The sequence below is a fragment of the Cucumis sativus genome, chromosome 2 (genome assembly GCF_000004075.3).
Source record: "Cucumis sativus cultivar 9930 chromosome 2, Cucumber_9930_V3, whole genome shotgun sequence".
NCBI classification, from domain to species: domain Eukaryota; kingdom Viridiplantae; phylum Streptophyta; class Magnoliopsida; order Cucurbitales; family Cucurbitaceae; genus Cucumis; species Cucumis sativus.
This window is the reverse complement of record NC_026656.2, coordinates 8,762,647-8,824,651: the sequence shown is the minus strand read 5'-3', so window position 1 is coordinate 8,824,651 and position 62,005 is coordinate 8,762,647. Positions and strand designations below refer to the sequence as shown.

The following is a 62,005-nucleotide window of genomic DNA, read 5'->3' as shown; positions in this document are numbered from 1 at the left end:
TTTAATTTAAAAAATAATTATTTAAGGGGAAAGACAGAAATGAATAAAGGTGTGTTGAAATTCCTCCATCTAATTCTCCCACCAAGAGTAAACACAAATATCTCTTCTATAATTAAAGAAATAATATATTTTCCATAAATTAAAAAAAAAAAAAAGAGAGAGAGAGAGAGAAAATATGTCTATATATATATTCATATATAGATATGAAGAGTAGGTAACCGAACTCCAGCTCTCAACTAACAAAAAGCATTTGTAAACTCAAAACGATAAATGCTAATAAAAGTACACCTCCTCAATTTCCTTTACATATATATCCATTTCTATTTTCAACTTCTTCACCTATATTTTGACAAGAGAAAAAAAAAAAAGACTTTTCTAAGAATAATAATAATAATAATAATAATAAAACTATTTACCTTTCATATATTATTTAAGGAATGAATTAATTTTGATTAAAAATGCTTTAATATATACATGTATGTATTAGATTTGATTAATCTTTTAGTAACCTTCACCTCGTTTATAGTAATGATTTTAAACTTTCTTAAATCTAAAGTAATTTTGTTTTTAAGGTTTATATATCTTTCAATTATTTTTTTCATGGATTTGGTGAGCTTTCATGTTTAAACCTTTTTTTTTAAAAGAAAGAAAATGTATGAACTCCTTTATAGCTTTGTTCATGTTGGTATACTGTATATTATAAGGTTTTCTTTTTCTGGTGTTTGCACGTAGGATTTTAATTCAATATATATATTTGAATTCAACAATTCAATTTATCCATATTTTTATAATAATAATAAGAAGAAGAAAGAAATTCAAAAGTCAAAAAGTAGTGTGGTGATCGAGAAGTATTTAAGGAAGGAATTAATTTTTGAAAAAAAAATGAATAATTTTTGCATTGATTATGATAGCATGCTTCAACTTCCACCTGCACCATTTAAATGCAGGCCTATCTCTTAAAAATGATTTAACTCAATAATACTTCGTTTAGTATCTTCAACACTTCAACACTAACTTATTTCATATTGTTCTAACTTAAGTGGGGGTAGGAATTCTTGGAACCTCTCTTTTTATAACTTCAAAATCATCCTATTTGGTTAATCAAGTTGTTAACCTTTTAATATTCTTGTTTTTTCTTCTTTTTTTTTCATCTTTTAAAAACATTGTTTTTTTAAAAAAATTATAATTGATTTACGTATTATTAACTTTAAATTAAAACGGTTTTAATATTTGTATTTATTTATATAATATATTAGTTTTGAATTTTAAATTTAGAGGACACCTAAAACAATATCAAATATTGAAAATATATAATTTATTTTTCTTTTTATATAAATAAATAAAATGTATTTATTTAAATATCTAAATAGCTTCCCTTCCTATGATAAAGTTGAATCTAAGCGAATAACTCAAGTGATCAATAACAATGTATGTCAAATTTAGACTACATTATTTAAAGGATAAAAAAAATTATATTATTGTTAGAAAATTTTGTTTCTATAATAGACCATGTATAAACGTTAGATAATATAACTAAATTATACTTGAACTATGAAAGAAGGAAAAAAATTAAGAGAAAAAATATTTTCAAAGTAAAAAAAAAAAAAGGTTATTAAAGGAATTTTTTTTACACAAAACAAAAAACAACGCTTAAAGTTTCATAATTACAACTTTTTTAATTCCTTTTTAATAATAGTGTAAGACGAAATAAGAAAGGTGTAGAAAATAAAAAATATAATTTTATGAATTTACTTTGTGTTATGCTTTATTAAAGTTAGTATAGTGTTAAACACATATTTATAAAATTAAAGTTGTGTCCACCCTTTTGAAATTTCTCCCCCAAATTATCTGAATCGAAAATGAATATTAATAAAAATAATTAAAGTCAATAAGAAAAAACAAAAACTTGCGCGTATATTTGATTTGACGTATAAATATATATTAAGATGATAATTAATTATAAGTATAATTAAATAATAATAAAGAAAAAAGCTATAGGGACTGTGACAGTTATGGGAGGTTTTGGTGACAGTCATCTCTGAGGGTAAGAATGAGATTGGAGCGTGATTGGCGCATTGGCGGATAGTACGTGACAGCCGGGTGACCTTCTGAGGGTTAGTCGTCTGTTTTGGACCGGACCCCGCCTTCCCACGTGGTCCATCCATTTGCTTCACTTTTTTTTTTTCTCCAAATTAATTAATTATTTCGTTTTTTTAAGTTTCCAAAATTAAAAAGGTTGGTTTTCTTTATTTGAATTTTTGACATCATTTCTTTAAATAAAAATATTCTTATTTGAATGGTTTCCAAAAGGAATATTTGTGAAATAATTCATTACTATTCAAGTCTTTTCCCTTTTGAATTTTCTCTATTTTGTATTTGGTGAAATTTAATAATTTATATTTTATACCTTATCCATTCACCTATTTTTTAAAATTCATAATTTCTCTTCTTTTATTCATTATATAAAATATTCATAAACTTAAACTTTAAAAGCTTGTATTTTTACAATAACCTTAAATTTTGGTTGGAAGTCCATAACTTTAAATTTGTTTTCTTAATTAAAATAATGATCAAATAGACATGAGAATTGATACATATAAATTACAGTATTGATTTTTTTTGGGTAAGTGAAATTATTAATTTGTTTAATCAACTTCAATCAACCCGACAATTCTTTACATTACTTTTTAAGATTTTTGACAAATAATGACAAACAATAGTAGAGATGTTGTTAGGAAAGTTAAAAATAGATTATGTAAGAGAATTTTTGTTTTAAAATAGAAAAAATAATGAATGAAGTTCAAATTTTTCCATGAAAGGATGAGACGTGTAATGCACATTTCTTAGCAGGAAGCTTCCATTTTATTTAAAATTAAGATATACAAATTAAAATAAGAAATTTCGTATTTTAAGGATAATAACAATGTATCAAATTCTTGACCTTCATTCTCTTCCACTCATTTCTTCCCTCTTTGAATATTATTATTATATTTTCTTTTTTAAGAATATGACACTGCTTAATTATGATTATTTTTTAAAATGAAACACATATGATACTAATATTTAAACCAACGATGGACTAGAACTTAATAACGTTTTTTCTCATTCTTAAAATGGAAAGTTCATGTATTATATATCATATTAGATATTTATTCTACTAAAAACTATACATTAATTAATATGATATAGAATACATATTATTTGAAAGAATCTATTCGTTTTTTAGTTGACCAATAAATAACACTTTATTTGAGACCAAGAAGTTTGTGATATTGTTTCCACCCCTAATTTGTTCTAAAAGAAAACATTTTAATCTCCTCCTTATAAATTTGATGGAAAGGATAATTATTTAGTAATTTTTCTTTCATTTTTACACAAAATTTGATCCATGTTGGATGATATATATATATAATTAATAGTAGAACACTCAAATCTCATTTATTTTTCTTAAAAAGAAAAAAAAAACTCAAATTCATTGTCCAACCATTCGAATAAATAATTTTTTTTAATAACTTCAAACAATCAAATTTAATTAAACACAAAATGGAACAAACACATAATAATAAAAATAATAATAACAACAATAATAATAGTAATAATAAATAATAATAGTAATAATAAAGAAAGAAAAAAAATCATGAAGCTCGGCTTCTTCTATTTTCCTAGCTTCGGCAGTGATCAAGTATTTTGGGAAGAAAAAGATAAATGTTATTTTAAATTTACAAATCTTTTAAAAAAGCAATTATGAATTATGTTGAAGTAAATAGGTAAGAATTAAATTAAAGCGAATGTAGGTGGAGATAGACAAAAATAAAAAATCGTGTGTCTCCTCTATACCTATATGTATGTATGGTATGTATTTGTTTGTTTGTTTGTTTGTGGTAAGAAAAGAAAAGAAAAGAAAAGAAAAGGTGAATATGATGATATTGAGGAAAAAGAAATAGGGTTTTTGTTCGAATAAGCACGCCACACGTGTGAACCATCCGGAATGTGTAAAGTAAAGGTTCCATAAATATGTATTTTAATTCATATATATATATATATATATATATATATATTTTGGGTAAAGAAAAAGGTAGAGAAGAATAATATTATGATAATCTTAGAGAGAGAGACAAGGGTGGGTTCTAATTTGGCTACTAGATGACATTCAATTCAACCATGCAACCTAACATCTTTTGAATTCTTTATTTATTTTCTTCTACTTCTTCCTTCAAGGCTTCAACCAAAACTAATACAAATATGCCACATTTCAAACCTTTCCCTCAAAACTCCCCTTCATGTCCACACTGCTTTCTCTTCTTCTTCCTCTAATCCAAATATGCACCTGAACCGTCTCTGTTTACTTCTACCGGCGGATTTCGATGAAGTCCAGCCACTTGATCGTGAAGATCACCTACAAAAACCTAACCAAAATACCAACAAACATCACACTCCAGATTGTTGGTCTCAAATTCATACCTTTCTCCGAGATTCCCTCTTCAAATTCCAAACCCTGAAATGGGTTCATTCTTGTTGCTACGGCCGTCGCCCCAGAAAACCTCCACCCTTTGATTTTCACGACACTGACGGGGTACAGCTTTCGGAGAAAGTCGGAGGGGACAACCCCAGAATCTTCAGTTTTGCAGAGCTCTATATAGGGACCAAAGGATTTAGTGCAGAGGAAATTCTCGGTAGCGGTGGATTTGGGAAGGTTTACAGAGCATATTTGCCTAGTGATGGAACTGTGGTGGCTGTGAAATGTTTGGCTGAAAAAGGGGAGAAGTTTGAGAAGACGTTTGTGGCGGAGCTGGTGGCGGTGGCTCATCTCCGACATCGGAATCTTGTTCGGCTTCGTGGTTGGTGTGTTCATGAAGACCAACTGCTTCTTGTTTATGATTATATGCCCAACCGAAGCTTAGACAGAGCACTTTTCCGGCGGATAGAGAACGGCGGGACGGATCTGAGTTGGAAACAGAGAATGAAGATCCTGAGTGGTTTGGCTGCTGCTCTCTTCTACCTTCATGAGCAATTAGAGACTCAAATCATTCATAGAGATGTTAAAACCAGCAACGTGATGCTTGATTCCAATTACAATGCTAGGCTTGGTGATTTTGGGTTGGCAAGGTGGTTGGAACATGAACTGGAGTACCAGAACAGGGTGCCGTCGATGGGTCACCACCAGTTCCGGCTGGTGGAAACCACCAAAATTGGCGGCACAATTGGGTACCTCCCACCGGAGAGTTTTCAGAGAAGAAGCATTGCCACTGCAAAATCTGATGTTTTCAGCTTTGGTATTGTGGTTCTCGAGGTGGTCTCTGGTCGGCGGGCGGTGGACCTTACATGTCCTGATGATCAGATTGTGTTGCTTGATTGGATTCGAAAACTCTCGGACGACGGCACGCTTCTGCTCTCCGGTGATAACCGGCTGCCAGATGGGTCTTATAACCTGATTGAAATGGAGCGTTTGATCCATTTGGGTCTCCTCTGTACACTCCAAAGCCCACAGTACAGACCAAGTATGAAATGGGTTGTGGAAGCACTTTCAGGTGGTATGATGGGGAGTTTGCCGGCTCTTCCATCGTTTCAGTCTCATCCTCAATACATTTCTCTATCTTCCCCTACCGATGGCAACACAACCAGAAGCACTAGCAGTAGCAGAACCACAACAACAAGATCAGATGCAACAACAACTTCAGTTAGTTCCTCAGATTTCGTTTCAGCCAATGGAGAAACCATATATATGACTGCTGAGAATGGTAACAATTACACCAACTCTTCTGATAGGTTTCTTGACAGATCAAAAACTATTCAAATGATTGAAACCCCAAGAGTAATATCATTCAAGGAGATCATTTCAGCCACCAATAACTTCTCTGACTCGCAACGGGTGGCGGAGCTCGACTTTGGAACTGCCTACCATGGCTTCCTTGACAGCAGCCACCATGTTCTAGTGAAGCGGCTTGGAATGAAGACTTGCCCTGCTTTGCGGGAAAGATTCTCAAATGAACTTCTTAACTTGGGCCGTCTTCGCCATAGAAATTTAATACAGCTTCGTGGGTGGTGCACAGAGCAAGGAGAGATGCTTGTGGTTTACGATTATTCAGCAGACCGTCTCTTGAGCCACCTGCTTTTCCACCAAGACAATAGAGCTTTGCAATGGTGTCATAGATACAACATTATCAAATCTCTGGCTTCTGCAGTTCTTTATCTTCATGAGGAATGGGATGAACAAGTCATCCACAGGAACATCACCTCATCGGCTGTCATTCTTGATCTTGATCTTAACCCAAGACTGAGTTCTTTTGCCCTTGCAGAGTTCCTAACAAGAAATGAGCACGGAAATCATCACGTAACCATAGATAAAAACAAATCAGTTCGTGGGATTTTCGGGTACATGTCACCAGAGTATTTAGACTCCGGGGATGCGGTAGCAACAGCTGATATATACAGCTTTGGTGTGGTGGTGCTAGAGGTGATCACTGGACAAATGGCGGTCGATTTTAGACGGCCAGAAGTATTGCTGGTGAGGAAAGTTCATGAATTCCTCGCCCGAAAAAGGCCACTGGAAGAACTTGCTGATATAAGGATGAATGGAGAATACAACCACAAAGAACTGATGAGACTGTTGAGATTAGGAATCGCATGTACTCACTCAAACCCAGATTCACGACCAAAAATGAGGCAGATAGTTAAAATATTAGATGGAAGTGACGAATGCTTCACTATGGAAGAAAAAATGGAGAGCCTAGAAGGTTGGAAACAGAGAAATGCAACTTCTTTGTCACTGGTTAAGAGGATCCAAGCTCTGGGAATTCAGTGAAAAACCAAAGTGACTCCAACAATTAAGGCACAAAAGATGAGTATTGTCATTTTGATGGTTAAGAGTCCCTCTTTTTCTCTAGGCTTCGTTCTTCTTTCTTTTTCCCTTTTGATCTCTATACATAGTTTTTGTTGATATTGTGTAATATAACAGAGAAGTATGGTTTTCGGATGTTTCATTCTGGGTAACAAGTTAGTAGTCACATGTATTCTTGCTGCATGTCAACCGCCTTAGACCAATAGCATTTTCCAATCTCTAATCTAATCATTGCAGTAAAAACGCAAAGAATTCCATAATTGATAGTAAACAATGGCAATTAATACGATGTTCTCCCCTTTTTATCAAACACGTGGAGTGCAAGATCAATAATGTCAGAATTTGTTCCCTCCTACACGTTGAAGTTCAAACCCAATTCTTTTGTTAACTTGCAGAAAGCAAACAAATTTCAATCGCTACCTTCATCAGAGCATCGAGATATTCATACATTACGCGTTCATATCAAAGCACATGCTGAGAATCAAAATACAAATGTACTGAGAGTATCCCAGATCAGTCTTCAACAACAACTGACGGCTGGAAAGAGAGAGAATTAGGAAATCGTACAAAATGGCTGACGTTTTGTAGATGACATTTCAATTTCAACGTTCAAAATCCAAAAAACCAAATCCAACTGAATTCTGCATTCTGGGTTTGAATAATTCAAAAAAGTTGCTACCCAACTTGATGAAAAAAGGTGAAATTTGATCAACTGAACCAAAATCGATTTCAGACGTTTGAGGATGAATATTCAAATTCCAAAAATGTTTAGTATGGCTTTGTCTTGAGGGAAAAACATAGAGTTAGGCCTTTGATGACATTTATCATAATCATAACCAATTCAAATATGAATAAAGGAACATATTAAAGTACAAATTCGGGAAGATATAATGTTAAATATGTTTTTGTTAATTTCTTTTATTTATTGTTCATCATTTCTAGACAGTTAATACAAAGCTCTTCATTTCCTCATAATCTTTATTTATGGTTCGATTTCCGATAAGTTTCAAATATTATAGAGCTTCATGTATAATGTTATATACATTTTTTTTTCAAATGAATTTGACAAATCAATTTATATACATTGTTGTAAATGATTTTACGTATGCACTTCAATTTTTTTTTTTAATGAATTTTAAAATTGAAAGATAAAATTGACGTTGTTCATAGAAAAGACAGACAAATAAAATTTTATTCTTTTTAGAAAAAGATAATTATTTTTTTAAATTTTTTTTGAATTCAATTAACTTGGTTAATAAAATAGCAAAATGACCATACAATTCATTCATTTTATATATAAAGTTATTTGTTGTATAAAAGTCAGAGAACTCTTTGAAGAAAAGAGATAAAAGTTTCACATCTCAAAATAAATAAATCATATAGGACACCAACTAAAAATAAGAGATGAAACAACATTTTAAATATTATGTAAAAAAGAAAAGCAGATATGCAATAAAATCTTTTTAATGAAATTGTTTATTACTCAATGTTGACAATAAATAAAAATAATTTGACTAAGAATTGATTTTGTTGCCAAAATTTTAATCTACAATGTTAGACCAAGTCTAAAAAATAATTAATATTACTTTTTTTATATATGTGGAGTTGGTTTTCTATAAGCCATTAGTTTATATTTTAATTATAATATAATATGAATACCAATTATGTATGTGTTAAAGTTTTTTATTTTATTGCATTTTTTATAAGGCAGACTAGTTTGTTAAAAGAAACAATATTTAATTTAGGATTTAAGAATCATTTCATTGATTAAAGTTAAAGTATAGAAGGGGATATATTGGTAATTGCATTAGCTAGAATACAACTTACAAAATGTGTAATTTTCACTTTTCTTTTTGGAACAATTTCATGAATTAATTAATTTTTTTTTAAAAAAATATGTTTAGAAGTAAAAGGTTGAAAACATATACCACCTCATATTTATCTTATTATAAATTTTATGTAAACTATTCAAACATTTAGTTGAATGTGATTTTATAAATAAAAAAATGTAAGAGAAAAGAATTGACTCTTCTAAATTGGATTTAAATTTTCATTATTGGTAATGATTTGTGTAAACTATTCAAACATTTAATTGAATATGATTCTATAAAAAATATATATATAAGAAAAATTGACTTCTAATTTGAAACTTAAAATTTGAGAAATTGACAAAAAAAAAAGAAAAAAGAAAAAAAAGAAAAAAACTGCTCATAATAAATCTATTTTGCATATTGTAAATTTGACAAACACAGTAGTGATCATGGTAATCTGCTTTTAAATTTGTTATTTTTACAATTTTAAAAATGTAATTTTTTTGATCAAATAAAATAATAAACTTAACAAAAATAAAATTAAAAGGTGTTGGAATGTGTTATAAAAAATTATAACCAAACCAACATGAGTTTAGTTAATACATGTATGTACTGAGAACAAGAGGTTTCGGGTTCAAATACATCACCCCTAACTGTATTACAGTACCTTTTCAAAAAAAAAAAAAAAAAAATTATAACCAAGGTTGGTCTTGGATCCAACCTTCATCGTCGATAAAATTCATACTGATTAGTTTTTTTATTTCTTTCCAACTTAGCTTCTTTTCCCATGATACACGACCTGAGATGTCAGAACCTGGTCCATAACAATCGTTTTCTACGTATGTCAAATGGTTCCTGAATTGTGAAAATGAAAATATTTAGTATAAAGTAAACAAACCTAAACTTAGATTCAACAACTTCTATTCCTTTGTTCTTAAATTTCTTTTTCTACATGTAAAATATTTATTTAGTTTTAAAAGATAGATGATACATATATTATAGGATAAGCCAAAAAATTTATTATTGCATGAGTCACCAATATAATTATATTCATTTTTATAGTTAGGATGAGCCAAAAGTTGAAAAAGGAAAAGGAAAAAAAAAACCATGATTGAAATTTGGAATCCCAACTCCAAAAAGCCAAGAAAGAAACAAAAAGACCCATTTCTTTTCATAGATAAAAGCCTAAGTGCTTACCAACTCCTAAAACCACATTTCCAACCCCAAAATCCCAATCAATCTATTCATATCCTACAATATACCCATCTTCAAATTATGAAACAATATAATAAATTAGTAAAAAGAAATTCATTAAAAAATACTATTGAAGTTGAAAACTTTATATATTGTATCTAAATTAGAATATTATTCTAACAAAATGCATTAAAAAGAACAATATTGTAAGTTTCAATAGAATGCAAATACCTTTAAAACAATGGAGAAGAGAAGAAGAAAGTTGAAAAGAGATATATAATAAAAAGAAAGGATATATATGAATCTTACTCATAACCAACAAACTGCCAAGGATCCCAACCATTAGGGTTTATGATGTTGGAGAAGTTAGAGTTGTGAAAGATAACTCTTGAATAAGCCCTCCATGGCCTTCCTAAGTATGCTGACCCACTCCCAAACACATTGCATTCTTTGAATACAAAACCATTTGCATCATTTGGATTTGTTCTTCCTTGTGCTGTTATGAAGCTTGTAGACCCGTATGGAAGAAGTGCTTCTCCAACCACTGATATTGAACATCCCTAATAGTATATATATCACCCCAACATTTTTACATTTATAATAAAACATTAGGGTGAGAATCTTACTAGCCCTTACCATAATAATATTATTGAGTATTCATTAGTCCTTTAGCTTAAATACTTTGTTTTTGTAACACTTCTCTTTCCATTTTGTTATTATATATATTGAAATACGGAGTATTTAACGACTCTATTTTTTTTGGTGCTTTAAAAGTTAAATCATTTAAGAGGTCTATTGAAAGGTGTAACTAGATTAAAGAGAGGAAGTTGTAGCAAAATGATCAACATCAAAACTATTTTTTGATAACTGAGTCCAACCTAACTTAACAATTTCAATGGTTAATTAAAATTAAAGCAAGACTTGATAACATCACAATCTTGTCTATCAAATCATTTTGACTTTGTATTTATAAATAAATAAAGAAAAAATAACATTTAAATCTTTAAGTTTCAAAAGATAACAATTTGATGTTTGGAGTATTTCATTTTAGTATTTGACAAATGTTAAAATAACTAAGAAGTAGGACTCAAATTGGTAGGGATGAAAAGAAAAAAAACCTGAAAAATGGACTGAGCAGCTCCAAAAATAAAGTCGACAGCTCCTTGAATGGTGCAACGATGATAGTAATGTCGTCCTTGATTATCCCACAATGTGTCTTGAACTCCATAGAAACCACATCTATAGAAAGACGACTTGTCGCCTGTGATCATTGCTGCCACTGCTGGGACTCTTGGATTTCCATTTTTCCATGGATAATTATAGGAATTCTAGTAACAAACAATTTGGGTTTCTATAATCAAGTTTTGTTTATCTTTTGAGTTTATATAATTTAAAAACTTTACTCACCACAAAAGAGATGGATTTGACGACAATATTATCAGCTGAAGAAGTGAAAGTAGGGCTTTGAGCAACAGTGAGATGATCGTCCCAAACAACCTTTGTTCTTCTTTTTCTATGTCCTTTCAAAATTATATATGGTTTATCATATGGAATCTTCACCTTCTCTCTGTATACAAAAACAAATTAGGGAAATATAGCAAAATCAACCTCCATCGTATATTAATTTTTAACAGAATAATTGTCATTGATTACAGTAGATTTCCTTAATTTATTTTAGGAAATAATCGAAAATAGATGCAAATATATAATCACTGTTTAATTGACTATTTTGTTTTATATATGTATCTTTAAAATTTTAGCCTATACAAAACATGTAATATTCTGTTTCTGAAATCAAAGCGAAAATTTTGAAAACTAAACAAAATTTCCAAAAACTTGGATGGAGAAAGCAAATTTTAGAAACCAAATAGTTAATTATATATATATATACACACACACACATTTGGAAATTGCACTGGGTTTCTTACTGTTTATTAAAACAGATTTGATTTTCACACATTGAATTTTAAATAAACCAAATTTCAAAAGCAAAAACACCCTCAGTTTTCAATAATTTAGCTTAGATTTTGAAAATAGTTCCAAAAAGTGAGATCATCATATAACAAAACAAAGAAAGCGTAAGAGTATTTATAATCTGTATTTTCAAAAAAATCAATAGCCTCAATCTTTTTTACTTAAGAAATGAAACCTAATTGACATTTTATAATCTAGTTATTAAAAAATAATTATAATGAAAATCAAATCACTTGCTCTACCAACTTAATTGAAGATGAACCAACCCATCAATCCAAAGTAATCATAATAACAAACCCCTCAAAATATCAAACTAGTGATGCACTAACAAAAACCTAAACCAACTAAAATCAGACCCACTTAATATATTCTTTGTTTCAAATATTTGAATAAAAAAAGCACTCTTAGTAAAAATCAAAACTATATTAAATAAGAATTCAAAATTAGAAAAAAAAAATACCTGTAAAGACCAGGTCGAATATGAATGGAGACCCAAAATCGATTATTAGAAGGAACAGAATCAATGGCAGCTTGAATAGTAGAGAAATTTCCATGGCCTTTCTTGTCAACAATTAAAGTCTTCCATGCAAATTTCTTACTTCCTACTCTTCTATAAGGTTCACCTTCATTCCCTCTTACAAATATCATCATCATCAAAACAAGAATAATCCCACGAATAATAATCCACATTTTTTTAATTTCTTTGAGATTTTTGAATCAATTGAAGAAGATGAACGATGAAGTGTAACCACTGTTTTGTGTATATATAGGGTTTGTTTTTATGGAAATTAAATTATATGTGATGGATTTTTCTTTTTTTTCTTTTCTTATCTTTAATGCCATTGGTAAAGTGGGAAGGTCAAGGGATTTTTTTTCTTCTTCATGAATATGGAATAAAATTTAATAATTAATATAGGGAGCGATTCAATTTATTTAGATTGATTTTATGCCATTTTTTTTAAAATCATACACATGAGATATGATTTATGGTGAGTGTTTCCATTTGTATTTGGATTTTGAAATTGAGTTTAGAATTCCGACTTAAGTTAGGGGTTAATTATTGTTGAGTTGTACACATTTTTTTAAGTAAAAATAAAGTAATTGAACATTGAACATTCAAAAAAGAAATACATCTTAGTTACTACTAAATTTTGGCCACTTTAAGTCATATTTTGGGTTAATAATCTATTGAAAGATTTAAATAACTATATTACTTTTATCATTAAATTAAATTTATGAATGTAAAGTAAGTGCGTATTTAAAATTAAATATTTTTGAACAAATATGTTTTTAGTATATGAGGTTTAATGGAATATATGTTTATAACCTACATGAACCTAAAGGTTTGGTTCAATCTAATTTGTGACAAAATAAAATTGAAATAACTTAAAAAGATATTAAGACATGCGTAATATTTCCCATAAATAATAATAATAAAAAAAATAGACATGTAGAAAGTTGATAATCATTTATTTACTTTTAAATATTATTTAATCTTTTTTTCAAGAGTTGAACAAATTTAAAAATAAAAATCCAACATCGGATGTTCGAATCAAATATATTATGTAAACTATTTGATGCGAACAACCTTAATTAATTAGCAAAATCTTAGCTATCCTACAAAATTGTAATGTTATGTTAGAAAAAAAAAAGTATACATACATTGAACATATCGTATAATAGCTATTCAAATGAGGTTAGCTGTTTGTATGCCGTTGGAATTTCCATATCCATAATTATTGTAATAGAAAGTAAAGTAATTAAGCATATATAGCAAAAAAAACAAAAAAAATCCATAGGATTACGTTTGTAATATGTTTAAGTTTGGGAAGGTAAAAAATCGGCCAAGAAAACTTCCAAAAAGTTAATGGCATCTAAAAAATTCCATAAAGAAATAATAAGAATAAAAAAAAATCGTTTGATTAATTAGTGACATCTCATATTGTTGTAGGGGGAGAATGTAATTGAGAATATAAATTGTGTGGGTGTTAAAAGTGAGATTATGTTAAATCTAATAGTATTAATTTTAGAGTTTTGGATAAAGAATATATGATTGATATATGGAAATAGTAATATTAAATACATAGAAGTGTTGAAGAAATAGTTAGAATGATGAGGAGCTAATTGATTTATGTATGGAATGAGATTTGAGGAAGCATAGAAAATGAAAACGTAAGAGTTAGAGTGGAGTTGTGTGTTATTTAATTTTTGATTTTATTGTTAATAACTTATTCATTTAAAGAAAAGAAAAGAAAAACGGATGAAATGAAAAGTGTTAGATGAAAAGGGTGAAGAAATAGGTAAAGTCATATTTAATGTGTGGAGGGTTGGTCACGTGGTAAGGACTAAGTAAGGAGAAGCATTTTCTTATTTTTAAAATTGAATGTTTAACATTTGAAATATGATGTTTTCTTTAACTCTAAGATGCACTTTTAGTGTTTGAGGTTGATGCCAATTTATTGAAATTTTAATGAATATTTTAAGTTTTGAAGTTTGAAAAATAATTGTAAATGATAGTTAGCTAACGAAAAAATGATGTAACCATTAAATATGATTAGTCTCGACAAAAAAATATATTATAGTATTATTTTATTATGATGTGATTAAATATTGGTTTTCTTTCTTCTTCTTTCTCATTTTCTTTAGCCCGTTTTCTTCTTTATTGAGAACTTTTTATTTTTCTTTCATCAAGCTTCGCTTCCCTGGCTTTCATTTTTTTCTCACAATATATTTGCAAATTGAAAGGAAATATTACAGCACACTACAAATAGAAAGATTTAATTGGGTTAGTTAGGTTTTCTTGAATGAAACTTGTTAGAGTTTTAATACATGCAAAACCAAAAAAGGCTTGGATCTAGATGGAGAAAATGGAGGAATTTACTACGAAAATAAGTAAAAATTTCAAAATTCGAGGGTGACAAAGAAAGCGGCTAAAAATATGAAATTTTCTTTTTTAAAAATTGAGAGCTTGAGATTTGAAAAGTAAATAAACGATTTAGATTTGGAAAAAGAAATATAGAAGCAAATAAATAGAGATAAATTAGTTTTTGTATTTTGTAAACCAACTCTAGCTACCACTTTTTGGCTGGTAGAAAACTCTTGCTGGCACGATTAGCTAGAGATTTGTGGGGATTTGTTGCCAAGAGTTAGAAGGTTGGCAATGAGTGACTTTGGGTTAGGAGAGCTTGAAAATTGTTCTCGTTAATTCTAGAAATACACAAAAAAATGGGTACAATATCATGATGGAAGGTTGAAAAAGAGGAGGGGAGAATAGGATAAAATTAAAGAGAGGTTACTGCATCATAAGAAAATAATCTTATAAATTTTTTTGGCCAAATCAACAACAGACTTATCGTCCTATCATTTTGCCGTTAGTCATATGTAACTTTAAGGACCATCTAGAATTATTTCTCAAACTTTGAAGTCTAAAGTGTTTATTTTAAAACTTTAAGAACTAAATAGACATCACTAATAAATCTCAAAGATTAAACGTGCATTTTGTCAATTTCTTTAATTCTTTTTATCACAATTATAGATGGAGAACCATCCTTTGGGGGCAAACAACTATTCAAGAAGGGATAGCAGTAGCTGAACCTAGTTGGCATAATGAAGATTTTATCAAGCCTAACTTTAATCAATTGATATTGTTGATAATGGTTCAGAAGCGAGTATGAGAGTATTGTTTGTTAAAAGTGCTTATTATCTTGATCTAAAAACTTGGAAGTATTTTAATGATGCCCCTACCTCCGATCGTCCTCTTCCAAAGCAATTTGTTAGGACGTTTGACCACAGTTTTGTGAATCTGATGTGGATGTGCTTTGCGATGACAAATTGAGTTGGGATGATGTGGATCATTGAGCCAGGTTCTGCCTTGGAGATCGATAAATTGTAGTTATTGCAAGGCAAATTTGGGAGGCTATGAACATGTTGATATTCCAAAATTTTCTAATCGATTATAGTAAAATTAGCATGTTGATTGAAAAATATATTAATGATAAGTATGATTCCTACTCTAGCCTAGATGGTAAGAGGTATCAAACTGTTTCGGTCCCAACTATATATATCAACGGGGTTGCCCCTTTTTCAGATCCTATGAGATTTGAATTCTTGAAGCTATGACAATTTGAAAAGGTTTAAACAATATTTGCTCTCAGAGTAATCTTATCAACGAGATCTCCTTAGATCTCTCCTTAATATCTTTTTACTGAGGAAGGAATTTCCCTTGTACATGATTTGAGTATGCTTACTTTCTCAAACAACTTCATGGTACATTCTATTGTGAGCAAGACAATTACGAGTTCAGGAAGATACTCGATCACTTCTATATTGTAGTTAGCAATGCCAGCTAAGTCAATCCTCAACCAATAAGATCCTATTGCAACACAATGTTCTATACCCTAGCTTATGCCTTAATTATGCATTATCAAATATCTTGACCTCAAGGTCGAGCCATTGCATATGAACTGAAGACATCCCCATACTTACGATTTGATTTAGAGAACAAGAAATTAAAAACAAATTAGAGAACAAGGAAATAAAAGCAAAATGTTCGAAAGAATGCAAAGTAGTAGAACGCCAAATAAGAATCCATCTTATGAAGGTTTGGAAACGAAAATGATTAATTTTTCAAGCCAATCCATGAGAATTAACTGCAGAGTTTAGACACAACCGTATGCATAGCAAAGGAATAAAAACATTTTTGCTTGGATTAAACGGGCATCGTGAATCTACTGAACATGCATAACAAAAAAATATTAAAAACTTGGCTAAACTGAAGAATTCTAGAAGCATACAGAGATGCATCATGGTCTACTAAAATAGAGTTTAAACGTTATCAAAATTGGAAAACGAAATTCAACTGCAACTCAATTCCTGTATCTGAGATCAAAATCACAAATTAGTATTTGATAGGAGCAATAACTTCAAGTTGGGGACCAAGCTTCTCCTCAGCAACCTTCTCGGCCTTAATCCTCAGCTTATTTAACTGCTTCTTCCTCTCATATGCAGCCTGGGATCTTTCCTTTCTCTTCCTCTCGAGTTCCTGCATTGGAACAAGGCATATGTATGTAAGAAAGGACAAACAGTTAACAGAAAATCCAATCAGGGAGATATGTTTAGATGGTTTATTAGAACTAGAAGGGTATACAAGGCTTGTTTATAAGGTAGTATACAAGGCTTGTTTATAAGGTAGTATACAAGGCTTGTTTACAAGGTAGTATAAAAGCCTTGTTTATAAGGTAGTATAAAAGCCTTGTTATAAGGTAGTATAAAATCCTTGTTTATAAGGTAGTATAAAAGCCTTGTTTATGGAGTAAGTTCATAGGCAGAATAGCAGGCCAATCACCACTTTGACATTTGTAAACATTCAAAAGGGTGAACAAACAACAACACCCAACAGGCATTATAAGACAAAGGTTCATCCATAATTGAGTCAAAAAAAATACCAATTGCAGTTATACTCAACCAAACTCCAAACAGCAGCATGAATTTGTAACAATATAATAAAAATCATTGATACAGAAAATGAATTCTCACCTTGATGGTATCATAGTGGTTCCATCCAACCTCCGAAGAGAGTCTGCCCAATAAGCAGTACTTATGTCCAGCTTGAAGCCTCAAGACCCTGAATTTCCAAAGCAACATAACGAATTCGTAAATACAAAAACCTCAAATCAGAAAATAAGAAACATTAAACGATTAAGCTCAAACAAAGCTTACTTGAGGGCATCAGGGATGACCATCCTCTTCATTTTATCGTACGGAGGAGGAACACCCTCGTACGCCTTCAAACGGGCAAGTGCCGCTGCACCACGCTTAGTCTTATGGGGGATCATCCTACAGAATCCAAAAAAAAGACACCCAAATGCCCAGATTCACTCTCAATCACAGAGAAGGAAATACAGAAATGGAGAAGAAAGAAAGAGAACAATACCCACGAATGGTGCGCCAAAGGATCTTAGCGGGAGCACGGAAGTGAATGGGGCCATGAGAAGGCTTGGTGTTCATTCGCTTCCTCAAGAAACGCATGTACTTCATTTTTTGGCGGACCAATCCACCGGAAATGCAGATTTCCTCGCACCGGACGACCACGACTTTCTGACCATTGAGAAGCTCTTTGGCGATAATGGAAGAGAGTCTTCCCAACATGTGATGCCTGGCGTCAACGACGACGCGCTTAGCACAGATACCGGAACCGGAGACCATGTTGTTGGATTTTGGATTGATATTGGGTAGTGTGTCGTACGCCGGCGTAGTGGTGGAGATGGAAGAGATGGAAGAAGAGGAGAGTGAGAGAGTGGGAGAGGAAAGAGGAGACGCGAGACGAAAGAGATGGAGGGAAGGCCAAGGCCGGAAGGGAGATGTGAGAAGAGATGGACTATGGAAGCGGCTGAAGGAAGATGCGAGAAGAGATAGATGATGGAGGCGGCTGGGTAAAAATAAAAAGGCAACAAAACAAACCCTAATCAATTACTAAACTTTTATATATATATTTAGTATATACATTTATTATTATTATTTTTTATTCTATCATGTCATGTTGACACATGAATAACGATCAGTGATAGAGCTTGTTATAGGTTGTAAATTTCTTGTAAAATTTATTAATCTTCAAAAATACTTTTAAATAAAATTATATATTTATATATAATTTTATGTATTAAAAATGGCTCGATTTTAAAAGTGGTTTTCAAATTAGAAATCGAACCAAATTGAAAAGAATTTCGTTTAAACTATTTGAGACTACAACAAACCATATTTTTTTATTTTGTATAAAGAATGGATTCGATTTGATTCGATTTTGACAATTGGTTCGATTTTTGGGTTTTATTGTCTACTCCGGACTAAAATGAATAATCAATTATAATTAAGGTTTAGAATATGATTTTAAATTTTTAAAATTTCATATTTATTATTTTGAGTTATTTAGTTTATATTGATTAATTAATTTCTTTTATGATTTAATGGCTAAAATCGGTAATAAGTTATAATCAACTCAAATATGATAACACACTTCTATAATCTAAAAAGAAAGTATATGATTTTTAAATTTATATAAAAAAAATTGAATTTAATAAATAATATATTATCCAAATAAATAAATAAAAGTTGAAAAGTAAGGAAAACTATACTAACAATAACTCAAGAACGTTTTTCTTAAACATTAATTATAGATTTAGTCTCATAAATTATTTTATTAGTTTTGTAAACTCTCCGTAAAAAGTATTAAAAGAAAAAAAAATGTAAAATGTGTTTGAAAATAAGTAAAATAAATAAAAGAGAACAAAAAGAAAAAAATATTATAGAGAGTGCATCTCACCCAACTAAAAACAAAAAACCCCCTAATTTGTTTCAAAATAACCCATTTTCCCTAATTTTGTTTTCAAAACTACATTAATTTTTCAATTGCCCCTTATTAGCTAACGTGACTTAAATATTAGTATTATTTCTTTAAGTTCATGATATGCATATTTTTTTCTTAAAATTTGGCAAATGAAAAATAAAGAAAAAAAGGAATCAATTTGAAAAATCAAATCTACTAAGATAAATAAGCAATCAGTACATGAACATGAGTTCCATCCTAGAGGAATGTGAGATGTGAAGTTGCACTACCTGGGAAGTCTTATTCCCCCTCGTCTCCACAAAAAGTAGCACAATTCTTATCAACATTGACCTTGTCTGGTTGGTTTGATATTACATCAATAGCTCTCTCTTTTACAATGATATAGCTTTGAAACTCACCCTATGTAACATGTCTCTCTAAAGAATGCTAGTATACATACACGTGTGTTCTTGGTAGCCAATCATATGATTCTTTTGCAATGTAACATCATAGCTTGGAATCAAGTCCGAGTAAATCACATAATTCAAAGTGAGATTTAACAAAGAAACCAGATCAATATCTCAAATGGCAAGGGGAATAGCACCATCTTGTTTTAATCGCATAGCTGACTCCCAAATGAGGGGATTAATTTGGAAAACAGTTGGGGAAGGGGGAGAAAAAAGAACTAAACAGGTGGTAAAGAACTAAGAAGTATCACTGAGCTCTTCAGTCACCGAGACGCTCGGCAACGATAATAATGTCTCGACTACAAAATGCATCAAACACTTTTTGAGCATAGAGTGGCTTCAGCTTTCCATACACAATTCCAATCCCATCTTTCTAGAATCTGAAACATTGATACATGGAAAAGAAAGAAATCCAGTTAATACATAGGTGTCGGTAGCACCTTGAGCTAACCAAACTCTAAATAATATCTTGCATTTTACTTATGCCCAGATTGCTCCGCAATGTCTTCTAGTAAAGATGACATGATACCAAGTCAAAACAAATCAACAGCTGAGATGTGATCACGATGTGTATTCGAAAGGCTGGGGTGGTTGAGGCTCCTCGTCTACAGCCATGGCTGATCCTGAACCTTGCTGCCCGGTTGCTGAACCACTGGCAGGTGATGCTGTTGATGACGGTGTGTCCGTTAGAGAGAGGACCTCAGGTTCAGAAGGATGCAAATCTCTCAGTAGAACGAAACCTGAAGGAGCCAACTTCACCGGTACATATCTGCTGTCCTCTAAAAATTTGATGACTTTCTCCTGAGCAGGAACCACTCTAGCTGGGTTGGTCAGAATTTCAAAAGAGGGCTCTGGTTCTGCTTTCTTCTCAGGTGGATTGTCAACCTGCCACAGAGTAGGCCAAAGAACACAGTACAACTATCGTCACATGGTTCCTTAACAATAAAAATTTAAAAGGATGCAGCAGAGCTACAAGTAACAAACATGAAATGCAGCATAAACCCAAATCGACAAAGACCGAAATGGGTGATAATATACACATAAAAAGCAGAAGATAACCATCAAGTGAAATTTACCTGCATGGAGTCACTATCCTTCTCAGCGGTAGCCTTGCCTTTAGCAGAATTAGAACCTGCGGATGAAGATTCAGCAGCAGACTTTTCCGCAATGTTCTTTTGTTCAGCCTCTTTCTTAGCCCTGGCTTTAGCCTTTGCTGAAGTTGACAAAACTGCAGTTGGAAGTTTTACGGCAGACGTAGCGGCAGGCACAGTGGTTGGTTTAGGATACTCAAACAATGAAGGTTTTGCGTGAGACAGGAAATCAAATTTTGGAACTTTCAAGTCGTTATTCAGTCCAATAAATGCCGTGGGTGAGAAGGACAGACTGATAAAATAGATAAGGGGATACCAATACCAAAACTGGCTGAAAACAGCAAGACCGACAACTGCAGTGATTTTGTCATGTTTGGTTTTGGACAACAATCTTATAGTAACATTCCTACCGCCAGCATCTAAAATTCCTGATGCCAAGATTGCTCCCATCTTGCTCATGGTGTCTTCATGCTTATCCAAAATTATTTTCTCCAATTGTCGCCTAAAATAAGAAATTGTATATTAGTTGAACAGAAAAGAAAAAAGATGTCAGAGAATTGAAATGGACAGAATATAAAAATGTAAGGATAATACCTGAATGCTCCGACACGAGAATCACTGGCTTCACTAATCTGAACCATGACCATAGCCATTGCAATAAGTGCACCTTGGCGAACAAAATCAACAACATCTGATGTTAGGGGCTCCAGCAAGGATATAGCCTCACTCAATCCCGTTCCCGCACAAGATATGCCCACTGCAAGAGCAGCACCATACCGTACATGTGGGTTGTAAGATTCAGACAGCAAGGAGACAATTCGAGGAGTCTGGATTTATAAACAAAGTGATATCAGAAATTCAAACATAAGAGATTAAGGAATGAGATTATGGGACTGTTAAACTGGAGCAACTTGTCTTTAAGAATTGATATGGCACTAACCTGCTCAGGCTCCGAGTAGAGGACAAACCCAAGGGCAAGAACTGCTGTTCTCCTAACATCATCACTCACATCGGATACAGCAAAATGAAGCAACTGACGAATTGCCTTATTGTTTGCTGTACCTCTGTAAGCCAATGCCAATGCATACATACCACCATAACGAATTATAGGATCTTGATCTCTAGTCATCTGCTCAATTAAGGTATCGGCTTCTTCTTCTCTTCCATAAACGGTGAGGGCTATACCCAATGCTAAGCCACTGGGTAAGAGTATAAGAAATAAGAAAACATTGTAATAGATGCACTGAACACTACACCAAGTACTATTCTAGAGAACAGAGCCCTAATTACCGGATGATCTTTTCATGCTGTGTCTCATGTGCATAGGCAAGCATCTCACTAGCCTTCTCACTCGCCGTACCAACCATAAGTAAGCCCATACTGATGCCAGCAGCTTCACCAGCAACAGCACTGTCTGTGTATAGTACGTTCTTGATGTCATCATAAATCTCTTCATCAGCAGTCCCTAGAGTTGCCAAACCCAGACCCAAGCAAGCACCATGCTGTATAACCTGAATCCATCGAAATAACAAAGATTTATCCATACTGCCCCAACATCAAGCATCAACTACAAGTAATTTAAAACACTGTGTACCTCTACATTAGTACTTCGTAGGCTATCTCGTAGGAACTGTTTTATGCCTTCACCGTGGTTGGCATGAATAAGACCTAGAGCATAAAGGGCACCACCCTCTGAGTAAGGACTGCCACCACCACCAGACGCACCTTGTGGTAAGTATGGTGCCATAAGAGATCTTCCCTGCTGCAAATGGCCTCTGTGAATAACACCAAGCCCTGCTGTAGCACTAAACTTAGCCCAGTTGGTGGCCCTGCTTAACCAGTCCTAAATATGTAGAAGAGCAAGACAGCATGAATATTAACAAACAATATACTAATTATAAAATGAAGAAAAGCTTGAAGTCCAAGATCAGGCTCACCAAGTTCTCACGGAGAAATGTATCCACGGTGGTTCCAGCATGCATGATTGCATTAGCATAAATTGTAGCACTATGACAGACACTATTTCTCATCTCTACAGATTGCTTTATTGTCTTTAGAATGAGAAGATCCGATCTATTGACAATAAAGGTAAAAGAAATAAACAACAACAACAACAACAACAACAACAATAATGATAATGATAATGATAATAATAGATACTAGCTCGCCTCATACTTCAACCCTTAAACCTTAGTTTGAAAGGAAAGGCTTAAAAAGAAAATCTCTTACTTGTTGTGACTGTATAAGAACTGTAGGGTCAAGTGTATTGATGTTTCTCCTGATAGAATTCCCTTGATTTTTGTATATCTTTCAGCATACATGACCTCCTTTGGATCTGCTGGTTGTACAGTCAGACTGGTGGCAGAACTTCCATCAGTCATCTGAGCATCCTCAGGAGCAGGAGAACTTTCACTTTGAGCAGAATCGTTTGAACTAGGTTGTGCTGCTGCTGGAGGTTCAGGCTTAGGATCTGAAAGCCGATCCCTCACATTTAGTAAGAATGCCTGGTGCTCATTCTCTATCAGATCAAAGGCAATTTGAAATGCAAGAAGAGTGTCATCCTTGTTTTCAGATCGAAGTAGTTTTTCCAATATGCTTGCAACACCTTCAGGTTCATCCAAGAACATAAGACACTGACAAATACTCAAATAATCTGGAGAAGGCAGCTTCTGATATACTTTGACGAGAAGACGAAGAACCTATACGATTAACGAAACAAGAAAGATGAGCATCGACCTCAACATTCTCACCCTATTGTATGCTTCATATTGGATATTTTAATTGGTTAACTTCCAAAAGCTGTAAAGCACAAGTATTTCTTCTAAACTAAATATATGGTCATTCTAAAGTCTCTGAAAGAACCAATAGTTCAACCTCCAAATTCAAAATATATTCCAACTAAAATTAATAAATTCTCTTCATCCTATATTTGTAGCTCAATATTAACGCAATGCACATAAATGCTCCTATAAAGGGAAAAAGATGGGGAAGAAAACACTTTACATCTGTAATTAAAATAACAAAGGCACTAAAGAAAATAAAACATAATTCTTCACAAAGAGTCATAGTGATCTGGTTTTTCAACCATTCCATATAAGTCCATTAAATGATTGAATCGGAAGGTAGCAGAAAAGGAAGAAAACGTGAATAGATCACTTCTACTCCTTTTAAGACAATTTCACCAAAATCATTAATGCATGGAAGAAACTTCCCAAGCCTTGGATCACTTTGCAGCCATAAACAAGTATGATAAGAAAGAGTAAAGACCAACATTTATGCTTAAGCTTATTTCTGGTTGGTAACATGACCAAGCCAATATGCACAATGTTTCATGTTTTGAGAATCTAAGAATTCCATCTTGACATCTTATATAATAAGCTTAGACTAATAAGCACAATAAATTTGCCTAATAGTCTATGACATAAACGAATCCACTATTGTCATACAATATAATAGTAAATTTTTCCATAAAGGCATATCACTCAGACTCTGGCAAAAAAAGCAAAAATTGATAGAATGGGAAAACAATGTAGCTACTTTTAAGCTCTCAATAAGCAAGTGGATTGAAATACTCACCTCATGTCTGTATTCTCTAAGGTTAACAAATGAGTGAGAAACATTTATGCAGTAAGAGAGAGTTCCTTGAACATTATCACTTTTTGTGATTGCTTCCTCTAATTTGTCCAATCTTCGGCACTCAATTGCAATTCCCATAGCTTGTTGGTATTTCCCATCCGTGATACACCTAAAAAGACATATGGTGAGGAACCAACAGGTAGAAAAGTGCTGACCGCTAGAATGAGAGATGCATGCTCGAATGAGAGAGACATGCTGGAAAGACACATCCATAGTACACCTAAAAAGATACATGCTAGAATGAGAGAGAGACCCACATACTTATTAAGCATTCTCTCCACAATTGCCTCCAACCTTGGGTCAACATCTGTGCTTTCTGCATTTGACACTGCTGCCTTGGTCTTGAGACTAGCATATTCATCGATAGCTTTAGCTGAGAATTCAAGTAAAGCAACATCAATATCAAATTATCAAGTTCTTTGCTTTAACAAAGCATCCTAAAACCCCTCTATAAATGTCAATCAATTCAAGTAAAATCATAATTTATCTATAAAATACCCATAACCAGTAAATATTCTTATTTGACAAGCTTAAGATTCATCCTGAGCCACAAACATAACTTTAGAATCAAACACACATACGCACACACACATGAATTCAGTTAATAATAACTTTTGCACAATGTAGAATTGTTGGCACAATGTTATGTAGAATTGTTGGCATAATGATTATTCCTACCTAGAAGAGTATGAACGTAATCAGAGTCCTCAGAAACATTAAAGAGTGAACCAGCTCCAAGTGCATAAGATAAGGAGTCATTAAGTTCACCCAAGTAATAGAAGACCTGCGGATGGGAAACAAAACAAATTATAGATCCACCTTAATGTTATCACCATTCATGGTAGTTTGTTCTTTTTACTGGGTATCCGAGTCCAAAGGATATAATTTCTCATGAATTTATATCAAATGGTAATAGAAGCATGATAGAAAGAGAGTAAAGAAAAGCAACTTTTATCCAAGAAAACCATTACAGAAGGACCTCATTTACCTTTGACACAAGTAAAGCTGCTAATTGTCTCTGATGCTGATCAAATTTTTCATCTTCATACAAGCTTTCACTGAAAAGGAACGAATCATGTGTCACAAATAGAGTTACAATACGCACTATCATAACATTGACATCACCAACAACATGAGTTATAGAGCACACCAACAAATAATATGTCCCTACATTTTTCAACAACACAGCTCTGCGTCCATACATTTCTTTTTTCTTCTTTAGTATGAAACCAAGCTTTAATTGAGAAAAATAAAATAATGTATAAAGACATACATCCAAAAGGGAAAAAAAAGACATAAGGAAGTCTAAACCCTAACTACAAAATTACAAAACGGCCAAGTATTTGACCCCCATAAGAAGCGTTCAATCTTACAGCCTTCCAAACCTCCCCACACAATCTGTCCACCTCTTCACAGATCCATATCCATCATATTTTACAGCTGGTAAAAAATCACAGTTAAAATCAACGAAAATGATATACATCATTCATGATTGACAGCCAGCACTAAACAATCCCCCGTTGTAATCAATCATGAATGATGAACTCCCATGAGTTATGGGTTATCCCCGCCAATTCATCCTGACCAAGACACCTTAACTAAGAGATGCTGAACATGTGACAGATGTTATGATTCAGAGATTTTAAGAGACCAGGCTCATAAAAACCCAACAACAACTGGAATACCATTATCCAAACCCTATCTGTTTTTCAAAGAAGACTCGGCAAATTTCTGGTTCGAAATGTTGTCAAAAGAAGAAAAGGTAACTAAACTATGAACCGAAATTAGAAGGCACGGTTGCTTATCAGTAATCCAAATTCCAGAATCAGAATGCAGGTCCACATAAGCCATGATTCCAACTTAACTTCAACAAATGTCTAACCTAGCATTTTCCAATATACCAATGTCCTCCAAAATTAATCACTTCGGCACTCTGAACTCCATTTTCTCGAACCGAACAAAATAACACACCCACTATAATTTGTTAGTTCAGATAGACGTTTTCCACGATGAATCCATACTGAAAAGAAATAATACACTCTCTCCCTCGTTAATTAACAGCTCTACAATCCATGAAAACTAACAACAACACTCAAGTCCACAACCAAAGAACCCCACGAATTAAAATGCAAACTTTCATCAAGAAAAAAAGAAGAAAGCAAATTCGTACATGACAGTGACGCTAGTTGAGATCTCGGGCCAAAAGTTGTCAACCAAATTGTTGAGATTCGAAAGAGCGTGAAGCTTGAGCAAAGGATGGGATTCGTGAAGCATCGCCAAAAGCCCACCCGCAGAGCTCACCAAAGTCGCCATAGCTTAGAGGAAACGAAGACTGACACGGAGCTCGGATCTGTGGGGAAATAGAAATTAATCGAAAAAACAAAACTAGGGTTTTAGAAACCCTATTGGGGAAGAAAGTTTGAGAGAACAGAGAAGGAGGATGAAGATGAGAAAGAAGAAGGAATGGAGTGAGAATTGGGGAATTCGGTACTGAAATGGTTTGCTTTTTGTATCGAACCTCTCGATCTACCAAAACCTGACTTATCCAACAAGTCAGTTCTCTTTTTCCCCTCTCTCTTTATTTCTTTATTTCCTTTTTCCATTTAGATTACATAAAATTTTGGTTAAGGTGTAAAAGTTTAAACCAAGACTAGGGTATAGACATGTCCATTTAATTCACATAGTTCGGACCACACGGCGGTGCCGTAGAAAATCTTTGATTAGATAGAAAATGAGAGTGTGCGGATAAATGTTTTCTCTATTTGCAAACGAAATCGGGTGTATATTTCTCACCTTGCCCCCGTCATGTCTCCACCTCGATTATAAGTTAGTACACACATTATCAAGTTGAGTTTTGTATACGTTCTTGTAATATTTAAATTTTACCTTGAAATAATTAAATATTTTAGTTATATTTTTGTGACACCCTGATCGTCTTTTGAAGCTACGCATTAAGATTGCACGGAACAAGAACGAGTTAGTGCGATGAGATTATGTGTGATGAGAGTTAGCGACTGAAAGTGTTGCAAAGCAACTATGTAAAGCATTCTAGTTATGCGTTGAGGTGGGAGGTGGTGTGAGCCTTCCTTCACCGTAAAGTAGTTGATGTAATAAGGTCGGTGAGCTTATTTGACCTTGTCGCCCAACTAAATTCAGGATAAGAGTGGTAGAAGCCATGTGACATTTTGTTATTAGACAAACCTCACCGTCGAGCATAAGCCATCAATTCAACATGGAAAGCTTCATCAAGAAGCCTATAAATAGGAGGAATTCGACATGCTCAAAGAGATTATTCTTCATCTTGAGTTTATCTAAGAAAGAGTTCAAGGAATTACAAAGGTTTTCAACAAGTTAGTGCAAGCTCAAATGTGGTAAGAATTTGCAAGGGAGTACAAGAGATTTTGACCAAAAACTTCACGAGGAGAAGGTTACCAATTATGAGTGGTTTTTCTTTAAATGTTTTCAAACTAAATGAATTTCCACTATGTTTGAGTTTCTACATATTTCTCTCTTGAATTTCTTAATTCAATAAATTCTATTATGTTTCCCAAATCTTTAAGATGGATTTGGTTTGCAAATGAATTGGATTTGAAAATGAAACTAAATTGTTGTTGTGAAATGATCTTTAGTACCCCTACACGATGATATACCTCACACTTGTTGTATGTTCTGGTGTGGGATGATCCTTCGTCCTTACTATGTGATCTGAGATAGGATACCTTATTTTTGCTATGTGTTCTAGAATATATTTGGTGTATGATCTGGTATAAGTTGACCTTTGCTTGCTTTGTGTTCTGGCATTGGAAGACGTGTTATGTGTAATGGAATTGATGAAAAAATTGTTGTTGGTTGAAATTACTTCACACAGTTGCAACTTAGTAAAAGAGTGTGGTAAACTTTGGAGTTGAGGAGGGTACAAAGATGGAATTTAATATCTGAAATGGTTCTGCGTTATGAATTATGAAACACGTTATGTGATATGATGTATGATTTTGTGAGGAAATGGTTTCTATATGATTTAGAAATGTCTGTCAATGAGATTTGAATGTGTAAACTGGCTAACACATCGAATTGATTTTATAATTTGAAATCATATTTCTATTGAACACATATCTATTTATATTGTGTAAAGAGTTACAACACGTTATGGCTAGAATTTGCTTATTAAATGTATTTGTGAAAAACACCACCCACTATTTCAAGTCAAAAGTCAAACTTTGACTTTTCTAAGTCGAAAGTCAATATTTTGACTTTTTACCATTTTGTCTATCTTGACTAATTCCGACCTCTCGAGCATGAATCCACATTCATTTTTCCAAAATTCAAATCACAATTGAATATAAGGCCGGTCAAAGTTTGACTTTTTACAACTTTGACCATTTCCATCAATTTTAAGCTTCTTAGTATGAATCTATATTTATACTTATAGTACTTAATCTTATTTAAACATAAAGCTCTATTTCTAATCATAAGATCGGCGACTATATCACTATATCTGTCAGTTTCTCTTTCTTCTTCCAATTCGAATTATTTCATCACACTGTTCTAAGTTTAATCCATATGAGCCAGTAGGGGAATCTAATGGACCTTTAGATCGTGGGCTCCAACGATTCAAGATTAACTAGCTAAACTCTTTTAGACCGAGTTAATCAACATTTGTTAACTAACGGGTCATTCCACCAAAGTCCCGTAGTTGCACTCCCCTCACTATAGATATATTTGTGTCTATTTGATAAAACCATAATCAGTAAGTTAATCCTTCATAGGTTGTTCGTAACCGTGGCTGGGTCAAAATACCATTTTACCCTCAAGATTACATCTTGTTCCTTAAGTCTCACTAATCCACTATTGAACAATTGGTTTAAGGTCCAACCTATAAACTTAATCACTCTCGGGCTAATGAGAGGGTGGGGCCCCTTGTTCAAGACTTGGATTCAATGCTTAAGAGAACAACCTATCTACTAACCCTAAAGCGAGTAGGAGTAAATTTCGTCTTGCACCCTATTGTTGGATCGGTATGGCAACCCTAGAGGGGGGTGAATAAGGTTTAAAGAAACTTTTTGACAAATAAAAAGTAAAATCAACTAATTAGATACTTTTTAAATTTAAATAAAGAACTTTGTAAACTTTGTTAAATAACAAGATTGATAAAAAGATATGAATGAAAGTATGCAATCAAACTCAACCAATAAGAATATGTAACTAAAATTAAATTAAAAAATAATTAGAAAAGAGTTAGAGAAGAAGACACCGTAATTTTATAGTGGTTCGGTTAAACTCAACCTACATCCACTTTCCCAAGCACCTCTTGGGATTTTGATTGAAAATCTTCTTTGGACTCTTTCCACGGATTTGAGCCGAACCGATTCTTGCTCCTTTTTCGGGTTCAAGAGCAAACTCGATCCTTTCCACGGGTTAGGATCCAACCGTTACAATATGTTGAAGTTTTTAAATCACACAAAAGAAAACTCTCTAAAAGAGTGAGTATACAATTTGAAGCTCACAAATTTAATCCTCACAATACAATAAGAAGCTCTCAAGAATAAGATGAAAAAATAAACATTGGAAGTTTTAAAGAGAATAACAATGTTGGCTTTTTGCACTTTTTGAGGATTGTAAAGATTTAATGATCTTGTCTAATTTGAAATTTGGGAAAAATAAATTATTTAAAAAGAAAGGAAAGATAAATTCAAAATCATTTGGGTCATTAGATATAAGTAAAAGAAAAATGAATGGTTGAGATTTAAACTTAATTAGTCGTTAGACACAATACAAATAATAATATAATAATATGTTTTTTCAAAATACTTTGTTTAAAAAGAAATCAATAAAGCAACTTCACCATCTTTTAAAAAAACTAGCCGTTAGACACAAGAAAAATAATAATAATATTAAAGTCATTTTCTTTATAAAAGCCAATAAAACATAACAAAAAGCCACATTTGTTACTCCTTCATTGCTCCAAGTGGCTTTCTCTAATTGGTTCAAATTGAATGCTTGGTCGCCACGTCACCATCTCGGGTATTTTTCGTTAAACTTCTTTTAGCAATATTTTCTTCATTTGAACTTCGATTTGGGTGATTCAAGAGGCGTTAGAATCATTTTTCCAAGCTCTACGATATGGTCTATTCAAATTAATAAAATTGTCAATAAAAAAAATCAGATTTGTTATAATCAAAACATAAATTAATTGAATAATTAAAATAAATTAATTTAAGATTAAGGGCCAAAAAGCCAACACACCTCCCCTTTTTTATGATGACAAATCATTAAAGAAAAAATAACTTGAAACACACATGATCAACAAGTAATTCTATTATCAAGATGTATAACCATAAAGCTCATGTATCTATTTCACCACAAAGATCATACTTGAAAACAATTGATAAGAGAACCTTCTTTGTCCTTAATTAATTTTTTCTCTAAAAAAATATGCATTATTCAATAAAAACAATTATGCAACAAATTGATAAAAACATATTTTTCTTATACTTCTCCCCCTTTGGAATCATCAAAAACAATACCAAGGAAGTTAGCTCTCCCAAAAAATATGAACACATACAAAATGTCTAATTCTCCCCCTATCAATATGCATTAGGGTAACAATATCAAGTAAGATATAAAATCAAGATGCATCACAACGAATAATTCCAAGCTCAAGTCTATTTTTACAAAAGCTTTCTTCACTCAAAGGTTTGGTAAATATATCCGCTAATTGATTATTGGAACTTACAAACTCAAGAGTAATATGACCATTTTGTACATGCTCTCTAATAAAGTGATGCCTAATATATATATGCTTAGTTCTAGAATGATGAATAGGATTCTTAGTCAAATTTATGGCACTGGTATTATCACAAAATATAGGCACATTATCAAATTTTAATCCAAAATCACAAAAGGAGTTTTTGTTTTTCATCCAAAGAATTTGTGCACAACAACTAGCAACCGCAATATATTCCGCTTCGGTAGTGGATAAGGCAACCGAATTTTGCTTTTTACTAAACCAAGATACTAAGGAACTACCAAGAAATTGACAAGTCCCACTAGTACTTTTACGGTCAAGTAAACTACCGGCAAAGTCCGCATCGGAATATCCTACCAAATTAAACTCAACATTTCTAGGATACCATAATCCAACATCAATAGTTCCAAGCAAATATTTAAGTATCCTTTTAACGGCATGGAAATGTGATTCTTTAGGACAAGATTGAAATCTAGCACAAAGACATACACTAAACATGATATCGGGTCTACTAGCGGTCAAATAAAGTAAAGATCCGATCATACCTCGATAAGTCTTTATATCCACACACTTACCTTTTTCATCTTTGTCAAGCTTAGTGGTAGTGCTCATAGGAGTTTTTGCAACTTTACCTTCATTTAATTTGAATTTCTTGAGCAAATCCCTTGTGTATTTTTCTTGACTTATGAAGATGCCATCCTTGAGTTGTTTGATTTGAAGACCAAGGAAGAAACTAAGTTCTCCCATCATACTCATCTCAAACTCATTATGCATACACTTGGAAAATTCTTCACACAAAGATGAATTAGTAGAACCAAATATAATATCATCCACATAAATTTGCACTATAAGCATGTCATTATTTTTAACTTTAATAAATAGAGTATTATCAATTTTTCCCATCTTAAAGTCATTCTCAAGTAAAAACTTGCTAAGTCTATCATACCAAGCTCTTGGAGCTTGTTTTAAGCCATAAAGAGCCTTTTCCAACTTATAAACATGATTAGGTAAATCAAAACTTTCAAAGCCCGGAGGTTGTTCTACGTAAACTTCCTCCACAATATAACCGTTTAAAAAAGCACTTTTTACATCCATTTGATACAAAATGAAATTTTTATAAGAAGCAAAAGCAAGCAACATTCTAATAGCTTCTAATCTAGCAACCGGTGCAAAAGTCTCTTCATAATCTATACCTTCTTCTTGACAATAACCTTGAGCTACAAGTCTAGCTTTATTTCTAATGATATTTCCATTTTCATCCATCTTATTTCTAAAAACCCATTTAGTTTCGATTATAGATGCATTAGAAGGCCTAGTGACTAATTTCCAAACTTTGTTCCTTTCAAATTGATTTAATTCTTCTTGCATAGCTAAAATCCAAAACTCATCACATTCGGCATCTTTAAAAATATTTGCAACATGGTCTATCGGTGATGAACTTTTATCATTGATAGAATTTGACAAATTTTGTAATATTTGTAAATTTTTTAAAAATATTTATATATACTTAATTATTTTGAATATGATTCCTAAATTTTCAACTACTCCTGTTTGTTTTGGTGGGAGTAGATGAAGAATTAGAATTTAAGTTGTCACCGGTCCGAATATATTTTATTAGTCTTTATTGTAATTTCATTTTGCTTTTCTTTTTTATGCATGGAAGATGTGTTTAAGATAGTGGTTGAAAAGATCGAGTGTGTTTACTTTAATGGAGATAATATTAAAGATGATGATCGAGAAGATAAAAGTTGAGAAAATGATCGTTTTCTTCTTTATTTTGGCCTTTTCTTCTTTAGATTAAATAGATCACAATGGAGATATCTTAATTGTAATCAGATTCTTACAAATGAAATTTATGAACTCTCATGTTTTAGATTTTTTCCTTAGAAATTTAACTATCTTTTTCCATTTTCTAACATTTTTTTCTTGCAATTCTTGAGATAAATGAATGAAATTGATTCAATTAGACATTGATCAAGATTGATTGTGGAGTGACTTAATCTAGAACATGGTTCTAAGTCTTGCTTCTAAATCTTCAATCTAAATGGCAATCTACTTCTAATATTTTTCTCTAGGTTGATGTTAGTTTCACATTATGAAATATTAGTTTCTTAGATACAAAAGGTTCTTGAAACAACAAAATCTTTTATGTTTGAGTCGAGAACTAAGATTTTCTTATCATCAAGGAAGGAAGTGCATGACAATTATAACTAAGCTAAAGCCCCTATTTATTAAGAGTTGTTCGGGTGGAAGATACTTAGAACTCAAACAATTTGATTAGGCTCCAACCCACAAATACTCCTACTAGTGTAACTAAATTTTAGTGATTGCCACATTGAATGTACATACATTTCTGATATATGTAACAATGAGATGATATTTTCTGTTAGATTATAGTTGAATTAATAAAATAGGAAAAACTATATTGGTCTAGGGCAAATTAGGCCTAACTTACTTTACCATAGATTGACTTACAAACAAAATTAATTTTCAAAAAGTTTTGTTTTTATTTAAACTCTTGATTAAAGAAAACTATTTAAAAAATATATATAGTTATTAAGCATTCTAATTTCTTTCTTCAAAATGACTTATTTAATTTTTTAATTGAACATTTACCCTATTTCTTCAACACGTTGTTGGTTAAAATAATATTTTGGTCCTCTATTTTTAGTAATTGTTATATTTCTACGATTTAAAGTGAGGAAGTGATAAATAAATAAATAAATACCTTTTAAAAGATGAACAATAAAACTAAAATATGGACTAAATTTAATATGAATTAAAAGTAAATAGATTATAAATTGGACATTAAAAAACACAAAACAAGTCTCAAATTATAGAAACTACAAAATCTAACCATAAACATTTTTAAGATAGAAATTGAAATGTTTTATCCACTCGACTATGTTTCAATTGATAATATTGTTTCCTTTTTTTGTTAATATAGGAAGAACTTGACGTTGATGTTAGAGTAAATACCAAAAATGGTTGGTTATTGAATATATTATTGTATATTGCAAGTCATTTATGAATGATATGAAAATGTTTGTATCACAACCTCTTCCAACTTGTCTATACCAAAAGTATTCAACATTAAGTATTGAAAGGAAAAAGTTTCACAACCTCTTCTCCGTGGGTCTAAAAGGAGAAGTTGCTAAATATACTCTTCCAACTTGTCTTTACCAAACCAACAACATATGCCAATTTGTGATTTACAAGAGAGAGATGAAGAGGGAAGGAATTGGAAATGAATGCTTCTTAGCCAACCAAATTCAATCACATAACCAATAATTTCATGGGCCAAACATTTTGGGTCGGAAAATTATTATACCATCTTTAAATTTAGGAGAAATTATTGTATGCTCATTATTCTAATCACGTCCTTACTTCTAAAAATTAGATCCTACCATAAATGACACCAGTGGTAGAAGTTGAACTCTCCCGTCATAAAAATTAAACCATCAAAATTCTACCATTGTTACTACTTCTCCACTTAAATCGTGTTTACAAAACCGTAATGAAAATTGGTACTAAGCATAGTGAAATTTCATCGATGGATCAATTATAATAAACTTGAATCGTAAACTTTTGATTGCTTTTACTCCAAATTATGAATTTTGTAATATTTACTGTTGTTGTGATATTAATTTATCTGTGTGGGTCAAGTGGTAACAGTGACAATAAATAGGTTAAACTTGATTATTTATCAACAGTAACAGGAACAATAATAGTAGCCACAACGATAAGATAATGGTAACGATAGACGTAATTTTCGAGTGTAATCAGATTGACTAATCTCAATTTATCAATCAAATTATGTTATTTCACTATAATTTTGAATGTGAGTCTCATGTGTTAGTACAAATGTAAACCATGGTAAACAACACAGAAGATAATCAAATGTGCTTACTAGTTTATTTCTATTGATCTGTTATGTTTCCACTGGGATAAACATGGCCTTGTATAAGTTTATCGGTATGTTCTTGACACTTATCAATTTGAGGGTTCAACCGAAAGGTTGAGAGATATATAGTACAATTAGCAGCACAACCCATTGTAATACAATTTGATGTGAACTTCCAAATGAAACACATTGTCTAACACTGATGGCCAAACCAAGTGATCAAGTGTCGGCTGTTTCCTGTTTGAACACAAACCAAGACATCACTGAGGACCAATAACTCACACCCACCACCAGAATTCAAATTCAATTCAATTCAATGCTGCTTCCCTGTCTCCCACTTTGACGCATTTACTCGCTACCCTTTTTATTTCTGCACCGCCCTCACTAGTTTCTGCACTCTCCTTTGGTTCTATCATTTCTCCGCCGTCTCCGGGCAGATTGGCAAATGGGTGGTGATGGAAAGCTCTTTACATTCGCTGAAGTCTCTCAGCACAACAATCCCAAGGACTGTTGGTTGATCATCAATGGCAAGGTTTTTCTTCATACCCTTTTCTTTGTTTTTGTTTTTGGGATTTCTTCTTTCTATTATGCCTGCAGGAGTTTGATTCTCTGAAGTTGTTTGTTCTTCTTTGCTCTTGAAATCTCACATGCATTCTGGACAGACCCATTATTTTTCACTGTTGAATCAATATGTTTATCCATGGCTGCAAGCTACTGCATGGTGAGCTTTGCCGATGATGTTGTATTGGGCTGGCTAATGAAGGATTTTAGTTGCAGAGTACAGTGTAAATTGAACTATTCCTTTGCCTTTTTTCTTGGGAATGCTAAGAGCTTCAGGCTTCATTTTGTAGCTTTTAAATCATGGCAGCAAACGGTGCTTGAATACGAGGAAAATTAGTGTTTGGTGTATTTAAAACTTAAACGTGAGAAGTAGGATAAAATTTGAGTTTCTGTTGCTGGTTAGAAGGCATCATATCCTTTGGCATTATAATCAGGTTCACCAAACATTAATTACAGTTAGCATTCCCTCTAGTCAGCCACTTTTATCGTTGGCAAAATCAATTTCAAGCGCAGCCTCAATCGTTGAAGAGTGGTGTTTCATCCTCACCGGGGCTTAGAGGATTGATTTTTGGTTGAGTTAATAAGTTTTGGAAAGGAATGGGTTCGATAAATGTGTACTCATATCACGTATATTTGGTTTAGGAGTTTTTGATCTATAAAGTATTATAAAGTGGATTTTATAAGCCTGAGAATGTGTAACATTGGTTAATGTAGTTCATGAGGTTAACAAACAAATTTGCATACGAAGATAAACAAACTCACATGATGGCAAGCATAGATTTGGCTTCTTAATTTCGGAATATACATTTCTTGCTCTGCTGTGCTCACCTGACCAAGTATATAAGACTGAACTGGAGATTTATGATTTATAAGATCTTAAAAAATGCGCTGTGTTTAGTGTCTTGAAGGGACTTATTTTGTGTCTTTGATTCCTTTAGGACCAGGATCTCATTGTATGGATAGAATCTTAGCCTTCTTCATGTTTGGCAGTCCTGTTATGAAACAAATGCTTTCATATTTTTGCCAATTCACTGACAGGAATATCAGTGTAGAAAAACTTTGTTTCAAGAGCGGTTAAATATGAAGATCACTGACTTGAAAATGAACTGATCCAAAGATCTCATTTTATTTTTGTGTGTGTGAATGCTCTTATCTACCGAGGGAGGTCTTATGCATATACTATGTGAGAACTGGACTCCAGTGGGGGTTGGACGTCCAACACTTCGTTCAAACCTAACCAATAAAAAAATCAGGCGTCTGGGGGATGAATAGTCAACATACATCGTTGTTATGCTGTCTGGTGGGTCAATGTCTGTCACTGCAGACCACATCTATCATAAAAAAATTCTTTCATTCTGATTCTTCTGAATCCAATCGATGATTTTTTTCTTTGGCATCCATAATATGATCTCAAAGCTATATCCTGAAGCCTCAGTCTGTTGAATTTGCACATTCTATTGATGTTAGAAATTTCCTGCCAGCCATCAGACTTACGTCCGGCCCTACTAATCTTCAAGATGGCTTCATCCACACATTGGAAAGATTCATGACATACAAAGAGTTTTAAAATATTGACTTCCCCTACCTCGGCTTTAAAGTTGAACCCAGATATTTCAAGTAGTTCTCTAGAATTAAAGTCCTTTACACTAAAGCCATCCTTTGGGTAAAATCAGAAATTTAGTGTCCAATTAGTAGTGGGAAGCTCTTGCTGGCTGTACTTGTTCATCACTCGTTCTCATCAATGTAATGTGAAATCTCTTTCTTGACCTACCATATCAATAAAGGATAAAGATACTCTAGGAATGCTAATTGTGTTGGAGAATGTCAAGTACTAGTTTCTCAACAACCAAAACTAGATAACCAAGACCATTAGCCAACTCAAGTTTCTTAAGGTTCTAAGTGTAAAGTTAGAAGCAGGAGGATAACATGAAAATGCACGAAACTTCCCTCAACTTTGCCCAATTCCTACTCGGAAGTGAATATAAATTATATCTTCTCAAAGAACAACACTTGTTCATTTCTACTTTTGTTTTGCTTCTAAAATTTCTTGAATTATAGTAATAGAAAGTCGAATAATTTTGATTTTCTCACTTGTACTATGAGCTCAGAATGCGATCAACAAGCTTTCAGTTGTTTTGGCAGTTGGCCTGGAGTTAAACTAAATGAATCATGCACAGATTTTATCTTTGATGGGTATTGGTTTTTAGCTTGAGGTTACCATTTTGCCCATCTTTGATTGTCTCAACAGGTTTACAATGTAACCGAGTTCTTGGAAGATCATCCCGGTGGTGACGAGGTGTTGTTGTCTGGCACAGGTAATAAGTCCTCCAGTCATACAGCATTAGTTATTTACAATGTACATTGAGTGTTTGTGCATCGTTTACACACTGTAATTTTTATGACCACAGGTAAGGATGCAACTGATGATTTTGAAGACGTGGGTCATAGTGAGAGCGCAAGAGAAACGATGAGCAAATACTACGTTGGAGAGATCGACATCTCGACACTCCCAGAACGGTTGACATACACAGGTCCAAAGCAGCCTCATTACAATCAGGATAAGACAACCGAGTTCATTATTAAGCTCCTCCAGTTCTTGGTTCCTCTCGCAATCTTGGGATTGGCGGTTGGTATCCGCTTTTACAACAAATCAAGCTGAGGTTCTGGTTGAGATATTATGTGATGTAGTCTTATGATCAATTACAAACCGCTGCATTGTGTTTGTGAAACTGAGAAATTTTCTACTCTAATGCTCTACTTTTTTTTTCTCTTCCTTTTCTGTGTCTTTTACATTTTAGTTCTGCTATCTGATTGGTAAAGTAAATATAATTTTAGTTAAAGAAAAAAGTTGTTTGTAATCATGGAGTTGGTGGGTTTTATCAGTATTTTACTAAGAAAATCTCTATCTTTTCTCTAATCATAATTTAAACTATACCTAAACTAACCTCCAATGATTAAAAGCACAAACATGAGGAAAAGACTAAAATAATGTCCTTACTACTGCAGACTACTGATGTGACAATTTTACCCTCTCAATACAAAACTAACAAAAGTGAATCTTGTCCACTCCAATCCACACTTTTTGTTTTCAAGTAATTAACAATTTCTCTTGAAAACTAAAACAAATTCATGTCAAAGTTCTTTCAAAAACTACAGGTTTATTTGTCAATCACTATAACATGGCTGGTTTAGGGCTGTTTTAATATGTATATTTATCAATCTAAAAACCAAAGTGAAATTCATTACCAAATTTAAATTTCATAATGTTAAATCTTAAAAGCATTGTCGGACTGAACCAAACACTCCTTTATAACACACATTAAGGAGCTGTTTGAAGGATTGAAAGGTAATAAAGATTATTGAAAATCAAATGTGTTAATTAGAGCTGAAATGAAAATCTTTATTGAAAATCAAATGTGTTAATTAGAGCTGAAATGAAAATGGGATTATGAAGCGTGAAAATAGTGATAAAGAGGACATATTAAAAACTGGTAGAACGAAATGAGCTATATATTATCAAATCCAAAACGTTAATTCTAAATATGAATTTTGGATCACGTTAGATTACAAATTATTCTCTTTACGAACCACGAGAGACGTAGTAAAATGAAAATATGAAAGGATTGAAGGACTAAAATGCAAAGGAGGGAAGACTAAAATGGAAAAGTTTAGAAAGGAAGAGATAGAATATGTGTGTTTGGAGGTTTAAGGAGTGAAAGTGAATCACACAAATTACAAAGCAAAAGCTCGAAGTTCGAGAGTGAAAGAGTTGAAATGACTGGACTTGTAATAAATGAATAGTAAGTACTTTTGTTGGAGTGATCAACAAATAAGATGCCATCATTGGGTCAAGTGATTTCAAACCCTCAATTCATTTCATTCATTTTCATTCCTCTTTCTACCAAACAAACTTTCTAATTTCATTACACTAATATCTCACTCTTTCGATTTTGATGTATTAATAATGTTACTAAGTAATCATTTTAGTTTGTATGCTTTTTAATCCCTCATAATTGACTTATAAATTTTACTATATCATAATAATTTTATCATAATTTACTTAGTTTTCAATTTGAATCTAAATTTTTTAAAATACATTAATATTATATAAATCTATTTCCTATATTTAAAGGTTAAATGATTTAATATCTTACAAGTTTTATTAACACTCAATTGATGGAGGGTCAAATATGTTGTTTCTTAGAATTTGTATATGTATAACTAATGGTAAACTTTTGTTTTTTTCTTAGAGTTATTACAAAAATATATACAATGATGAAAGCTATTCAATCTTAGACAAAAATATATACAATGATGTAAGCTAACTTAGAACCACAACCAACTAGTTAACACACTGCTAACGAAACTTCCATAAAAAAAATCAAGTAACAAAATAAACTTTGAAAATCATAACACAAAAATGTAACATGATATCATTAAGGAGAGAGAAAAAAGAAGAGGGTAAGAGAGATCTTCCTAATATTTTGTAACCTAAAAGTGTTATCAGAGATGAGTGAAGAGGGAGTAATCATGAAAGGTAAAGACTGAAATAAAGGGCCACCTGTGAGATATGCAGCTCCAAAACACATGCAACTTTCTTTCTCTCTCTCTCATGTCAAAGTTAAAAGAATGGGGTTGCAATTGCAATTGCAAATACATATATATTCATATCCTTGTGTCCTTCCCTTCTCCCTTTGCTTTTTCTATCTACTTAGAGATTTGCAGTTGGCAGTCATCGCACCATGAAAGCAACCCACAAGGTCAGACAGAAGTAAGAAAGAGAAAAATAAAAATACAAAACCCCCAAAAAAAAAACACCACTCTGTGCCACTTATTTCACAGGACAAGTTTTGCAGTTTACAGTTATGTACAATCTAAACAGTGTCTTGTCAGCCTCTTCAAATTTACACAAACCTAATTCATTTTTCAACCTGCCTACCCAGCCCGCCTTCTGTAGCGTCTCTTTTTGTTTCGACCTGGTCCTTCAACCGTTATGAACACAACCACAACCACTCAGTCTCTTTTTGTTTTGATCTGGTCCTTCAATCGTTAAGAACACGACTAAAACCACTCATAAACACTCATAAACACAATGCTAAAGTCAGCATATACGGTTATTAATTATATGATGGATCATAAACCACAAGAGATGTATAAAAAGGAGTTACTAATAGCTTTCTCTAATAAAATAGAATAGATCTTCTGACTGAGTTTAGTCAATTCCAAACCTAGTTAAGGTGACAATTACTTCCCTCTTTGACTCATCTTACTGTAAACTTACTATTTTAGAATTGCTGAGGAGAGAGCAAAGAAAAGGTAGTCAGAAATTCACTCATGCTGGGGTGAAAAAAAGCTACTTAGTCAAGCATTTAATGACACCTCCATGAATGCTCTGTTTGAATTCAGCAGTTATAATCTTTAGGCTAAAGACTTCTAAACCCAAGAAATAGCAACCCCCCCTCTCTCTCTCTTCCCCATTGAAAATGGAAGATTCTCCGGTTTCACCCAATGCTAATTTAGTAACAGTTCCATCCACCCAGATCTAAAAAAACAGCCAAAATCAAAGAGATTATCTAGTGGTCAAGTCTTTTTTAGCTTTTGCTTTGTAAAAAGCATCTTTTATTGTTGATATATTTTATTCTTAAGCTGGCCCTGATTGATTGAGGTGTTAATCCTTGTCTCCCGATCTTTCCATCTCTCCTAATGAATTTAACTTGTCTGTCAACAGCACCACCAACCAAAGCAAGCAGCAAATCAAAACAAGTGCCACCATACACACTAATAAACTAATGGTGGACATAAGATTCCCCTCATTGATCATCATAAAGCTTGCTTTTCCACCACCCACCACAAACAACAAACAAGAAACCACCATCTATTCTCAACCAAATAATACTTAATTTAATCATTGAACACAACACAGGCAGAAAATGGTTTTATACATCACATATACAGATAAAACAAATACGAGTAGAGGATGAAGAGAGGGACACAAAGGGTTAGTTTTTATTTCACAGGTTGTTGCTTTGTAGTTCCATCAGTACAAGTATAGACAAAGAAGAGTGGAGGAGAGCACAGTACTACAAAGTGGGGAAGAGAAGAAAAATATCCTAAGTAAATTATCTGTACCACAGTTTCCTAGTTGCCTGAACTAACTACTAACCCTACGACTAAACTGCCAGACCCTCTTTCCTTCCCCCTCTCAGTATCATGGCTAGACAATGAACTTTGATGGGTCTTTAGTGTGTAAATCATAACCTCTGTTATGTTACAGAACATTAGTCTACACTTCCTTTAAGCGTTTTCTTTTTTTTCTTTTGGGTTTTGAGAGGTCTTACTACTCCTTTACAAAAGTTAACAAGGATGATGGAAAAAAGGAAATACCACCATCACCCTTTTAAGGTTAGACTAATTCCTTCCTGCTACTTTTGAAAACCTCGGTCTGAAATCTATTGAAAATAAGCAGGAAAGAAGTCCTGATGGAACAACGCGCTATAATCTTCTATGGTTGTAACTTCTCCCATTCGTAGCGGCCAGGAAGCGGCGTATCTTTCACGGGATCAAAGTTGTACCTGCAGACATCATACCATTGAGACTGTTACTAGTACGAACAATAATAGGTTCTTTTACAGCTATGGAAGAAATGTACACATTAACATACTTCTCAATGAAGTGTCGTTGCTGCTTTTCTTCAGCAAGAGCAAAAAACTCATCCATTTCACGAGCTGTCGGTATGGGTCGATTAGATGAGTAAGGGTTTCTATGGTTAGTTTCGACTGCACTGGTTGTCGGCCTGGTAGTAGAACTGGGTGTTCTGATGGTATCAGGATTTCTTATCAAACTGGAGGGAGTAGATTCCCTAGTACTCCTGGTACAATCAAGCATCATCCGTTAGGCATGCCAAACTGATAAAGAATGTTAAACAAAGTAGAAACCGTATGATATTTGATTAATCAGCTAAATCAAACAATGTTGTCGGCAGGAATAAAATGTTTAGTTACCAAATTTATTACACCTCAAGTAATATTTCAGTAGTTAAATGCCCTTTTAACCTCCATTTAACTTGCGAATACCAATACTACCATTCAAGTAAGTTTTCGTTTTCATTAACATTGTAACAAAAACATCTGTACAGCAAAAAAATCATTAAGATGGTCTATCCATGGTATGTATGTACATCACATGAGAAATGTCAGAAATGTCTGAAAGTAAAACTAGCAATTATGCCTCCCAATTCCAACTAGGAGAAAAAACAACTAGGGGCAAATTGTTAGGGAAGGGAAAGCAAAAAAGACCGAACGTTTAAAGAGACAAATAATATTAAGTCCAACCCCAGAAAAAAAAGGGGGAAAAGAAAATTCCTTTTCAAAAACCTTCTCTAGAACAAGACAAACAGAAAAAATTAACGAGCAAATATATCTACAAGCTTTATCCTTCAAGTGGAATAACTGGGTGAAAAAGCAGAGTACGCAAAATAACATACACACGATATACAAACAAGAAAATGATAACACTGAATGACCACTTCAACTGCAAAAATAAGTGGGGAAGAGAATCCCAGGGCATTGTTCTACAGAAAAGTTCAAAAAAATATACTAAAAAAACACTAAAAAGTCATCTGCATAGTAAAATAGCTCCATAAGAAAGGCGGTCTAACAGGGGCATAATAGTATGAACAAAGAAACAAGGTGCGCATAAAAGTTTGACAAACATCATCCACGAAATTTTCAATTAAAACTAAAGTAATGGCGGAAAGATTATCTAAAGCCTTTGCGCTGAAAAATCAGAAAACACACAAATAAGAAAGCTTAATTTTGAAGCTTGATTCCAAAATACAAAGTTGTTGAAAAGTAAAAAGGGTGTAATAAAAAAACAAGGGCCACGACAGAAATTTCAACACCAGATGAAGAACAACAAATTGAAGTTCAATATTTCCCCTTCCATAACATTCCGAGAAACCAAACAAAAGAACAAAAGAATTTCCAACTTCACAAATCACACAGACATAGCCAACCAAATCAAGGAAATGAAAATTTCAGACTAAAACCTCTTGCATGTTTTTCTCCAGACACCGCTAGTTCAAGAAATACCCAATTTCAGTCTCCAAAATTTCCAGAATCTTATGTATGAAAATCAAATGAGAGATTACAAAATTTAGCCAACGTTAAATAAATATAACAAGAAAATGAGAGGAGAAAAAAAAATAAAAACAGAAGAAATCCCACCTCTCTCTACTCTCAAAATCCAAAATATTTTCCCCAAACGAAGCCTCTTCAATGACCAAATCAATATTCTCGTTCTTACTTTCACCCGCATGAATTTCATCAAATTTGCCAACGGATTTCTCCGCCACATCCTCCGCCGTGTGATCCCCCTCTTCATTAACACGGCCAAGCGAAACCGACCGTTCGGGCATAGCCAGCTTCAAACTAGAACTGACCCTAGGGCTAGGGTTTGTGGTACAAGCCTCTCTAGGGGTTGGCTTCTGCCTCTTGGATTCATGGGCGGAAAATACAACGGTTGGCTTCTCAAGCCTTCGGTTCCTTAGCTGAAGATAAGAACCAGAAGCAACCGGAGAGGCCGGAGAGGCGGGAGATGGGGAGGGCGTGGGAGATTGCTGAAGACGACGTAAGGCAAGAGTCTTAGCCCTAGTCAGAACCCCAAGAGAAGATTGGGAAAGCTCCATGACTGCAACTTCACCTAATGACTTGGTTTTCCTCATGTACTTCCCCATTAATTTGTAGCTAAGACAAAACTCTCATGGGAAACAGAGGAGAAACAGAGAGAGAAGGAAATGGAAACAAACCCAGAAAGGGATTGAAGAAGGGAAAATGGAGGAGGAGGAGGAGGAGGAGGAAGAAGAAGAAGAAGGAGAAGGAGAAAAGGGGAGGTTTGTTGAAGTTTGTTTGGTAAGAGAGAGAGAAGGAAGAGGTTGAGAAGAATATGAAGAAAGGTTTATGTAATGTTAAAAAGATGGCGCCTGAGGTTGAAGATGAAGGTAAAAGGTAGGGTTGGAGGATTCCAGGTCCACCGTACTTTCATTTTCTCTTTTATCCAATTCCTTTCTTTTTCTCCTCCAAATATATCACACCATCTCTTTCATCATTTTCTCATTTCCCATTTCCCAATTACGCCTAATGCTTCATTTTTCATTTTTCATCTTTCAAACTTCAACCATAACTCTTCAACTCCTTATTTCTTCTATTCATATTTTAAATTACATTCAATCTTTGTTCTACTTTTATTCATTTTATTTCATATCATATCAACATCATCATATATACTCTTCAATCAGCTTACACTCCTCACAAACCATCAACTTTCATATTACAATATAATTACAATCACACCAAATTCTTCTGCCTCTCTTCCCACTATATCCTCCTTGCTCCCCAAAACTTATTACCAAACTTTTATTTATATCTATAACTTTATACCTAAATTTAGCTTCACTTAATCATATTTCACATCATATTCTCCTACCAGCTTTGATATTCATTCCCACACTTATTATACTAAAAAAGTTATGCTACATTTCTCTCCCTCCACCATTTACATCCAACACTTTATACTCTTATTTATTGTATTACAAAAATATTCCTAATGCATTATGCAAAATAATATAACGATGAAATTGAGTTATCGTCAGACTCGATTAGATGTCTATCATTTGCCAAAAAGTTAGACTTCGGAAGTTTCATCACTCCATACGATTAATAAAAACAAGAAGGATATAAAATTATTGATGATATCAATTCAAGCACATATCTTAGTATTAAATTCACTTTTAAAACATATCTTAGAGAATAAAGTACCTACACATTTCTACAGTTTTAAAGTATAATACAGATTGTGGAATTCGAACCACAAGCTTTCTAAAATTACAAATACATATTTCATGTTGGTTTGAACCGTTTTTTTGGCCCATATTAATTAGATCAATCTTTAACGGTGAAGGTTTTGATTTCTTAACAAAAAAAAAAAAAAAAAACTATACAAAAATTTAACTATACAAAATAGGTATACTGTTAAATTATAAACACTACATTTTTAGATTGTATATGTTTCTTGCCATTTTGCTTTAAAAAGTTTACAATAAATCCTCTGACTTTCAAGCTTACTATAAGAGTGTGTAGCTAGCTAATTTGATATAGGTTTGTTGGAGCCATGGATGTCATAAACAATATATTAAAAAGGGATAATAGAATTATTATTATTTTTGTTAAAATAAACATAACTCAATTGTCATATCTAGTGTTTCTATTATCACTCCAATGTTAAGATGTTTGATTTCATCACTCTATATATAATATTAGAAAAAAAAGAGTAATAACTTACAAACGAAAACAAAGTTCTTTCGAGATCATAAATTTACATAAAAAAAATACTTGAAATCTCATAGATACAATTTTTGTTGTAGTAGGTAATTAAATAGGTACCGTGGATTAAAATATCAATGTCAATATCGTTACGATAATTGAATTTTATAGATATAACAAAATATTGATAGTGATGGATAAAACTTAAAAAAAATATTTACCTTAATAATTAAATTGATTTTACTCTATATTGTATAATGTTGAACTATTAATACATATTGTTGGTTTTTTGAGATTTTTGTTTTGGTATGAATAGGTTGATATTAAAGTTGATATAAATGTGAAAATAGTAAGCTTAATAATTTAGATAAAAATAAGAGAGAGAGAGAGAGAGAGAGGAAAATATCGTGAGAAAAAAGAGAAAATGAAAAAAGAGAGAGAGAGTTGAAAAATGGAAAGAAGTCATTGGATTCCCTTTGGGAGTGGCCAGGTGGAAAGTGCATTTTTTAATTTCTCTATTCCTCATTTTTTTCATTTTTTTTCTTTCTTGGAGGCTAAGCTTGAAAATTACCCACTCTCATCTCTCCCCAACTGCACCACACGCCCCTCTTTCATAACAAATACTAAGAAGAAGAAAAAAACATTGAAGGAACTCACGACGTGTCGGCTTGCCATTTAAACACGTCATGGTTTCCGATACTTAAACTCCTTGTTTTGGCACTTCATCCAATCCCAAACTCATTTTATTTTCTGCCCCCTTTTTCTTTTTCTTTTTTTCTAATCAACACCCTTTTAATTTATTTCTCAATCATACTCACATTAAGGTTCTTCAACTCATGCTTACTCCTCCCCCTTATTCTTTTCTTTTTAACACTAATATATCCATTAACCTCCCCAATATTCTTATGCTTTCCTTTTCTATCACCATCTTCATTCTTAACTTTCATTACTAAACTCCCATACTCTTTTACTTATATAAACACCCTTCCTTTTTCTACGTGAAGCAGTGTAACAATTTCATGTTGCACTCACTCTGTGCTTCATATGTGTCTTGAGTGCCTCCTCTTGTTACTTTCTTCTTTTTAATAACGTGTCTATTTATGTGTCTATATTGTTTATGGTTGTCAATTTGATCGAGTGGATTTCGTTGTCCATATCTGGATCGGATAATTTCCTAAATCACACATTAAGAACTACTCTTAATGACAAGTTCAGGCCAAACTCAGGTAAACGAGAGGGGGGTTGAATTGTTTAGAATATTGCAAAGAAAATAAATTGCAAGGAAAATAAAATAAAAGTGTAAATCAATTTGAGGAAACTTAGCTTGGGTTTTGTAGTTCTCCCTAAACGTTACATTTGATCATTGAATTCTTATTACCCAATCTAACAGTTGATAGCTCTAACCAATTTGATTAAATAAGCTAACCAAATTGTCCTAGGCATCAAATCAGTGCAAGTTAACCTGATGAAAAACATACAAGTTCCAATTGATCACACTAGTTGCGTTACGAACAAGGGTTAAGTTAGGTTGAAAGCCTGGTTTTCATGCGCCTAATTAGACTATCATCTAGTTCGATCCTAAGTCGATTAGAACAATACAAGATCTAATTGATTTTTGCAACCTAGCATAAATTATTGATTCTAATTGAATTACATACAACTTACAAAGATAATTGCATGCAATCAAAAGCATTCGTCATAAAGTCTCCATGCGTTCTACAATATATAAACATAATCATCAAAGACAGAATTTGAACTATCAATATATTAAATTTAATTCAAGTCTTACAAATGCATGAATTCAAGGATGAATATTACTACAAACCCAAGCTAAGAAAGAGTGCCTTAGTCTCTCATCCACATGTTGAAGGATGAGGAGATGTTCTAATACATAAAACTAAATAAAACTCAAAAACTTAGAAAATAAAGAGAAAATTGTATTAGAATAGCTTGAGTCAGAGTCCCTCTAACCTAGAAGGCAGAAAAACCATTTTATTAAAATGCAATGATGTCGCGACATTAGGGACAACGCCATGGTGCTGACGGAAATCGTGCACATAACAATTTCGAAGCGTCGTGGCACTACAAAACAAAAGCCAATTTGGCTTCTCTTTTCTTCGTGTTTTGCCCTAGCCGATGTCTTATCACTTTGATTTCGCCTAATTTAGCAATAATTTGAAACCAACTCCAAATTCTACCTTAGTTTGCTCAATACCTACAAAGTAGAAAAATAAGAACATAAAATCATAGAACGATTTCAAATTAAGTGGAATTAGATAACACATTTTATGTGCTAGCAAACACCACTGAATTCTTGATCTTCTGGAGCAAAGTAGAATAAAACACACAAGATAGCTTGCTTTTCTCATGCCTTAACACAGTCAATGAGAATCAAGCAAGTAATCTACAATACAATCCAAAGGCAAGCAATCAATCAATTGATGCAAAAATTAGAAAATTTTCCTTCAAATTTATTCATGCATAAACAAGTGTGATGCCCTTCTCCTTAAGCCTAAACAAATTCTGGAGTAGACTTAAAGGACCTTTGATTCACTTTTCCCATATACGCCAAAAGTAAGATTTAAATGCAACTTTCTAATGCAAAGTGGCGATGTCAAGTAATCAAGCAAACCAACTTCTAAGTCCTATTTCCTTTTTACTTTTCATTCATTTTGCTTCCATTTTTTATATATGCTCATCATGGTTACCTTGCTCTCAGATTTGAAGTACAGATTTTGGGCAAGTTTCGTTCAAAGCCCAATTAATGTTAGGCGAAATTTTCTTGACACTAACATAGATGGAAGAAAAAGTTTTAAAATTTGTGCTCAAAATCATACATATTTTCATCATATATTGCTTCACACATGCAAGACTTTAAAGGTGTATTATAGGCAAGTCATTAAAAAACATAAGAAAAAAAAGAAACAAGCAATTGAAGTACATACAATAGCCCGAGTTCAGATGCTCAAAGGCTCTAACCAGAATACAAACATACCTTACCCCTAACTTAAAATCTAACACTACTCCCAATGTGATAAATATAAAAAACCAAGGAGAAAAAATGAAAAGAAAACAGAAAAGTTTTCTAAAATTTTGGCATAATGAAGGATGGACGTCTGACTCCACAATAATGTGTTTCTCTCCAATTTCCTAAAACCAAGAATAATAGGAAGATTTAGATCAATAAAAACAAAAATAACAGAAAATGAACATATATACACTAACACTACAATAAAAATCCTAACTTTCTCAAGGTAGTGCAAATTTTTAGATTGTTATGCCTGGTCGTGATCGACTTCATCAATCATAGCCAACATGAAGAGCCAAATCTCGAACATCCACCCCCAACTTAGGAGGTGGACCACTATCTACAAAAACTTGAGAACTAAAACAAGTAGAATTAGTGGTACTAGACTAAGAGATAAGAAACGATTTCCAATTGGTATTATGTCAAAGAGTTAAGACCCTATGTCCACATCTATTACAACTTTTGATGTTTTTAAAAAGGGTCAAACTAGCTAACAATAGAGATAAGAAGAGGAAGAACCAATAACATTCACATTGATCACATAAATATCCACATGAAATGATAAATTGTTGATTCTAACTAAGAAATGCTTGACCAAATCTAAGGACCTAACAAGAAAGACATCATGTAATTGCACTAAAATGTTAAATTGATGCAGGATGTGAGACCGAAGTCAAAGTAAAATAGGGGCTGGTATGATATTAAAGTCGAATATGAATCTAACATGACATGCTCGAATTTTCTAGACCCTATAGAGCAAGGAATAGAAAATATACATGGGTTATCATGCTTAACAAGAAGGGTGCCTAACATATTTGCCTTTTACTTAATCTCATCCTCTTGTACTACCTTTTTCTCCTCCGAAGGCACCTTTACCCATACTTTCTTACCAAAGGACGGGGCAGACTTCACGTCTTCCTTCCTTGCAACCTCCTTAACAACAACCATCCTATTAGGGAAAGGAGCAGCAAGAACATAAGGATCTAAGCTCAAAGGAGGATCAAATATTACCCCATGCCTCCGGAGCGAGCTGAAACAGTCGTTCGATCAAACTTCTCAACAAGTACAGAGACACGAGAGGAGGATTCTCAATAGAGCGAGCAATGGAGATGACACTGACATTCCTCACTTTTGACACAGAATGAGAAGGAAGCTTTCGATACTGAGTGTAGCCATCTATTTTTGTCCAAAGTTATTTAAAATAAACTCAATTGTTTGATTAATCTTTGCTTTAATTTGGCTCATTTTTATTTTCGTGATTAACCAATTTTTTTTATATAAAAATGTTATTTAACTACTTTTTAAAATTTTGTGGGTAATTTGATTAAAATAACTAAATCAATTAGTTAGACTACTAAGGTTAGATGGAGGAATATTATGTAACTTTTTTAAAATGGTTTTGTTTGTCAAAAGCTCCATGCCCGTTTGAGGTGCATGCCAAAGTTGGTATTATTTCAAATTAAAAAACTAACAATCTGAATTGTTAGTCATATGTATAAAACTTTCTTGCTTATGAATATCCGTTCTTCTTTTTCTTAGGAGGCACACAAACAAAAAGCCAAAAGAAAAAAAGAAAAAGAAAAGAAAAACCTAGAGATTTTTTTTTACACATCCTCTCTTCCTCATCCAAAACTTTCGCCCCTATAGCTACCTCTTCTCTTTATCCTTCATCTTTAGCAAAAGTTTAGATATCTACAACAACATCTACCAAACCCTCTAAATCTCCTTCTATCTCAGAGATAAAACTCCCTAAACGTAAAGAATCCAACACACAATAGAAACTTGAACTTAGTTTGAGATGTATTGATAGGGCATTTAGTCCCATGATTCATACTTCAAACAATGAGTTTAGTGTGTTGAAATTTTAACCTTTCTTTCTTTTCTTTATTATTATTATTTTATTTATTTTCCTTCAAGCTTCTCTACAAAAATGCAAAAAAAAAAAAAAAAGGTTCGTTTTTGTTTTTGTTCTTATTTCTCTATTTTTCTTTCACTTATAATTATTTATTTGCTATCTTGTAAACTTCTCTTTTATATATATATTTTTGTTTATGCATACGGCCTCACATTTTGTTGTGTCTTTTTATATTATTTATTTCCTTTGTTAATCTATTTTAAAACTTTATTCTTTATATATTCATCTTTATTATTTTCTATAATGAATATTTTTATTTATTTAATTTTTTTCTTTCATAGCATTAATTATTGTTTCTTTAGTATTTTTTCATCTTTTATATGCTAAATACTATATATTGTTTTCTTCTGTTGTGGTTAATTTAATATACTATTGCTAATAGTTCTTTAATTTTTTTAACATCTTTAATTATTTTTCATTTAAATTTCTTTTACGACAAAATTCTAGAAAATTTGACAGTCCAACTATCTAGAATTCTTAAGGTGAGGAGTCGATTATAGTGAGGAGTCGATTATTTGGAAGTCCAAGATGGATCTCTAATAATTTTCTCTAAAATGTGAATGTGTTTGTTTGTGTTTATTAATCTATCATTTTGCTTCTTTCAAAATAGTATTAGTTGCTTTACACTGTTTTGCATTAAATTTTACCTTGATGTAAGTTCCATTTAATATTTCTCCAAATGGTAATTTTCTCTTTTAAGTCATTTGACACTTCTTTTAAAGTATTATAAAAAATAATAAGGATATTTTTAAAAATTATAACAAACCAGTAAAATATTTACACTCTATAGAACAATTTCGAAAACGAAAAAAGTCTAGAAGCCTATTATAGAAAATATCAAAAATACCTCAGTCAATATGCGATTACTCGGCCACACACACATGTGAGTAATCTTCTTCTAAACAATTGTAGTACAGTCTAAACGAATGATCTACGATCGTTTAGATGATGATATATGATCGTGTAGTTCTTTTTAACGATGAGAAAAAAGATTTCAATTTTAAACGATCGTGTTGACCATGCTAAACGATCGTTTACCAAACTATCGGGTTGACTATGGTAAACGATCGTTTATATCATATTCACATGATGTGTAGTTCTTTTTAAACAATGAAAAAATGGCTACAAATCTAAATGATCACGTTGACCATGTTAAACTATCGTGTTGAACTATGGTGAGTGACCATTTAGATCATATCAACACAATCACGTAGTTCTTTTTAAACGATGGAAAAAAGGGTTTCAAATCTAAACGATCGCATTGACCCTACTAAACGATTATGTTGACTACAATAAGTGATCGTTTAGATCATATCAACACGATTGTGTAGTTCTTTTTAAACGATGGAAAGAATGACTTCAATTTTAAACGACCGTGTTTGAAAATGGTAAACGATCGTTTAGACAATGTTAAAATGATATTTAAACGATCTTGATATTCTAAAATGTGAGAAAGATGAAGTAGCTTCAAAGAATCTTACCGAAAATGGTGAGATGAAATAGGAGATTTAAAAAGAAAAATAAATCGTTTAAAAATAACAGAAAAAGAAATCTAGAAGAGGAGACAGCGAAATCTGGAAAAAAAAAAGATGAATAAATCACAAAGAAGAAAGAAAAATGACGAATCGTCTGCAATATTTAAGAACAAATCTGAAAATTATGAAATATATTGTACTGACTTCATGAGCTTTTGCTTTTTTGTTATACCGACCATAAATATTTTTGAGTTTTTGTTACATTTATGAATATTAACCAAGTAATAATGGATCATTTTAAGACTTCCAAATTCTTTTATCTTTCAAACAAAGTATGTCATTTTTATAAAATTCTGAATCATGGAATTTTAAAATTTTGAGAGTCCAATTTTCTAGAATTCTTATGGTGAAAAAATAGATTCTTTAAGAGTCTAAGATCAACCTCCAATAATTTTATTATTTAAACTTTAATATCATCTTATTTATTTATTTATATCTTTATTATACTTCTTAATTTATATTTGTTTATATTCATTTTTCAACTAAAATTTCTCTAAGTTTAAAATCTTTCACAATTTATTTTTTTTAAAATCAAGTTATAATTTTTTTTTTTAATGTTTTTCAAACGTTCAAAATATAATATATGATTTCATAAGGTTTCCAAATCAATTTTTCTAAGAATTTGTATAATTTTCCTTCAACAGAATCCTACAATAGAATCCATAAAATTTGGGTATCGGGTGTCATAGAAATCTTATGAAGGATCACACATCTTCGAAAACCTAAAATTTGAACCCAAGACAGATTATTTTAATTAATGTTTTTTAAAAATTTTCTTTATTAGACTTTATTACGAGGTTATTCATATGACAGATTATGAGAAATTGTACTAATTTCTCACTTTTTTTTAGATGCACAAAGTTTTCTCGAAATAGTCTAATTGATAGAATGTTCTGTACATATTTTATAGAATCTTTGCTTCAAATATGAGAGTGATGAGCAGTAAAATAAGATATTTTTTAAATGAATTTCATTTAGATAAAAATTTCAATTGAAGATATAAAATTTGGTTACTGTTTTCTAAACGAATGTTGTGGGATGCTAACACATTTCTAATACACAAATGACTCTCGAACTCAACTCTAGTTTTTGAAGACCACTTTTAATGATTTTATTTAAAATTGTTTACTTTACATCCTCAGGCAAGATATACATGTTTCAAAAGAGTGGTCACTTAAGCAAGTTCAAATTTAAGCTCACTTACTTTTTGTGATGATGTAAAGGACAAGGGGACTCGGTCTCTAGTCCCGAACTGACAACCCCTATATATATGTATTTATAATATTTTGGCTGATTTAGCTGTTTTTGGATTTGTTTAGTTTGTGTTGTTGGTTTTCTACCAAGTTGAGTGTGTATGGATAATTTGGACATTTGCTTATTAGTATTTTTTGTATTTAAAAAATAAAAATTGTTTTGCTATTTTTTACAAGTTCGAAAACTTTTTACCATCTTTTCAAACACATACTATTATAATCCTCATACTATTATAAGTTACTCATCGCCTCACCTCCTAAGGCTCCATTTGGAAATCATTTTGCTTCTCGAGTTTGGTTTTTTGAAGATTAAGTCTATTTCTTTTCATTTTCTTATCGTGGTTTGTATCAATCTTAGGGAAGAGAGTTGTATTTCTAGTCAAATATTAAAAATAAAAGAAGCTTTAAAAAACTACTTTTGTAGTTTTCAAGTTTTGACTTGGTTTTTTAAAATATAGGTAAAAAATAAAAATATTAAAACATTAGATTTAGAGGTGGAAGAGATATTTTTAAGCTAGTTTTTTGTTTTTAGTTTTCAAAATTTAACGTGGGTTTTTAAACCATATATCAGCGATAGAATGTAGATAATAAAAGAGGAAAATTGGAAGTGAAAGTTAACGTATATAGACTTAATTTATAAAAAAAAAACCAAAAGCAGATATAATTTCATACCAACAATAATACAGTTGTGTACTGAACCAAACTAATTTTGACGAATAGAATAGTTAGTCTTAACTATAATGTAATGTTTTCAAACATGAAGTGATATGTTTAAATAGATCTACACTAACTTTAAACAAAACTTCCCTCCATAAGGAGTTATATACAATTTGGCTCTCTAAAATTGAAAGATCGAGAGAGTAGATAAGTAAACATTATGAGTCGTATTATATCTTGAATATTATTGAATCATTTTCAAACCAATATATTTTCTTGTCGAAAAAAAGTGATCACATCATTTGAAAAATCTACCTATTGTTATTCGAATTATTTTAATAATAATAAAAAAAAGTATACCTTAAAAAATTCAGAAATTAATTCACTGTTTAATCATCGTATCAACTAACTTTATTGTTTTTTGTTCTAAAGAATGACATCATCTAACTTGTATATTTAGAGACTTAAAAGTTGTGTTGTTTTTGATGGAGTGCCTCAAATTTGGAAGTTCATTAATTGAACTTTATATTATGTTTGGCAATTTTCTATATATGATGCCTTAGATGGGTTAGAATTAAATTCTATGTCCTTTTTAAAAGCTTAACTCATTCCCATATTGGGCTATCTTCTTATTTCTTATTAGGTTCACTTTTGAAGAAGGGGAAAATTGTAGCCATAATTATGAAAACTCTGCTGTCTTTTTAAAGCTCTTTGTGTCAAACCAAAGAGCTAGCCAACTTTCAATTTTGAAAATAAAATGAAAACCACATGCATATATACACACACCTAACCTTTTTTTTTCTTCTTTTTCAAAAGTGTAACCCTAATTTTCATCTTCTAGTATGTTATATTTAGATCGTATACATTATTAATAATCTAAACTTATCTACTTAAAAAAATGTTGATGCACAATTTAAGCAGAAATGTTTTTAATATGCACACGTCTCGAAGATGAATTTTTTTATTTGAAGGATTGACTTGAAAAAGAGAGAGAAGTTGCAGTGTTTGTCACACAATACTCCAATGTCTAATAGAGTAAGAAGTAGGCGAAAGCTTTATAATTTAGTAAACATAATTTGAAGAAAAAAAATGTAATGAATGGAGATTGAATTTAGGTCTAGAGGGGGCTGAAAGACATCTTTAACACTGGGTTAGTAACGGGTATTAACATAAAGTTGAGGGAGGTTCAAGCCCCTTGAACCTATACTAAAATCAACTAGTGAGAGGTGAAATGTTACGAGTTGGAGTTGAGATGTTTAAATAATAAGGTCCTCTTTCAAGAGGTGAAAATAACATATCTATATGAAAGTTGACGTAGGAGTTATTATCACATATATATTTGTCCCCCCCGCCCCCGATTAAGGGTGTACTTGGAATAATTAGTTTAAAATATAAATCATTTTGAAAATGTTTGGAGTGTTTAATACTCCAAAATTTTGAATATTTAAAATAGCGTTTGAAATAAAGTGTATTTTAAACATATTTTTTTAAATAAAAAGTGTTTGAAATAAAAATGTCTCTTTCAAAAAAAAGGAAATTATGAAAAGTAACAAATTTCACGAAATATTTACAACATATAGCAAAATTTCATATTCTATCAATAATAGACATCGATAGACAATGATATATTTTTATCAATGGTATTATCAGTGGTATTGATAGATGATGATAGAAGTCTATCAATTTCTATCATCGATAGAATCCAAAATTTTGCTATAGCTTGTAATATTTTAATTTATTTTACTATATTTGAAAATCAACCTTCAAAGAACTTCTTTCCCAACCCATTTAAATGGCTTTAAGTTAGAAATTTTGAATTAAGCTAAGGAAGAGATTCTATACTAGCCAATACATAAGGAATGCATGCCCCTCTTAGAGGTGAAGAATTAGGCACGATGGGTCTAATTTTGTTCTTCCCATGCAACAATTGTATACGGTTAGTTTTATTACTATATTTTTAGAGAAATTATTTTAAATGTTAAAACTTTTAAAAATACTTATAAATAAAACAAAATATTACAATCCATTTGTGATGGATTATGTAAACTGAAATAGAGAATTTGTGTTTATCATGATACATACAGATAGTGGCCTACCACGGTACATCTTAAATAGATTGTGATATATATTTTAGTTCATTTTTCTGTATTTAAAAACAATCCGTATTTCTTATTGTTTTGTTAGGCTAATTGGTTTTGTATTCGTCTTACCTTAATTTTATTCTTGGTTTGCTTTTTTCGTTTGGGTCCAAAAGTAGATCACTCGTAACAAAAATTACATTAATCATTGATTAAGTATCTAGTATGTTATTTGATTGAATCATCTCATGGAAAAACTATTTTATTAGATATAGTTTAATAAATGAAAGTTATAAGGTATGGTAGTCTTACCTTTGAATATATCCCAAAGTTCATATTCTCATCATTAATTAGGTAGAAACAATGATTTGTTACAAATACCATATGTAGAAGCAGAAGCAAACTTGTTGGTATATGAAAATCTAATTGGACCACATTTTAGATGAAATTTTGAAAAAGATAAACTTGCCTTTGGAGGAATGCCAAAATGAGTCTCTCTATGTGGCCATATAAAATATATACACCAAATGGCCCTAAGGGAAAAGTCTGATCTATATATATAATATATGATATGTGTAACACTTCATGTAGTTGAAAGGCCCAAGCCTTTTAACATATCTAACATCAATTAGTCATTTTGAGTGTGTATTGGAACAAAAGGTCCAAACCACTTGACATATCAATGTGAACTAAAAGGACCATTGAAGAGATGGGAATCATAAAAAGGAGATTTCAAAGAGAGTTTTCCAAATAAGTTTTGGTGCTTTTTATTTTTTATTTAGGGTTTTAGGGGTTGTTTGGCCTAAGAGTTATGTTTTATATCGTTGTGAGTATATATTATTTACGTAGTTATTATAGTATTGAATAAGGACTATGGATTCTCAGTCTATACACGTTCAACTCTATGATATCTAGTTTACTAATTTGTTCAAAAGTATAAAAAAAGCAATTAGATTTTATATTTGCTAGTATTGGTATATATATTAGATATAAAACTAGGCGAGTAATAAAAAATGAAAAACAAATTGATTCACTTGTTTGATTTTATATAAAATTGGGTATTCTGATTTCTTTTGGAGAAAACAAAAAGATATTGATTCAAACATACTTTTTTTTATTAGAAAAACCAATCAAATAAATGTGTAAACTCGAAAGTAGGTTTGATGTTGATCCATGAAGAGTATCTATTCTTTGTTGTTGTCGTCACGTGTCCGAGACGACGCGGAGCGGTCGACGTCTTCAAAAGAGTTTTTTTTATTTTTTTATAACAAAAAAATGAGTCGTCACCAATCTTTTTTATGGGTGTGATTGGACACTAAAAATAAGTAAATAAGTTTTTTTTTTAAATAGTCTGCGAAAAATAGAGTTGGGTTCGGAAGTCATTTGTGTACGGGGAAGTTATTAGCATCCCGTAGCACCCGTTTAGAAAACGGTGGCCAAACTTAAAGTCTTGAATATATATATATATATATATATATTTTAAATTATGTCTTATTTCCTTGGTGATCACTCCCAGAAGTAATGATCTCATAAAATAAGTGGAATAATATTTTATTAATTAGACTATATTGAGAAAAATTTCCCACCTCAAGAAAATGAGAAACTATTGCAATTTCTCAAAATCTATCATAGGATAATCTTCGAATAATTTTTTTAAACAAAATTGATTAAATTCATTTTTTCTTGAGATCAAATCTTGGACTCCCAAAGATATCAATCCCTCACCTCAAAAATCTAAAAATAACCGACTTCCATAAAGTTCTAGATTCTATTATAGGATTTTTTTGACGAAATAGGAATGTGTTATTAAACAAAAGGTTGATTAGGAAAACTTATGAAATATAGATTTTTTTTTTAAAGAAAATTTTAAAATATAGTTTTGAAGTAAAATTTTTTAAATGGTTAAAAGAAAATTTAAGGGAGACTCCAAATTTAGGGTCAATAGAAAATAATGCACAAATGGAATCAAATACATCACACAATGAATTAAGTAAGATAAGATTTTATTTTTACAAAAATATTGAAAATCGATTCACCTCAAGAATTTAAAAATAACGGACTTCCAAATATTTTTTGGATGATTAAATGTAAAGATAAATATGATATAAAAAAAATAATTGATACAAAATTTCATGACAGCATTGTAAAGCGTAAAAAATATTCATAAATTTAATACTAGATGATTATAATTATTATGCATGTAAGGAAATTAAGTTAAAATAAATAGAAATGGTGGACAACGAAAATAAATAAATAGTAAAAGGGAAAGAAATAAAGAAGTAAAAGGAAAAGAAAAAAGAATTTATTTAAAAAAAAGGTGTGTTGCCGCCACCTATAATAATTATAATAATAATAATGACAACAACAGTGACTATATAAATAAAATAATAATAATAGGTTTCAAGTATATATAAAAAATAATAAAGAGAAAAAAATTAAAAAACAATAATATAAAAAAAATGACAATAACAAATAATATATATATTAATAATTAAAAACAAATAAGACATAAGAAACTTAAATATAAGTGCCTAATTTTCTTATTTTTTATATATATATTTTTTAAAATAAAGATCAATGTCTTAAAAAAAAGCCTTGTGTCTTTTTTCTTTTTCTCTATTTTTTAGAAAGAATAAAACGACCAAGTTTTCCTTATATAAAAAAAAAACAATGAAAGTAATAGAAAGCAAAAAAAATATATGTATTTCTTTTTCTTTTATCTCTATCTTTAAAAACAAAAAAATCAAATCCCAAATAAAATTACTCAGGCTCAGGTGTGGATCCTTGGGAGAGTACAAAGTCTATTTTAACCGAATTTGATTTGTTAAAGAGAAGTAAAAAATACAAAATACAAAACAAAACAAAAACAAAAAATAACATAAAAAAGTGAAAACACTAATGTTATGAAATAAAATAAACTACCTTTTGCAGAAGTTTATCTTCCAAATGGCAGAGATTCTCTAAAAAAATTTATCTAACGTTTTCTCTGGAGATTTTTGTAAGAAAATTTTCTCCTCCCCTTTTCAAATGACAAGGGTCCCTGTCGCAACGTGATCGCTACGCGAAGCGGCCGACCTCCCCGTTTATTTAAGTTTAATAAATAAATAGTTTTGGAGTAACCACCAATCATATTAATGTGTGATTAGTCACCCAAAAAAGAAGAAAAAAAATGGTCTACACAAATTCAGAGATTTAAGTTCGGGAGTAAGTATAGGGAATGTGTTAGTATCCTACCACACTCTCAAAATGGTTAGCCAATTTTATCTTTTAACTTAAATATAGGGGTTCACAAAACAAAGTTTTTATTTAGGTTTTGTTTAAATGTCTCATGTTTATCAATTCATATCGAAGAAAGTAAAACCTAAACATGACTTGATAATTATGGGTGACACAGGAGCCATTAGAAAAGTGAAATTTATTTTTGTTTTAAAAGATTTTTGTTCATTCTTAAGATATCAAAACTTGATATTTTAATATCTATCATAACTGTTTAATGAGAAATTTCATGTATCTAGGATTAATAAATTCATAGAAAACACTACTCAGTCTCATTTAAAATATGAAATGTGTTTATTTAAAAACAATCTATTAATTAAATTTCAAATGAAAAAAATTTATGTATTCATGGAATTTAAATTATAAAATTCATAAAAAAAATACTTTTCTCCAATTTACATTTTTATAATTCAATTGGAAAATAAATAATAACAATGACAAAACATTATGAAATTTGAAATAATTAATTAATGCAGAATGATGCAAAATAATTAACAACAGAATAATTAATTAATAAATATACAAAATAATTAATTAATTCATAAATATACAAAATAATTAATCAGGCTAGACCAGACTAATGAATAATTAAACGAGGATGGCAAATGAGTATCAAATAATAATTAACAATAGAATGCCAAAGTAGGTTTAACGCAATATGCCAATAAATAATCACACTAGTCAAATGAATGTCAAATAATTATTTTCAAATGCATACTGATTAATTAATTAATACATCATGCAAATAAATAATTAGAATGAGTGAGTGCCAAAATTAGTGCTAATTAATTAACAATGTATAATTAAGAGAGTATGTCAAATGAATAATTATTTTCAAATGCATAATTAACACATATGTAAAATGGATAATTATTAACACAGAATACCAAATGGATACACAATTAACACATAATGTAAAATGGGTGGCTAGATAAATAAAAAGATAGCAAATAATTAAATTAGTATGTCAAATGAGTGTCAAATGAGTGCTAAATAATTAAGACAGCAACCAAATAATTAACACAATTATTTAATTAATTAAATAAATGAAATAATTAACCTAGCACCCAAATGGATGCCAAATAATTAATCTGATTAATTAAGGCAGTAGCCAAATAGATGTCAAATAATTAAACAGATGCAAAACAATCAAATAGTCAAATGAGTGTCAAATTAGTTAACTAGATGCAGAACTCAGCAATCAAAATAGTCAAATGACCAAATGGATGTCAAATAACTAACTCAAGATGCCAAAAATTAAAAACGTCAAATATGATAGGTGCTAATTAATTAATAGGCCCAATGGAAAATGAGTGTTGCCAAATACAGGATACTAATTAATTAATTATGATTAATCATGCAGAATTATTAATGCAGAAATAGATGCAAATAATTTAATGAATGTGAGATGGGTGTCAAATAATTAAAAGAGATCAAATGGGTGTTGTGTCAAATGATTAAAAGGATGCAAATAATTAAAAGATGTCAAATAGGTGCCAAATGATTAACACAACAACTAATTAATTAATTAAGACAGTACTCAAATGAGTGCCAAATAATTAAGCCAGTATCATCAAGCACGAATAAAAGAACTTATAGGTCTGCCTTAAATGCAAAAAGTTCTGTGTTGATCCCCTTCACCTCTCCCAAAAAATGTCCCTCTTCTCTATCAAAATAATCCTCCCAGCAAATAATCATCCCCTAATTGAATCTTCTCCTTCTCTTTTTATAGGGCAATGTCTCATTTTTTTAGATAGAAGTAAAGTAGATTTAGATAGTGAAATAGAGTACAAAAGAGAAAGGGGAAGAAGGTGAAAGAGTGGGAGAACATGAGAGATTGGGGAAGAAGGTGGGAGCGTGGTAACCGAGGAAAGATTGGGGAAGAAGGTGGGAGCGTGCTAACCGAGGAAAACAGGGGATGGTTGAGAAAAATAGGGAGAAGAAAAAAATCTTTACTTTTAATTTTAATTTTAAATATGTTTTTTTTAAACATAAATTTAAAAATTAAGATTTAAAATTTAGAATTTAAATTTAAATTCAAATTCTTTTAAAAAATAATAAATAAATGAAAAAAATAGGACAAAATACGGTATTTATAGTCAAATAGACTCGGGTGTACACAAATTAGGAAAAGATAAAAAAAAAAATCAAAATTTGATATTATATTAATAAAGTAAATTTTAATTTTTCCTAAAATGAAATATTATGGGATTTTGTAAAAATAAAAATTATTTACTTTTTCCTAAAATGAAATAAATGAAATCTTATGGATTTTTGTAAAAGTAAAAATGATTTATTTTTTCCAAAAATAAAAGAATTTACTTAAAACAAATTAATTTCTTTTTTCCTAAAATGAGTTAAAAAGAAGATTTTATTTATTTATTTATTTTAAATATAAGTTA

At 31.6% G+C, this 62,005-nt stretch overlaps 6 protein-coding genes across 7 annotated transcripts; 2 read left to right on the top strand and 4 right to left on the bottom strand.

Moving 5' to 3' along the window:
- The first annotated feature begins 4,095 nt into the window (after positions 1-4,095).
- Positions 4,096-7,098, top strand: LOC101205657 (receptor like protein kinase S.2). The gene has a single exon (XM_004138957.3). It carries the CDS (start codon positions 4,322-4,324, stop codon positions 6,800-6,802), a length of 2,481 nt encoding a protein of 826 aa, XP_004139005.1. The 5' UTR covers positions 4,096-4,321; the 3' UTR covers positions 6,803-7,098.
- A 2,090-nt stretch (positions 7,099-9,188) lies between these two features.
- Positions 9,189-12,507, bottom strand: LOC101205421 (probable pectinesterase 29). The gene is made up of 5 exons (XM_011651838.2): positions 12,278-12,507; positions 11,251-11,410; positions 10,962-11,171; positions 10,153-10,403; positions 9,189-9,504 (listed from the first exon to the last, which is right to left on the bottom strand). The coding sequence occupies exons 1-5, from the start codon at positions 12,505-12,507 to the stop codon at positions 9,342-9,344; spliced, it is 1,014 nt and encodes a 337-aa protein (XP_011650140.1). The 3' UTR covers positions 9,189-9,341.
- A 3,905-nt stretch (positions 12,508-16,412) lies between these two features.
- LOC101213988 (60S ribosomal protein L13a-4) lies at positions 16,413-18,273 on the bottom strand. The gene is made up of 4 exons (XM_011650787.2): positions 17,750-18,273; positions 17,536-17,652; positions 17,353-17,440; positions 16,413-16,858 (listed from the first exon to the last, which is right to left on the bottom strand). Exons 1-4 carry the CDS (start codon positions 18,019-18,021, stop codon positions 16,715-16,717), a joined length of 621 nt encoding a protein of 206 aa, XP_011649089.1. The 5' UTR covers positions 18,022-18,273; the 3' UTR covers positions 16,413-16,714.
- Positions 18,274-19,715: 1,442 nt separating this feature from the next.
- Positions 19,716-26,882, bottom strand: LOC101213742 (26S proteasome non-ATPase regulatory subunit 1 homolog A). 2 transcript variants are annotated; one of them, XM_031880808.1, is made up of 13 exons: positions 26,503-26,882; positions 25,321-25,390; positions 25,011-25,116; positions 24,594-24,705; positions 24,273-24,441; positions 22,926-23,395; positions 22,634-22,769; positions 22,291-22,539; positions 21,987-22,207; positions 21,637-21,895; positions 21,291-21,523; positions 20,682-21,198; positions 19,716-20,505 (listed from the first exon to the last, which is right to left on the bottom strand). In XM_031880808.1, the coding sequence occupies exons 1-13, from the start codon at positions 26,643-26,645 to the stop codon at positions 20,167-20,169; spliced, it is 3,024 nt and encodes a 1,007-aa protein (XP_031736668.1). In that variant the 5' UTR covers positions 26,646-26,882; the 3' UTR covers positions 19,716-20,166. The 2 variants fall into 2 exon arrangements, with proteins under 2 accessions (XP_031736668.1, XP_004138958.1); XM_004138910.3 differs by having other exon boundaries at positions 19,716-20,490; positions 26,503-26,876.
- An 8,382-nt stretch (positions 26,883-35,264) lies between these two features.
- LOC101213506 (cytochrome b5) lies at positions 35,265-38,316 on the top strand. The gene is made up of 3 exons (XM_004138909.3): positions 35,265-35,513; positions 37,791-37,857; positions 37,951-38,316. Exons 1-3 carry the CDS (start codon positions 35,427-35,429, stop codon positions 38,199-38,201), a joined length of 405 nt encoding a protein of 134 aa, XP_004138957.1. The 5' UTR covers positions 35,265-35,426; the 3' UTR covers positions 38,202-38,316.
- A 3,204-nt stretch (positions 38,317-41,520) lies between these two features.
- LOC101213265 (cyclin-dependent kinase inhibitor 5) lies at positions 41,521-44,551 on the bottom strand. Its single transcript, XM_004138908.3, has 3 exons — positions 43,768-44,551; positions 42,204-42,410; positions 41,521-42,114 (listed from the first exon to the last, which is right to left on the bottom strand). The coding sequence occupies exons 1-3, from the start codon at positions 44,274-44,276 to the stop codon at positions 42,045-42,047; spliced, it is 786 nt and encodes a 261-aa protein (XP_004138956.1). The 5' UTR covers positions 44,277-44,551; the 3' UTR covers positions 41,521-42,044.
- Between the last annotated feature and the right edge of the window lie 17,454 nt (positions 44,552-62,005).

What these genes read in the sequence shown, in the direction of transcription:
- LOC101205657 (XM_004138957.3), top strand. Translation starts at nt 4,322, where the DNA reads ATGCACCTGAACCGTCTCTGTTTACTTCTACCGGCGGATTTCGATGAA.
- LOC101205421 (XM_011651838.2), bottom strand. Translation starts at nt 12,507, where the DNA reads ATGTGGATTATTATTCGTGGGATTATTCTTGTTTTGATGATGATGATA. An exon ending in ATTCGACCTGGTCTTTACAG is followed by an intron (nt 11,411 to 12,277) that starts GTATTTTTTTTT and finishes TTTTGTATACAG; the next exon opens with AGAGAAGGTGAAGATTCCAT. An exon ending in TCAAATCCATCTCTTTTGTG is followed by an intron (nt 11,172 to 11,250) that starts GTGAGTAAAGTT and finishes GTTTGTTACTAG; the next exon opens with AATTCCTATAATTATCCATG.
- LOC101213988 (XM_011650787.2), bottom strand. Translation starts at nt 18,021, where the DNA reads ATGGTCTCCGGTTCCGGTATCTGTGCTAAGCGCGTCGTCGTTGACGCC. An exon ending in CTTTGGCGCACCATTCGTGG is followed by an intron (nt 17,653 to 17,749) that starts GTATTGTTCTCT and finishes TGGATTCTGTAG; the next exon opens with GATGATCCCCCATAAGACTA. An exon ending in GTCATCCCTGATGCCCTCAA is followed by an intron (nt 17,441 to 17,535) that starts GTAAGCTTTGTT and finishes TTGGAAATTCAG; the next exon opens with GGTCTTGAGGCTTCAAGCTG.
- LOC101213742 (XM_031880808.1), bottom strand. Translation starts at nt 26,645, where the DNA reads ATGGCGACTTTGGTGAGCTCTGCGGGTGGGCTTTTGGCGATGCTTCAC. An exon ending in GTGGAGAGAATGCTTAATAA is followed by an intron (nt 24,442 to 24,593) that starts GTATGTGGGTCT and finishes ATGTCTTTTTAG; the next exon opens with GTGTATCACGGATGGGAAAT. An exon ending in TTCTTATACAGTCACAACAA is followed by an intron (nt 22,770 to 22,925) that starts GTAAGAGATTTT and finishes TATTGTCAATAG; the next exon opens with ATCGGATCTTCTCATTCTAA.
- LOC101213506 (XM_004138909.3), top strand. Translation starts at nt 35,427, where the DNA reads ATGGGTGGTGATGGAAAGCTCTTTACATTCGCTGAAGTCTCTCAGCAC. An exon ending in GGTTGATCATCAATGGCAAG is followed by an intron (nt 35,514 to 37,790) that starts GTTTTTCTTCAT and finishes TTGTCTCAACAG; the next exon opens with GTTTACAATGTAACCGAGTT. An exon ending in GGTGTTGTTGTCTGGCACAG is followed by an intron (nt 37,858 to 37,950) that starts GTAATAAGTCCT and finishes TTATGACCACAG; the next exon opens with GTAAGGATGCAACTGATGAT.
- LOC101213265 (XM_004138908.3), bottom strand. Translation starts at nt 44,276, where the DNA reads ATGGGGAAGTACATGAGGAAAACCAAGTCATTAGGTGAAGTTGCAGTC. An exon ending in GATTTTGAGAGTAGAGAGAG is followed by an intron (nt 42,411 to 43,767) that starts GTGGGATTTCTT and finishes TGATTGTACCAG; the next exon opens with GAGTACTAGGGAATCTACTC. An exon ending in CAACGACACTTCATTGAGAA is followed by an intron (nt 42,115 to 42,203) that starts GTATGTTAATGT and finishes TGATGTCTGCAG; the next exon opens with GTACAACTTTGATCCCGTGA.